Source organism: Eptatretus burgeri, chromosome 12 (genome assembly GCF_056783735.1).
Source record: "Eptatretus burgeri isolate ZD-2024b chromosome 12, Ebu_testis_v1, whole genome shotgun sequence".
NCBI classification, from domain to species: domain Eukaryota; kingdom Metazoa; phylum Chordata; class Myxini; order Myxiniformes; family Myxinidae; genus Eptatretus; species Eptatretus burgeri.
The window spans coordinates 32,860,612-32,932,700 of NC_140972.1; the positions used below are offsets into that span (position 1 = coordinate 32,860,612).

Below are 72,089 nucleotides of genomic sequence, written 5' to 3' on the forward strand. Positions count from 1 at the left end.
ACATTCGTTGTTGACGGAGTGGAGCGCTCAGGTACGGAGGAATTCGCTCGCTGATCGCGTAGACGAAAGCGTAATGTCCGCCTCACTCCCTTGGACTTCGGACACACTCCAGAAGTAGAACTAGACGCCAAGGAGTCCTTTCACATCAGTGGATACGTTGCAGTGATCAACGTACTGCTGTCGCAGTTGGAAAAGCGTACAAACGCTTTCAGCGAGATGAGCGACAAATTTGGATTCCTGCGTGCTCTTGTTCAACTCGAAGTGGAGCAGATTCGAGAGTCATGCTCGAAGCTCGTCGAGCTGTCTCGGGAAGATCTATCACCTGACCTCACAGACGAAATGATTCAGTTTCAAGCCATGATGAAGGAGTCAGAGCCAGACTCGGGCCGTGCTGAACTCGAGATGTACAGTTTTCTCATTGAGCGAAAACTCACCGATACTTTCCCAAACGTGGAAGTGCTGCTTCGGATTTACCTCTCACTGATGGTGTCGAACTGCTCCGGGGAGCGCTCGTTTTCGAAACTCAAGCTTATCAAGAACCATCTTCGCTCCACGATGGGGAAGCAGAGACTGGTCAATCTGACCATCATTTCAACCGAATCTGATGTGCTCAATTCCATGCAGGTTGACAGTATCATATCCGAGTTCACTGCCGCGAAGTCGCGCAGGAAGCTCGTCCATTGATTAAGGCACCGTGTGTATGTTCATCGATGTGGATGACACTGCCGTATATTTGCGGTCACTGGAAGTCTGCTATTAATCACCATTTCGGATTTCTCTTGTCCAGAGGGTTTTTAGAAGTTTGAAGATTTTTCGTCGAAGTTCGTAGTATGATTAATGACAGTGCGTCGTATGTTATTTTCTGATATTAGTCCATCTCTATCTCTTACTCTTGCAGCAACAGCATTTTTGTGATTTGATTTTAGAATGAGCTCAGAGATAAGTCATCAGCTCATAGATAAGTCACCAGCCATATCAATAACAATCCATCCATCTTGTCATATTGTCAGATTTAATTGTAATTTGTGAACAGATATGCCGAATCATTCCTGATCAGGATCTGCCAAATCTATAGATACAAGTTCAGTTGTTGATGAAAAAGCAGTTATAATTTAAGTTGTTGATTAATCTCCAAATTTGGGGGGCCCCCACAATCATTGTGCCCACAACCCCCCACATGGTAAATCCGGCCCTGTATTGTGGTGGTGATCGTGGTGATGATGGTGACAGTGGTGATTTGGTGGTGGGTGGTATGGTGGAGGTAGTGGTGATGGTGGTGCAATAGACTTGCTGTTGAACTTTTAATATATACATATATATATATATATATATATATATATATATATATATATATATATATATATATATATATATATATTAATAAACAATGCATATTTACAGCATGTTAAATATGCAGAGAAATTTAAGACAGAATAAAGTGCATTTTAGCAAGCCAAGTGCACCACCACCACCACCCCCCATCACACCACTACAACCACTAAGGAAAATAAACATTTTTAATCGAGTTATATGAATGTATTCATGGCAAAAAAAAAAAATTCCCGAACTACCTACCAAATTTTTTTGGCCATGCAATAGGAAACAAATGTTTGTTTTTTTTGGCCAAACACGAAGATGCAAGCAAGGAATATTTACAATGATCCAAAAACACTTTATTCAGTTCTACTTAAAGACGGGCCCACACGCAGACACACACACAAATGAAAATAAACCCAGAGTTCCTTATTGGACCCTCGCAGCCGAGGAGAGAGACGAGCTGGGGATCAGAGTCCAGCTGGGTACCTGACCATCGGAGGAAGGGGGTGCTCTGCGATGTAGCACCTGACAAAGGTCGTTGGTTTGGTCCCCAGTCACACGTGTGGGACTCGTGGTTCGTGGCGGAGCTCGGGTGGTGAATAGCAGGGTCCACAGAGGGGAGTCAGGGTCGCTCTTTCCTTTCCTTGTGGAGAGCCAGCAGAGACACGTTCGCCACCTTCACGACCTTCTGCTCAACCCTTCGCTTCAAAAGAACTGCACGCTCAACAACAACGCTCAGAGCCCTATCCAAAACCTTGTCAGAAACCCGTGGAGAACTTCCTCCAAGACCCTTCTTCCTCACTCGACTCTCAACCACCACAACCCTGTCAAAAACCTCAGAACAACCTTCGTAACAACACCCTTCGAAACCACCTGCCTCGAGAGTGCTTGGGAATTTATGGACCTCCCTCAACGGGGCGGGACTCACTCGAACAGACGTCACTTCCCGCCCTGATTGAACAGGCTCCTATGGGTTCGCCCTTTATGGGCGAGGTTTTGGCCCCTGCCAGGAAACCCCACCCACTCTTCCACATGGGTTCATACTTGTCGAGCAACAGTATCAATGTTGCAAAGGTCGTCGTGAAAGAGTTACAACGTTTGTGGAAGCCGAGAAACCGGAACCGCGAGATCCAGCCTCGGCACGTCATGGTGCGACAAGGCAGCCGGTTGGCGGTGGATCGTGACGGGGCAGAGGGGGGGTGGGATGGTTGTTAGATGGCTTGTTAGATGTAATAACCTAACTAAAAGAAATCGCAACACACGCCTTTGATTTTCCCACTAGATAAAAGGAAGGGGATCTGACTACACACATACTTAACGACATAACTGACTTTTGGGACATCTGTATGTTGAATGCAAATAGTTTCTAGATCCGTAACAAATAACAATACGTATATACATATATTTTACATATTTTTATACATATATCTAATATAATATGGAATAGGCAAAGCCTAGAAGCGAAAGTAGAATTCTTCTTACATTCGCTTCTGACTTTACATAAAACTTGTTCACAACTGTATACTTGCCAACTCTACCGTGGTACGTGTAAGCGCCGCACAGCTGATGATTTTGACGCAATTTCCGGTTACTTCGGCCTAGATTCGGGATCAACGATCAAATAATGTAAATCACGATTAAAAAATATTTTTTGATGATGCGGAAGATATCTTTATTAAAATTAACTTTGGGGAAAAAAATAATTGAATAAATAAATAAATAAACGATCACTTCTGGTCAAGAATAAAAGAAATTAAAAGTTCCGGAAAGAGTTTCAAAATCACTCCGTCATATTAAATACAAAATAAACACTTCCTCTCATAAAAAAATCACTTTCGGAAGTATAAAATTAACTTTGGGAAAAGATAATTGAATAAATAAATAAACACTTCCGGTCGTGATCTCCCGGCACGCATCATTCCCCATGACAAAAACCGGAAACAAAAAAAAAAACGGAAGCAAAATGGTCATAGCCAACGACACGGATTCACAATTGTCAGGGTATTGTGTTGTTTTTGTTGTTTCCTATTCTCTCATGTGCACGTAATAAGTAATATTCACAAGATAGAAATGAAACCCAATCGTGTTTATACACCGCACGGCGTTTAACAACAACCGGAAGCAAAAGGCCATAGCTAACGACAGGGATTCCAAATAGCCAGGGACATTGTGTTGTTGTTGTTTGTTTGTTTGTGTTTCCTATCCTCTCACGTGCACGCGTTAAGTATGAAGCTCACTGCGTTCGCTATAATTTGAAGTTTTTGTTTGTCTGCACGCGCTAATCTCCTGAACAATGAAAGAGAGGAGGAAACTTCTGAAACAAAAAATGTCGGGACGGGCCCTGGGGAGGTTATAGGCAAGGTAGCGCCGAGGCCCCTCGGCCGGGGAAGGGGGGGGGGTGTTTCCCCTCACCAACCCCCTGAGGCTTTGACTGCTGTGGCCCTATCGGGAAGTGATACTGGGCCCGCGTCAGACCTATATACAGAAGATTCAATTCATTCAAAAAGAACCCGGCAACACCAGGTGCATATATATATATATATATATATATATATATATATATATATATATATATATATATATATATATATATATATATATATATATATATACACATACACATATACAGTCCCCCCTAACAAACGGACGCCAACGTTGTCAGACAGAATGAAAACCCGTCATTCTTGTTACAAAAACAGCTAAAATTGATGAGAAAGTGGCCGAAATTGAAACCAACACAGTAATTACAGTCGCAATAACAGATATAACCGAAACCAAAACGTTTATTCTACACAAAAGAACGGTCGTGACGGACACAAGAACGGACAATCCCGAAATAGAACGGTGGGGAAGGGAAGCAACATCGGTTATTTCCGTCACGAAACGGAGGAGACCGAAGCAAAAGCGATTCATTCCGGTTACCATAACGTGGAAAACATGGCGGCTTGAAAAGTTCTTGAAGTTATGGTAAGTGCTGTAGTAATCAACAATAAACCTTTTCGATCGGCTTTATTCTCACAAAACCCATACGCATATCTACAACAACATAAATATACATAGGGTAAGAATAACAAAATACAATAACTTGTACACATAATACTGAAGGCAAATACCACATACGCATCACATAATAACGAAGTTAAACTCCATACTCTAACACCAATTACATTCCTCAGAGTACATTATTCCTAATATAGTATATAACATACCATTACTGTTCCAGCATGACTTTCCACGGAGTACGTGGTATACGTGTCAATACCAGCCATTGACCTTCATATACAGTGCTGCCACATCTGCCCAATTACCGTTGCCGCCAATTACAGTATGGCACTTATTATCACAACATTCACCCCCTTCCGAGATATCTATCTCTATAAATCTAGTCTAATAGGAGGACGAATGGTGCGACCGGATCTTCTTGGCACTGGAGGGTTATCCACAGCATCTGATTGCTGTGGAGTTGCAGGAACCATATCAGGAACGAGATCATCCCCCTCTGAGCAGGGTGCGTCTTGGGGACTACCCTGGGGAATTACATTTTCTTCAGAAGCCTGAGGTAGAATTTGGGGTTCACTCTTGGATGGGGTTCCAATTGGGGCTAAGTGTCTAACAGAGACCGTAGTTTCCCTGCCATCCGGGTAGCGAGCATGGGCATAGTGGGGTCCTGCTTGGAGGAGGTCGACTTCATCCACAAGGGGATCAGTTTTATTCATGCGTACGTGACGCTTCAGCAGGACTGGCCCAGGATTGCAGAGCCAAGTAGGCACCGAGGCTCCCGAGGAAGAAGGACGAGAATAGTTCAGAAGTCTTTCATGAGGGGTAGCATTGGTTGCTGTAGACAACAGTGAACGAATTGAGTGGAGAGCATCAGGCAGAACAGTCTGCCAGCATTTGATGGGTAGATTACGGGATTTTAAAGCCGTTGTGATTGCCTTCCAAATGGTACCATTGAACCTCTCCACTTGGCCATTCCCTTGAGGATTATAGCTAGGAGTTCTGCTTCCAGCGATCCCCCTACTGGCAAGGAAGTCTTGTAATTCCTTGCTCATGAAGGAGGATCCCCGGTCCGAATGAATGCAAGCCGGCATTCCGAAAATAGCGAACAGCTGACAGAGGCACTTGATAACCGTGGAAGTGGTCATGTCGGCACAAGGAAATACAAAAGGAAACCGTGAATATTCGTCCACAATGTTAAGAAAATACTGATTCTTATCTGTACTCGGAAGAGGCCCCTTGAAATCTATATTGAGACGCTCAAATGGCTGAGTAGCTTTGATGAATCTAGTCTTATCTGGTTGGTGATACTTGGGCTTGCATTCTGCGCATATTCTACAAGATCCAACAACCTGCCGGACATCCTCGACAGAGTTTGGCATATTCTTAGATTTCACAAAATGGTATAAGCGGGTAACCCCTGGGTGGCACAAGGCTTCGTGGAGGTTAAACAGTGAATGTCGATCGTGGCATGCCATCCCACAATAAGACCTGGAGAATGTATCAGAGGGAATGTTTTCTCGACCAGGACGATACACAATGTCAAAATCATAGCAAGATAATTCCATCCTCCAACGCATGAACTGATCATTCTTTATCTTATTTTTATGCTGCTTATCAAACATATAGCTTACTGATCGTTGATCTGTCTTCATAGTAAAATGTCTGCCTGTCAAATACTGTCTCCAGTGGCGAACTGTTTCAATAATAGCCTGGGCCTCCTTCTCAATAGAAGCATGACGACATTCGGGTCCCTGAAGGGTTCGGGAAAAGAAGGCTACCGGACGTCCTGCCTGGGTGAGGACTGCAGCAATTGCTACATCCGAAGCATCGGTCTCAACTTCGAAGGGTATGGATTCGTCAATCGCCCTCACCACTGAACCTTCAATGTCTTGCTTAAGTATATGGAAAGCCGCTTCTGCTTCCCTTGTCATGGGAAATGTAGTAGTGGCACACAGTGGGCGGATCTTGCTTGAGTAGTCATATATCCACTGTGAATAATAGGCAAAGAAGCCAAGGATGCGTCGGAGCGATTTCATGTCCCGAGGCACAGGCAAGTCCTGCAAGGGTCGGAGTCGTTCAGGATCCGGGCGCATTTCCCCTCCTTCCACCACATATCCGAGAATACTGAGCCTGTTAGTTGAAAAGATGCATTTGTCTTCATTGTAAGTTATATTCTTTCTCTTCGCAGCCTCAAGAAATTTCGTGAGATTAGCATCATGCTCTTCCTGAGTCATGCCGCAAATAGTAATGTTGTCTAAGTAAGCAAATGTTCCAACCAGTTCTTCTTCTTGGATGAAAGAATCCACGATACGTTGGAAGCAAGCCACTCCGTTGGTGACGCCAAAGGGAACCCGAGCAAACTGATAAAGGCGTCCACAGGCCTCAAAAAGCGGTGTATGGCTTATCTTCATTTCTGATGGGGATTTGATGATACGCACTACGGAGGTCAATCGTACTAAAAACACGGTATTGAGCAATCTTGTTAACAGTGTCATCTATACGAGGCAGAGGATACCCGTCAAGAAGTGTAAATTTGTTGATAGTTTCTGAATAGTCCACGGCTAAGCGTTTCTTGTGAGTTTCGTTCTTAACGACAACAACCTGTGCACGCCAAGAGGAGTTACTGGGCTCTATAATACCTTCCTTCAACATCCTTTGAATTTCCTTTTCAATGAATTTACGATCATCAGGAGAGTACCAGCGTGATCGAGCAGCAACAGGATAACAATCAGCTGTCAAGTTGGCAAACAGTTCTGGAGGGTCAACACATAGTGTACTGAGTCCACAGATAACAAGAGGAGGCAAACTACCTCCATATGTCAGTGTAACACTATCATGCAGTCCCTGAAAATCCTGGCCCAAAACTATATCTGAACACAGCTGAGGGAGTATGGACAGACGCACATCTTGGTAGCACCGACCGTTTACTTTGATATTGACTTGACAGAACCCTGATGTATGAGCGGTGAAGGAAGTGGATGCCATGGAAACATTGCCTTGGGTGTGATGTACACTTAAGGAATGGCACTTAACGAGGTCGGGATGGATAAAACTTTCTGAACTACCACTATCAATAAGGCCATCCAATTCCACTCCATTGAGCGTGACCCTCACAACCGCCTTTGATAACACCCCTGGGGCAGTGGCAGAAGACACAGCCGCTAGCGTTGCCTGATCAGAGGAAGTTGCACAAGCACCAGTAGCTACTGATGAAGTACTACGGCACACCTTAGCAAAATGACCCTTTTTCTGGCACTTATGACACACAGCCTCTCGTGCCGGACATTTTACACGTGGGTGTTTTAAAAAAACCACAAAAGAAACATTTAACACCCGTAGCAGCTATTACAGTTGTGGGTTCCACTTCACCGGTATTCTGATTGGATGAGGCAGCACCCAATGAACGGGAGGGTTGAATAACACAATAAGATTCTGAATTTCTTTGGGCTGAATCTAGAGATCTAGCCTGATCAAACATGGTAGCTAAATCTAAAGTCTTATTCTCTAATAAACGTTGTCTGATCAGTGGTGACTGCAGGCCGCTAATGAAGGCATCCCTGATGGATTCTTCGCAATGTTGAGTTGCTGTTACAGCCCCAAAGTTACACTCTTTACTTAACGTTTTCAGAGTCAGAAGGTATTCATCTAAGGACTCTCCGACCTGCTGGCGGCGAGTTGCAAGACGATGGCATGCAAACACTTCATCAGTGGGCTTTACGTACTGTGACTGTAAAGTACGGATAGCCTCATCATAAATGGTACACTCTGATATAGTTTCGTATAGTCTTGGTGAGACAAAATTTGTAAGCAGACTCATCTTATCCAGATTATCCTGTGGTAGAGCTCCCAGGAAGTTTTCGAACGTCTTTAACCAGTGTTTCCATTTTTGTGCCGCCGTGGGTGAACTGGGATCCGAATCCAACCTCTCTGGTCTCAGCAAACGCTCCATTACAGTGTAGGCCTCGGCGCTCTTCTGGTCCAATCCAACCAGGTAGGTTTTGTGAGAATAAATTATTGTTGTAGTAATCAACAATAAACCTTTTCGATCGGCTTTATTCTCACAAAACCCATACGCATATCTACAACAACATAAATATACATAGGGTAAAAATAACAAAATACAATAACTTGTACACATAATACTGAAGGCAAATACCACATACGCATCACATAATAACGAAGTTAAACTCCATACTCTAACACCAATTACATTCCTCAGAGTACATTATTCCTAATATAGTATATAACATACCATTACTGTTCCAGCATGACTTTCCACGGAGTACGTGGTATACGTGTCAACACCAGCCATTGACCTTCATATACAGTGCTGCCACATCCGCCCAATTACCGTTGCCGCCAATTACAGTATGGCACTTATTATCACAACAGTAAGTTAACTTTAACGTAGTCTGCCTTGAATATATCATGTGTGTTAATGAAAACCCGTTTGTGGTACGGGATATTATACAAGCAGCAATAAATGCGCCCTCTTGACTTAATGTGTGGCTGACATTTCGTGCAATTCGTGCCCCCCGTGCTGCAGTGATCAGTGACGATTGATCGTTTATATTTGCACGAGGTAAAATTTGATAGTAATAATAAATTGCAAATTCCAATAAAATACCAAAGTTAATATGAAGTAAAAACTGTAAAAAGATCCCATACACGATCCCCTATGTTGAACTGGGCCTACACAACTAGCGATCCTTCACTCGGGGGCTCGAAATACAGGCAAACCAAACATTATCATCACAACAAAATTCGGTTCAATAAATTGTTAAAACTACATCAGGTACTACCCAATATATATTATCTATATTACATTTATGTTCGAGGCACAAGCACTAAAAATTTACATACCGTAACAGGTCGTTCTACTGCATCCGCCATCTTGTTCGCACAACAGTAACTGGAATGAACCGCTTTTGTTTCGCTCTAGGACGTTTCGCGACGGAAATAACCAATCTTGCTTCCCTTCCCCACCGTTCTATTTCGGGATTGTTCGTTCTTGTGTCCGTCACGACCGTTCTTGTGTGTAGAATAAACGTTTTGGTTTCCGTTATATTTGCTATTGCGACCGTAATTACTGTGTTGGTTTCAATTTCGGCCACTTTCTCATCAATTTTAGCTGTTTTTGTAACAAGAATTACGGGTTTTCATTCCGTCTGACAACGTTGGCGTCCGTTTGTTCGGGGGGCCATATATATATATATATATATATATATATATATATATATATATATATATATATATATATATATATATATATATATATATATATATATATACACATTCACATATATATATATATATATATATATATATATATATATATATATATATATATATATACATAAATATACACATTCACATATATATATATATATATATATATATATATATATATATATATATATATATATATATACATAAATATACACATTCACATATATATATATATATATATATATATATATATATATATATATATATATATATATATATATATATATATATATTGAATTGGAAATTGAAGGGGTGATGATGAATGTCATCAGTGCATATGCCCCACATATGGGGTGTGAGATGGAATATAAAGAAGATTTCTGGAGTGAGTTAGATGAAGTGGTGGAGAGTGTATCCAAGGATGAAAGAGTGGTGATTGGAGCAGATTTCAATGGACATGTTGGGGAAGGGAATAAAGAGGATGAGGAGGTGATGGGGAGGTACGGTCTCAACAAGAGAAATGTGGAAGGGCAAATGGTGGTAGAGTTTGCAAAAGAATGGAAATGGCAGTGGTAAACACGTATTTCAAGAAGAAGGAGGAACACAGGGTGACATACAAGAGTGGAGGAAAGTGCACACAGGTGGATTACATCTTAAGTAGGAGATGCAACCTGAAAGAGATTAGTGACTGTAAGGTTGTGGCAGGGGAGAGTGTAGCTCGACAGCATCGATTGGTGGTCTGCAGGATGACTTTCGAGGTGAGGTTGAGGAAGAGAGTGAGGGCTGAACCAAGGACCAGATGGTGGAAGCTGAAGGAGGAAGACTGTTGCGTGAAATTTAGGGAGGAGGTGAGACAGGCGCTGGATGGTGGTAAAGATGGGTGGGATGATTGGGCAACGACAGCAGAAGTTGTGAGGGAGATAGCGCGGAAGGTACTTGGTGTGACATCTGGACAGAGGAAGGAAGATAAGGAGACTTGGTGGTGGAATGAGGAAGTACAGGAAAGTATAAGGAAGAAGGGGTTGGCTAAAAAGAAGTGGGATAGTCAGAGAGATGAAGAAAGTCGGCAGGAGTACAAGGAGTGGCGTCGAAAAGCAAAAAGAGAGGTGGCAAAGGCCAAGGAAAAGGCATATGACGAGCTGTATGAGAAGCTGGATACAAAAGAAGGGGAAAAGGATTTATACCGATTGGCAAGACAGAGGGACCGAGCTGGGAAGGATGTGCTGCAGGTTCGGGTGATAAAGGACGCAAATGGGAATGTGCTGACGAGCGAGGAGAGTGTGTTGAGAAGGTGGATGGAGTACTTTGAGGAGCTGATGAATGAAGAAAATGAGAGAGAGAGAAGGTTGGAAGAGGTGGAGATAGTGAATCTGGAAGTGGGGTGGATCAGTAAGGATGAAGTGAGGACTGCTATGAAGAAGATGAAAAGTGGAAAGGCGGTTGGCCCAGATGGTATACCAGTGGAGGCATGGAAGTGCTTAGGAGAGATGGCAGTGGGGTTGTTAACCAGATTGTTTAATAAAGTCTTGGAAAGTGAGAGGATGCCGGAGGAGTGGAGATTAAGTGTACTGATTCCGATTTTCAAGAATAAGGGTGATGTGCAGAGCTGTGGAAATTACAGAGGGATAAAGTTGTTAAGCCACACCATGAAGTTGTGGGAAAGAGTAGTGGAAGCTCGGTTGAGAGGAGAGGTGATGATCTGTGAGCAGCAATATGGGTTTATGCCAGGAAAGAGCACCACGGATGCGATGTTTGCTTTGAGAATGTTGATGGAGAAGTACAGGGAAGGCCAGAAAGAGTTACATTGTGTGTTTGTGGATTTAGAGAAAGCTTATGATAGGGTGCCAAGAGATGAGTTGTGGCATTGTATGAGGAAGTCGGGAGTGGTGGAGAAGTATGTGAGGATCGTGCAGGATATGTATGAGGACAGTGTGACAGCGGTGAGGTGTGCGGTAGGAATGACGGACCGGTTTAAGGTTAAAGTGGGATTGCACCAAGGATCGACTCTGAGCCCTTTCCTGTTTGCAATGGTGATGGACAGGTTGACGGACGAGATCAGACTAGAGTCTCCATGGACCATGATGTTCGCGGATGACATCATGATCTGTAGGGAGAGTAGGGAGCAGGCTGAATCGAGCCTTGAGAGGTGGAGGTACGCACTGGAGAGAAGGGGAATGTTAGTCAGTAGGAGTAAGACGGAGTATATGTGCGTAAATGAGAGGGAGGGTGGTGGTATGGTGCGGTTGCAAGGAGTTGAGGTGGGGAAGGTGGATTGGTTTAAATACTTGGGATCAACTGTCCAAAGTAACGGAGAGTGTAGGAGGGAAGTGAGAAAGAGAGTGCAGGCAGGATGGAGTGGGTGGAGAAGAGTTGCAGGAGTGATTTGTGACAGAAGGGTAGCTGCAAGAGTGAAGGGGAAAGTATATAAGACGGTAGTGAGACCAGCTATGTTGTATGGTTTGGAGGCGGTGGCGCTAACAAAAAGACAGTAAGCAGAGCTGGAGGTGGCAGAGTTAAAGATGCTGCGATTCTCGTTGGGAGTGACGAGGATGGATAGGATAAGAAATGAGTGTATTAGAGGGACAGCGCTGGTAGGACGGTTTGGAGACAAAGTGAGAGAGGCGAGATTGAGATGGTTTGGACATGTGCACAGGAGGGAAACAGAGTATATCGGGAGAAGGATGTTGAAGATGGAGCCGCCAGGCAGGAGGAGAAGAGGAAGGCCAAAGAAGAGGTTCATGGATGCGGTGAGGGCGGACATGCGGGTGGTTGGAGTGTCAATGGAAGATGTGGAGGATAGAGCAAAATGGAGACAGTTGGTCCGCTGTGGCGACCCCTAGCGGGAGCAAGCCGAAAGAGGAAGAAGAAGATATATATATATATATATATATATATATATATATATATATATATATATATATATATATATATATATATATACATAAATATACACATTCACATATATATATATATATATATATATATATATATATATATATATATATATATATATACACATACACATACATATACATATATGTATACATTGGGCCACGTGAACAGAAATTTTGGGACGCGTCATTTTTGGGACGTTTTTTGGGGGAATTTTGGGACGTCTGAGGCGTCGAACTGCCCACACTGAACTGAATTTGAACTTGAACTGAACTGAAAGTTCGGTTTCTTTTCTCCATCTGGACGTTTTGTTTGCTTTTCTTTTTTTGATACGCTTGGTATTTATCCTTTGTTTTCCTTTTTAAAATCAGTTGTTTTATACAAACAAACAACAATAACAACACCTGACGCACTTCCGGTTCAGACAGGATGACGTAGAGCGTTGCTCGTTTCTGAATTGTTCTCTCGATCCTCCCATTTTGCGAATACCTATTCAAAAATAACTCTTTAAAAAAATTTTTTATTTTCATCTTCATTTCAGGATTTGCTTTGCGCGCGTGCGAGAAAACGGCATTGTGCTGCGGCCCAGTTTTGAAAGGATCCAGGAGGATGGTGCAGGAGTTCCATGTGTTACGTTGCTTTTGTTGCGAGACATTCCAAGTGCATCAGGTGTGATTAAAAAATTCATTTTTAAATCGATGTTTCAGTACAATTCTTATGAAAACCCGATTGCAGTCGGTGCTTGAAGCGTTTTGATGCGAGGCCGCACCTCACCAAGTTCTGTCTTGACGAAGTAAACGATAACATCGCAAAAAGTAAGCACGCACCCGGTAATCCAAGCAAACCTGTATACTTTTGTGTACAACTATGCACTATTATTCCCCCCCCCCAAAGTACAATTCAGGTACATTCAAAGTACACCGCCCCCCCCCCATGCCCAATAAATAAATAACATATCGTCCTGCGCTCAGAGATGCTCAGAGATGCAGCACATGAAGATATAATTGGGAAGGACCAGAGTATATAATGGCGTTCTGAGATGAATGTGTACGCATGATACTTACTCGCCATGCAGCACATGAAGATGGAATGGGGAGAGAGCCGTGTATAAGAATGGATTGATTAATTGCTTAATTAAAATAAATAAATAACAAGTCTGATGACGACAATGGTTCATGAGCGGTATTTGACGATGTAGATTGTTTCAGGAGTCAAGGATGAGACAATGTGATAATTTTTGACCAAGTTATAATTAATTATAGTGGCCTTCAATCAACAGCTGCAAAATGTCGAAAACCCGGTTTCGTTAAACAACTTTAAAAATTTGACCTTTGCATAACCTTTAAAGGTCACAAAACAATGTTGTGGACATTAAAATAAGGAAACAGGATATGTGTTATAGCTTATTGGAGTTAGTTCGTCGAAGAAGGTCGAAAACCCGGTTCGATTCCCACAACTTTGAAAATTTGACCTTTGTGAACTTTAAAGGTCAAAGGTCAAGGATTATGACCTTTGGTGCAAAACTTCCTCTGGAACATTCCAGGAACAATATAACGTCATATAGGCTATATGGCATTTCACACTCCTCGGATTATCCATACTTTGAAATCAGCTTAAAAACAAACTTGAAGGGGGCGCCACAGGCAAGGTGTTCGAGATAGAACAAAATGGTTTCAAGTCTTTAGGTGGGGAGGAGATTATTCAAAAAATATATTGTCATTCTTGCTCTCAAAGTTTGGGTGGTCGTATGATTTTTTATGTCAAAATTCACAATTTTCTAAGTTTTTGACCTTGACCTTGGGACGAAAATGAAAAATCGGACGACAAGTTTTAGATAATTCATTTTGCTCTTCAAATACTGAAGAACCCATTCCATTAAGTCAATTCCCTAGGAAAAGATAGATTTTTAATCCGACTACCCCCTAAAAATGGCTATTTGTTTGGGCATAGCTTCGCCCACAATGGGCTTAGTACGCCCTCATCCAGGAAAATGTAACTCGACATTGATATCAAACACATAACCAAGTTTCATCAAGATGGGATCAAAGTCCACGGAGTTATGCTCTGGACAGACAGACAGACACAGACAGACAGACACAGACAGACAGACACAGACAGACAGACACAGACAGACAGACACAGACAGACAGACACAGACAGACAGACACAGACAGACAGACACAGACAGACAGACACAGACAGACAGACAGACACTCAGACAGACAGACAGACAGACAGACAGACAGACAGACAGACAAACACAGACAGACACAGACAGACAGACACAGACAGACAGACACAGACAGACACAGACACACAGACACAGACACACAGACACAGACACACAGACACAGACACACAGACACACAGACACACAGACACACAGACACACAGACACACACACAGACACACAGACACAGACACACAGACACAGACACACAGACACAGACACACAGACACAGACAGACAGACACAGACAGACAGACACAGACAGACAGACACAGACAGACAGACACAGACAGACAGACACAGACAGACAGACAGACAGACAGACAGACAGACAGACAGACAGACAGACAGACAGACACAGACAGACACAGACAGACAGACACAGACAGACAGACACAGACAGACAGACAGACAGACAGACACACAGACATAACGAATATAGTGGTCACTCTGGCTGGCGCTCGTGAACCAATAATCGTAAGATAATTTCTTAATCAATTGGCTAACAGCATACCTAACTCCACAGTCACATTTGCTCTACGGCTAGGATACGGCGGCCGTACCCCCCTGAATTGACAGAAACGTGCGGTGGCCGCAGAGTTTCTGAGGTGGCCTCAGGGTGGCCATAGGGCGTATGGCTATCTTTTACAGGCCGTAGGGGTCTCCGTGGAATTATAGCGCGGAGTTATAACTTTTTTCATTTCTAGGTTGGCTGTAGCAATTCGACAAGCCGTAGCCATGACGTAGATGTGTTCCACGTCGACCATACGTAAGGCGCACGGTGGGCTTGCGTCATACGTGCGGTTGCCGTAGGCTCTTATCAATGAAAAATGAATTTTGCCAACCCCCAAAAAATTCCAAAAAAAAAAAATATTACATTCGCTGACCAGGTGCAGCACATTCAAACTGATTTATTATTTTAATTCCCAAAACCTTCCCAGGCACACCCCAAGTCCAACCACCAGGTTAAACTAATTCTGTCAAGCAGTTTAAGAGTGCATACAAATAAGTCACGTGCGTGCGGGCACCTTGCTTCTGCCTTGAAAATTCTATGGCAACGGCAGGGACGCCCTAAGGTCACCGTGCGACATCAAATCAAAGACTGTACGACACCCCCACGTTTTCGGTCTCCACAATTTCTAAATACCCTGTGCGGCTACCGGAAAAATAAAAACATATGTGACTGCTACATTGTGTGACCGTGGAAATACTATGGCCGCCCTATAATTGCTAGTGGCCGTAGATTTTTTTAGACCCTACGGCCGCCGAGCCAAATGTGACTGAAGCATAAACCACCACAGTTTCATCTGAATCTATAACCTTTTGAAAATTGTCATTAATCAAAAAGTTTAACGACTTAATTGATTAATCAATAAAACAAAAATATCCTTTATAGTCAAATCACTTGGTCACTGTCGTGGTCCAAATATCAGCTTCCTCACTCAAAAAGTGCTCGAGATAGTGGCCAGATGAGAAATAAAATATATAAATAATGAATGAATCTTTCATAATAAATTGATTGATAAAAAATACCATTTTTGCCAAAGCAATTGTTCACTCTTGTGGCCAAATTTCAACTTCCGAGCTCAAAGGATGGCTGAGATATCACCTAGCTGATGACACCTGGTTGAGAAGACCACAGGAGAAGACAGAGAAGACAAACAAACGAGAAAAAGAGCAATCGAAGATTGCAGAACCTTGCCAGGACTTGTTTTATGTGCTGTTTGTTTAGTTTTGTATGGTGTATTAAGTGTGGTGTTTGTGTACTGGTGTGTTATAGAATTAGTAACAGACAGAACTGGAACTGTCACTTTATAACCGCTGCCAGTTATGACTGGGTACCAAGACGTCCTGCTTTAATGCAACCCCTGATTAGACACCTGACCCTGGCCCATGATGCTTATTATTATTATTATTCAATTGAATTCAGAACTGGATTAAAATAAGTTCAATTCAAATCAAATGCAAGATCAAATAGGTACATTCCTGCATTGGAGTCTTCAGAAGGAACCCAAACAAGCAAAAAGCAAAGATAAAGTCATCAGGAGGAACCTGGATAGGATTTGGGTTTCAACTGCTATTCCTCTACCCTCAAACCCATGCAGGTGCAGCCCAAGTTTCCCATAGATCTGTCCAGTTGTTCTCGAGAAGAAAATTTTAAAAATAATTTTGGGTAAATCCAATATGGCTGTCAAACCATGTGGCCTATGATGTCATAGATGGGAACATTTTGTTTCTCAAGGATAGGCGGTCATAGCTGTAAAGTATCGCCTCGATCTGTTCAGCCATTTCAGAGAAGACCATTTTTGAAGGTTTTGTATCGATTGGTGAACCATGTGACCGATGATATCGTCAATTTTTTTATGCACACCAATTTATCCAAAGGTGATGCTCAAACACTTTCATGCTGATCAGATGTAGCTTTCGACGTATGCAATTATGACGTCATAACGAAGGCACTTGTGACATCATACTTATTCCCCATGCTGAATGCTTGCCGTGTGCGAAGTTTCAATTTTTTCCATGGTGCGGTTTTGGAGATACAGAGGTCCAAAGTTTTTCAATTTTTTTCCAGCATGGCTGCCACACCTCGTGACCATTGATGTCATAATTATGATTAAAACATTCTACATGAGTAGTCACTCCTGTGGTAAAAATTTCTCCCCCTCTCTCTCTCTGGCATATGGAGGGACATGTTCAACATGAATCACAGAGCAGGATAAGCACAATAAGCACAACTCAAGGCTTTGTCAAATGTGAGAGAAGGCTCAGAAAGTCCAATTATTGTGCCATCCTGATTTTCATCAGCCTGTGTCTCTTGTTCTTGGTCAAACCTATGTCGCATTACTCGTTCAGGTGGGTATTTCACATCATGAAATACTAGTACGGGCCCGTAGGGGCTGGCCCGTAGATGCGTGCCCGTAGGTGAGTGCCAGTATGTGCAGCCCTCTCTCGCCCCCCTCTCTCGCCCCCTCTCTCACCCCCCACTTTCTCGCCCCCCCTCTCTCACCCCCCTCTCTCACCCCCTCTCTCACCCCCTCTCTCACCCCTTCTCTCACCCCCCTCTCTCTCCCAACTCTCTTGCCCCCCTCTATCCCCCCTAGTCTCGCCCTTCCTCTCTCCCCCCTCCTCTATCGCCCCCACTCTCATCCCCCCTCTCCCGTCCCCCTCTCTCGCAGATATTGGTCGACAGATAAATGGCCGTAACTTGGGAACTGCTCGTCCGATTAATCTCAAACCTCGAAAAGGCACATCCACGGGTCCCCAGCAATATTCCTGGCAAGTTTCAATCAGATCGGACCGTCAATCGTGCAAAAATAAATAAATAAATAAACATTAATTGTGATGTCATTCATGATATCATAGCACCATGTCTTGTCATTGGTCGACAGATAAATGGCCGTAACTTGGGAACCACTCGTCCGATTGATATCAAACCTTGAAAAGGCACATCCGCGGGTCCCCGGAAATATTGCTGGTAAGTTTCAATCCGATCGGACTGGTGATCGTCCGGTTATTAATAATTTGGGAAAAAATGGCATGATAAGGTGAGAAGGTGGAACGACACCTTCAGCTGCCATATATACACCTTTTCAACACTGAAAAAGCAGTAAAATGGCCATAACTTGGGAACCGCTCGTCCGATTGACATCAAACCTCGAAAAGGCACATCTGCGGGGCCCCGGCAATATTCCTGGCAAGTTTCAATCAGATCGGACTGGCGGTCGTCGAGAAACGGCGGTCGCAGACAGACAGACAGACAGACAGACAGACAGACAGACACACACACATTACTGCAATTATAGATAGATGTGGCCTATGCTTTTGGTTCGACTTGGTTGTGCACTTTCATTTTGCGGTGCCTGCATTTTGGGGATTTATGTGAATTATTCCAACAAACTTTTTCTTAAATGATAACGTGTGTGTGTGCGCGAGCGCACGTACATGACTTATTTGTATGCACTCCGAAACTGCTTCACGGAATGAGTTTAACCTGGTGGTTGGACTTGGGGGTGTGCCTGTGAACGTTTTGGGCATTAAAATAATAAATCACTTTGAATGTGCTGCACCTGGTTGGCGATTGTGTTTCCCAAGTCCCAATGATTTGCAGTGTTGTAAAAGTATCTCTGTAGCCTGTATGAAAAACTTAAAGAAACGAAAATTACTTGTCAAATTTACATCCGTGCTCTATATTTTATGCTGTTCTAAATCGCTGGATGAAATATGTTGAAAAGTGTTCATTGTATTCTTGGTGTGGATGGGAGCATTCTACAAAGTTGGGATGGCCACCTCCAACTTCAGCTTTTAGTTTTATATTAATGTGGAGAATTATCATACCTGCTAATGCACCTCTGCACAGCCAGACAGAACAACTTCAAAACTCGACAGGATGTTATTGCTAAAAATCAATCCAACTCCTGGAAGTTGTACAAATCATTGTAAAACAAGAGCGAGAATTGCTTTGCAATACGGTACTGGACATGTCCCCTACCGATGTGATATTTTCCAAGTCCGAAAAGGGCATAACTCTGTGGCAAAATTGACGAAACGACCTGAAACTCAAGCTTGCTCTGTAACTTATCATAATGAACCGTGTACCAAGTTTCGGTTGAATATGTTAAAGGGTATGGGAAAAAGTGTGAAAAACCACAGGTCAGACGGATGAAGAACAAACTTGTAGTCCCCTCCAGTGAAACCGGTAGGGGACTAACTAATAAGACGATTCTCTGTGTTATGGTATAATGAAAACTCGACTCATCATAGATGTGGAAAGGGGGAGGGATGCGTTTCTAATTTTTAAAATCGTCATTTTTCATCTGATTGACTTGAAATTTGAACAAGATTTGCATGTTGTCACTGAATTGGGAAAGCAACTATTTTTGAGGTCAAAAAGTCAACTCAAGGTCAAAGTTCTAAAATCAATTTCAATTTGAAAAATAAGTTTTCATCCGATTGACCTTAGCTTTGATTAAGATTGTCAGTTTTAATCTTAATGAAATGGACAATTTGATGTATCGATGGCAACCTTTGGAGACGGGGGTGGATTCTACAAGTATCGTGCTCTGCACGGCGCCTTTTTCATGTTATTATTATTATTTTTTGTCATTCTATTCAGATGAATCCATAACCATGTTATTGTATGTGTACCATCCTAAAAATTCCCAAATGCTTTTGATTTTTAGGTAAAGAAATCCACAAAGTGGACTTGTCGGATGTGCGGAGAGAAGCAATCTATCATAAAGGTTGGTTATTTGACTCTTGATCTTCATTAAAGAACCATGAGCATGGTCATGTTAACACCGCTGAATATGATCATGGATCACCTTCCCCCAAAGAAGATTTACGGTGTTGCTTTTGGCAGTCGTCAGGGTAAAAGTGCCTATTTAACCTGTGGAATTGTGATATCAAGCTTGTATCGCAATTAACATTCACTCTCTCTCCCTTGTAGGTGTTTGGTGGTGGTTCTGCACCAGATTGTCGGCGTCACACGCAGCAACTTAACTTCCTAAGAGGCTCCAGGGATGAACATAAAAAGTCAGGCTGTGGCTCCCAGTATGAAAGTGAAAGATTACACAATGACCCTTGTGGCGAGGCTTCTAGTTCCAGGGAACATACACTTGAGCAGAATGGCAAACACATAGACTACGAAGGTTTGTAGCTCCACCAAAGTACTCCCTAATGACATCCTCCTTTTTATGATCAATTATATTTTATACCACCTATGATTAAAAGCACAACTGGTAACACCTGTTTCCAATGGTCATATTGAGCATCACACAGTTCATATTTGAAAATCGTTGCTTAATTAAATCAACAGTATTGCATTTTGTGCCGTTGACTTGCACTTGCTCACCTGTGCCTTTTCAAGAATGCATGTACTTAGTTTTGATGACAGATTTTACAACTGTTCATGTTAATCCCAGGCAGTCGCTGGAAGGGGTACCTGCCTGCACTAGCTACTGGAGGTAATGGAGATACAGCCTTTTCTGAGTCAACAGATGATGTGACATTGGATCCCAATGAATGGGCAGGGTGAGCATGCCAAAATATTCTTAAATATGATACAAACCTTGATTCACATGATCTTGTAATCATTGCGTAAGAAAGAAAGTCAGAAATCTTTACATTGAGTAGATTTGTAGAGAGGATGGAAGTGACTTGGAGATTATTACAATTATAAATGTGTACAGCAGAAGTATCTCATTATAATTGTTCTGACAGTCCTATTTTTATACATTTCGAGATGGCCCGTGAACCCGTTGGGTTCCCGTTGTGACAGCGGTTGATAAAAAAACATTTCAAAAAAAAAAAAGATAGCTCCAGCGAACTATACCGCTGAGGTTGTTTGCATTGATTAAATAATCCCGAAGAGTACTTGACTGAATCGGGAATTGATTTTTTAATATTTTTTTTCAATGTCCGATTTGAACGAAACTTGATATTGCGTGTCAATGTGAAAAAAGAAACGGAGAAAAGAAAGTCAAAGAAATTATTGTGCGTAATCTTCTAAACACAATTTTATTTATTAATGAACACGGAAGTATTAGACCAAAATGGCGATGTTTATTTTATGCTTAAAAATAAATCGTTCTTTGTCTATACTAAATGTTTGAGATTTTTTAATAAATCATTTCAACAACAATAAGATAGCTCCAGTGAATTATACCACTGAGGTTGTTTGCATTGATCAAATAATCCCAAAGAGTACTTGACTGAATCGGGAATTGATTTTTTAATAATTTTTTTTCGTTGCTCGATTTTAATGAAACTTGATACTGCACACCGCAGGAGAATGGTGAGTAATGTGGGCCGAAATTTTTTGCGCTATCGTGTACCGTTTTGGCTATATTTCGGGAACATACATACATACATACATACATACATATATATATATATATATATATATATATACCAGATGAGAGTTTTAGTAATATATAGATGACTCAGTTCATTCATGTTGGTAATGCCATTTAGCATGTATATAACTAATATATAATCAGTGGAAATGAATGATACGATAACTTATTCATTCACGAGCAAATACAATCTGTCACTTCGCTGATGGGAATATTGAGAACGGGGTGGGGAGGGGGGGAGAGAAAGGGACAGAGGAGGGAGGGGTCAGAGAGAGTTGAGAGGAGAGAGGGAGGGAGAGGGGTTGGGGAAAGAAAGAAAAATAGAAAACCAAGAAACAATTTCTGAAGAAACGAAAGGATTAATCGGGTGGATTTTATACAAAAATTTCACAAAAGGATAAACATTCCTCTCGGACTTTGCAAATAACTTCCTTTATATACCATTTTGATTTGAACTGCGGTACTCTACCAGTTACTGAAAAGAAAGCAAAATCCAATTTTTCATGACTAATTACAAGATTTTTGATCAAAAACAAGGCATCTTCATCATTATCTCCAACACTATCAAGTTTTCTTTTCCTTGACTTGTATACTGCCTTCTTTGCCTGACCAAGCAGGAAATTGGCTAACACAGCATTGGAATTTTTGTGTGGGATATCCAATCCATAAATGAACACCAGGGAGAGAGGGAGGTGGGAGGGAGAGAGTGCAGAGGAGGAGAGTTGAGGGGAGATTCTGTTGGATGTGACATCCAGTTTAACGTCCATCTGAGAGATGGCACACACATTGATGAATCACCCTGCGTGTGAAACACCGCAAGGACAGTTTATAGCTGGGTCAGGATTCAAACCCAAACGAGACAGCCTGGAGTGAGCATGCATACCTCTTGGCTATCTTGCCATGATTTGGCAATTCATTGCTTTATATAAACTGAATTGATCCAAGAAGCAGTTCCGAATGCTTTAAAATAAAAGAAAGCTTTCACTTGTCCAATTTTCACATTCATTCTTTGACACTCCTTCCTATCCTCAACCTCGGGAGAGTTGTATGATGTGGGAGGGGGTTTGGGAGGAGGATGTGGGAGGGGGTTTGGGAGGAGGATGTGAGAGGGGAAGGAGGGGAAGGCAGCACGAGGGGAGAGTGAGGCAGCGTTGGGGTTGAAAGGGGGGAGGGGGAGGCAGTGCGAGGGGAGGGAAGTGAAAAATTGATGATGAAAAATATTGATCTACAGAACAAAAATTGTTGATTTCATCGGTCACATGGTTCAGCAGCCATATGTTTGTTTTTTATTGAAGAAAGAAAACCTTTAAAAATCACCTCCGGAACAGCTGAAAAGATGGAGGTGAAACTTTATAGGTATGACTGCCTATCCATCAAGAACAAAACGTTCCCTCCCTTTGATTATGTAGGTCACATGGTTTGACATTCATATTATATTTACCCTAAAACCTCTAAAAATGTTCTCCAGAACAGCTTGACACATTGAGCGGAAACTTCACACACGTTCCCCAAGCCTTATGGATACCAGGGTGATCACGTCACAGTTATTGTGAAACAACAATATTGTGGATACCAGGCTGGAAAATATTTTAATAAGTTATTTCTCTTGAACCGCTTTATCGATCGATGTGAAACTTCACAGTTGTTATCTCGTAATCATGGGGAATTAAAATTTTCAACCTGATCGGATGTATGGTCTGGCAAGCATAATTAGTTAATTCTTTGAATTTGGGTTATTTTTGAACTTTTTTTTGCCTCTACCACCGAAGTCACTGGAGGCATTATGTTTTCAGGTTGTCTATCCGTGATAGGTTTTTGTTACCTCGATAACTTAAGAACAGCTGAAGGGATCCAAGTCAAACTTGGTACATGTATGTATAATGATGTAAAGATGAACCGATTAGATTTTGAGGTCAAAGTGTCAAAGGTCAGAGGTAATGTTAAGTAAAAATTATGTTACCATGCTAACTTGTGAACCAGTGATGGGATTTTGACCAAACTTAGTATTGGTATACATACAGTACGATGCAAAGAACTGATTAGATGGCAGCATCAATAAGTCAAAGGTCAGAGTCCATGATAGGTTTTCGTTCGCACAATAACGTAAGAACGGCTGAAGAAATCCAAGTCAAACTTGGTACAAGTATGTGTAATGATGTATACATAAACTGATTAGACTATGGGATCAAGAGGTCAGGTAAAAATGGTAAATAAAAGGTAAAAATGTGATATTTGAGAACAACTGAAGAGATTTAAATCATACTTGGTACAAGTATGTATTATTTAATAATGTTGTCGGAGTCATATCTGTCGATGTCGCAATGTCGAATATTGTTGTTCATGGTTTGTATATGTTTAAATGGAAGATACTTGTGTTAGAATTAGTGATTTTTTTTCCCCACTTCAAGAGACTGTCTTTTCCATTCCAAAAAAAACCTAAATTGCCGTTTCAAAGAATAAATTCCTTTTGATGTTATGAATGGAAAAAAACAAACATTTATTTGTGTACTTGTATTGGAAAAAATACAATTTTCCTCGAATCTCCACGGTGCCCTTAGGTGGTGTATGTTACCATAAAAGTGAAACAAACAATAGGGAATAATATGAAAATGGAATTATAAACAGTAGGTGGGAAAAATGTGGAAACCGTATGCATGGGACGTGGCACTTCAAGCCATGTTAATGTTTACTAGAAATACCCACTCCTCCCATGAGTGTGTTTGGAGGTGGTAGTGTGGCAAGTGTATTTTGTGCCTGTGACTTATAACACCGCTTGCCTCTGGCAGGGGGCAGTAAGCAACATGCACTGTTCCCGGTGTGCAAGCGAGGGGTGGTGGACAGTGAGGTCCTCAAATTTTTAAAGCGATTCTTCACCATTGAGAGATGGCACCTTCAGCATAAAACGATATACGCCACAATATCTCCAAAAGTTGTGGACAGATTATGACAAAACTTGGTGGATGCGTTCGTTAAGGGACAAGAACAAGCCAATTTGATTTTGGTTCCGGTCAGGATGCAGATCCGATCAATCGGTGGGCTACAAAACGTAAACTGGTCAGCCTGGCAGAGGTACCGAGTGGTTTTTTTTTTGTTTGTTTTTTTAGTGTTTTTTTGACAATTTTTTGCAATCTTAGCTGTATTTCGACAATTTTTCACCCTAAATTTTTTTTATTTCTCCAAAGTAGCATGCATACGCGTGTAATGACTGACATTTTGTTTTCACCTGCAATCATATCAGGGAACATTTTCATCGATTTTTTTTTCAACAGTGGGGCAATGTTCAAATTGAATTTCACTTTGACTGGGCTCTCTGTAAATTGTTGGTTTGAATTTTATTCAGTACTAGCAGAGTACCTGCCCTACGGGTGATCTTGTTCCAAGCATGCAACACATTCTTCTGACGCATACCTTTATTTGGGCAGTGTACAGGCAACTGACAGCTCTGTGTAGACCAAAAAAAAACAACCCAGGTTGCATGCATGAAGCAAAAGCAGCATACTTACTGCCTATAATTCAAAACACCTCACTGCACTGGAAATTGTAGGGACTGGAATACTATACTGTGAATGGTGGAGACTTGTAATACCCTTCCCCACCTGGAGGTATCACAACATGATACACATTTACAAAGAGGATATTCATCCCTCCCCTCGCTCCTCTCCTCCCAAGACCACCGGCAAAGATAAAACACCCCCATACATTATTTGGGGTCATGATCCTATGTAGCAAGTATGGATGTAATCTGCCCAGAACTGAAGGAGGAGTAGCATGACAAACACTGGTCAGTGAATTATAGTAAGGATTTAATACCAGCAATCAAGATCGAGATTCAAAGCAGCATTCATCCGAAGCAGCTGCGATTGATGTGAGCAGAGCATTGCTCACGTTCCAGGTATGCACGCTATTCCTTCTGCATAGAATTGCGTTTTTTTAATGACTTGATATGTATGCTTTGAAAATTAAGTATGTGGAGAATCGTCCATGCATTCACAATTTGGTGAATATTTATTTGTAATTCAGCCTAATTAAATTTTTTCCTGTAATTTTCCACATTGTTTTTTTTCTGAGTCGGATTAAATTTCTGTTTCAAGTCACCGGTTCCGGAAACTGCTGAAATCACTGTGTTGCATAAAAGACGACAAGAAACCCAGGAATTTTTGGGATTGGTCAGGTTACCAGAAACTCAGCATTTTTTTTAAATACACCTTGTGATGTACTGCAAAACACATTTATTTTGGCTTCACAGACAGTGAAACCATGTTAGGTGCAAATTATTCCTTGCTTATATATTTAACAAATGGTATTTCAATATTGGGTTGGTGTACAGATCACAATTTTTTACCTTTCCAAAATATATAGTTACTGTGTGCCAGAGCTTTGGCGAATACTTTAGCTGGATACATCGTACTTCACGATCAGTGCAATCAGCAACGCAAATTTGTAATTTGATTCGAGTCAGTTATGCATAAATATTACTTTTTTCTCTTCTTTTTTTTTGTCCTGACCATGAGCATAACAGCAATATCCTCAATGACCTTGTGTATGTGTGCAGCTTCCGTTTTTCCAAAAGAAGGAGAACTCAGACTCTGACACAACGCAACAATAAAGAAACCTGCAACAACAAAGCTGAGACTGCGGTGAGTTTAAGTTGTTAAATATTTTATGATTGGATGTGTTTTCTTTTTTAAATGCATGGAAAAGCTTGCAAGGGGTTCCTGAAAGAGCAGCACAACAGTGGGGAAACGGTGAACAGCCAAACATGGTTGAAGACGAAACAGTTGGATAAGACCATGTGGTGGTTTCACAGCATGAGGAGAGGGTTTGCAGGTGAAAGGGAGATGTGGTCTCACTGGATGTAGTAAAACTTAGAGGAAGACCTGGGAAAGACCACAAAACCACAATGTGATGGTTGGCAGCAGACATGAATCAGCAGACCCAGGAACACAATCCCACAGGTAAGATGGAGGGGGAGCAGGGGGGGGGAGATGAATGGAAGTGAGTATTGAGGCTAGATTTGGGGAGGGTGAGACAAGGTAAGGGCTTTCGTGGAATGCATGTGGCCTCGGAGGGGATTGGGGAGAAATTTGGTAGGAATGTAAGAGGGCAGAAAGAACAGGACCAGAAAAAAAAACTGCTGAGAAACTGCAAGGCCACAAGGGTGAGCAAGAAGCAACCCCTGAGACTCGACCTCCTGTAGTGAGATGTCGTTATGACATGTGGGGCCTTGCACTCAACTTCTCGAATGGACCAAAATTAGAATCAGTAGCATCAGCCCACTTGAGGGAGCCATATTCCATGGAACTTTGGTTGTGACAGCCTTGTACATTGTTATGAGGTAAGGAAGGACTTGGCCCTGCATAAAATTCAATAAATAAATTATTGAATATAATCTTTCTTTCAGTGCTGTGTACTTCCGATGTCCATAAAGATATTTGCTGCACATTTCCTTTGTTTTAGACTTTGAATGCAAGATCGAGGCACATGGACGAGCTTGGTGGGAGAGGGTAAAATGGCAACTGACAGTGGGGTAGTGGGACCACAGTTTTAGACAACATGCAAGGGAATAAATGAACATGAAAAGAGACGGGGATGAAATGCGGAAACCTGCAAGTAAGACGTTTGGATGAGAAAGATGGGTTTAATTGGTGTAGAAAATATCGCAGGTCGGGATTGGGTACGACATGAAATGGTGATGCACCGTCTATTTGAATCCCTGGAGGGAAGAGTTTGATTGGACAGCTTCAGGAAGGTGGTTCACAAGTGCAAGAAAAGAAACAAAAGCATTGAGGTGTGCCATAAGGCTGGATTTTGGGAGTTTAACCAGAAGAGGTTTACGGGAAGTATATATGCATCCTGAACGAGTAGGAGAATGGAGATTTTTTGTTGTTTCGTTTTGGTGAAGTTAGGAAGAGTTTTATTTAACGTTTCAGTGTTTGGTTATTTGTTGCACACTGAAAACGAATGAATATGGCCTTCTTCTAAACACAAGTAGCAAGTCATATGTCAAATCAAGCGAGATGTTGGTGATTATTTTGCCACAAGTTCTATTCACTAAAATGAAACACCATGAAGAACTTTTCCATTCCCTGTTATCTTCTTCCAAGATCTCTGTTACCTTGGAATATACCTTTTCACAAACTGCACTGAAGAAATTCCAGAGAGATGTTATATTTTCAGATTCTAAATCTGCGGCAAGGAAATTACCAAGTATTTTGTAGATTATGACAATGCAAGTCGCTTGGTACATAATTACATTTATTCATACACATAAAATCAACATTTAACAAAAAACGATATTAAATCTCATCGCCATTTCACTATGACCAGATGAGACCAGATTTTGGGCTTCACACCAAAAGGAAATCGCTTGAGTATACTGGTAGTTTATCTTTTTAGTATGAGTAACTTTTAAGTTATGGTTAGGGTTGGATGGTTAGCATTGGGGAGAACAGCATAGTCAGGATTGACAAGGATTCGGAAAGACAAAGATGTGACAATACAAACTAAGAGGAGGCCGGTGACTGCTCGAGGATTTCCAGTTACAATGCATCGATGTGAGTCATGGACAGTGATGAAGAAAGAAAGGAAGAAGACTGACAGTTTTGAAATGTGGTGTGGGAGACTAATGTTAACAATTCCATGATTTGCAAGAACAAACAAATCAGTGCTTAAAGAAATTGGCCCACTATGTACCTTAGAAGGCACTGATGCTAAAGCAGAAACCGTTGTCATACTTTGGGTACACCATGCATGCAGAAAACGAAAGTCTGGAGAAGTCAGAAATGCTGCGTATCGTTGAGGAAAGAAGAGGAAGAGATAGTTTTTGTATGTGCCTGGTGGATGGGGTAAAGGCTGCAACCAAGATGTCTCTGTCCGAGCTTTGAGAAGCAGTGCAGGATAGAGATTTTGGGAGAAATCTGATCATGAATGTCACCCGAAGTGGGACATGACTTGGCAACGAGATAATGACATAATTACTTTTAGTCTCATTTTGTGTGTCCGCAAACTCACATTGGTCATAGAATACCATAAGTATGAAAAGGCAGCGGGTTTGCCTTTAGTGTTGCCGCCATTTTCCAGATGGGCCTTAAAAACAATTTCCATTGGTATCACAAGAAAGCCGAATATCTCAGCTTTCAGGCAAAATATGTTGAGGAAATAGGCGAATGCCAGGTAAAAATATATAAGGGTTTGAAGTAGATGACCCTCGGCTCACTTTGACACACCATTCAGCATGGTTTGGCTTTGGTATGAATGACAATCACAATCACTCACACAACCAAATGGTAAAGTGAAGTATCAGATTGGTTACACACAAGAATGGTGTAGAATGTAGAACAGTCGGTAGTCCTGTTGTCATGGCTTGTTTCTCGATGCATATACCCAAGGGGTATCGTTGTATTGAATAAAGTTGCAGAGTATCCGCCCTACAGGCGATGTTGTTCCAAGTATGCAACACGTTTTTTCTGACGCATACCTTTATCTGGGTGGTGTATAGGCAACTGACAGCTCTGTATTTGCAAAAAAAAAAAACCCAGGTTACATGTATGAAGCAAAAACACGACTGCTTATCATTCAAAACACCTCACTGCACTGGAAAATGTGGGGACAGGAAGACTGCTGTAAATGGTGATGACTTATAATACCCTCCCCCACCTGGAAGCGGCGCTACATGATACACATTTACATAGAGAAGTTACCCTCCACCCCAGACCACCGGCAAAGATATAAACACCCCTATACATCATTTGGGGTCATGCTGATCCTATGTAGCACGCCTGGATGTAATCAGCCCAGAACTGGAGAAGGAGTAACGTGACAAACAAACAAACACCGGTCTGTGAATTATGGTAAGGATGTAATTTCACGATATCTATCGAAAATAAATTGAAAAGCACGGTCCGTGAAGCTGTCAGTCTGTGAAGCCATGTGCCTATGTGCCTATTATTTACGTATTGTTTTAACATTGTTTGCAGAATACACACACATAGTCTATGAATTACATATGATTGGAATGTATCTTTCACGGTGAAGCCTTGCGACTAAATGTCTATTAATTACGTACTGTTTGAGCCTGGTGTTGGCTTTGTGGTTAGGGTGGCGACTTGGGATCCTGGGGTCCTGAGTTCAAGCCCCGTTGGCTGCTGAATTAATACACCAGGGGGTTGACTCAGCCTGTCATCCTTCCGAGGTCGGCGAAATGAGTACCAGTGTGTTATATTATATTATAACCGCACTAGAAATCGAAGTGTTAACATCACCGTCATACCGAAGAAAAAAAAAACCAGGGAGTCTGGAACACTGACGCGAACCATTACATTGACGTGTTTCGACTTGTAAGTAACGTACAAGTAACTTGTGTCGACGAGTGTCAACGATCGCGTAACGTGCCTACAACACGTTACCCATAGGTTAGAAATAAGTTTCGGGTACGCTAAACATTACCTCGACGTGTTTCGACTTATGAGTAACTTACAAGTAACGTGTGTCGACGTGAGTCAACGATCGCGTCACGTGCCTACAACTTATGGCCAGCATTATGCGGAACGTGTGAGTCATACGCTGGCATACGTCGAAAACTTTCAAGCATGGAAAATTTGTCCAACAGCTCGGCGTACTACGACGTATGTCAGCGTACAAAGACGTATACCAGCATGCTCTTAACGTATACAAACTTACCGATAACGTATTCGACGTGTGCCAGCGTTTTAGCCAAATTTTGCATACGCTGGCTAAATCGTCAAGGTGTGACAGGGCCTTAAGAAGGGTTTTTAAAGGCCAATCTTTAACATGACTGTGTTCACTATGGTGTATTTTTCAGGATTAAAAAAAAACTCGAAAAACATCTTTTCATAAAAGAGTAATTATGTCTCTTCTCTTGGAAATGTCGACAGTGACTTGCAACCGTGCCTCAAGGGTGGTGTACATAAGCGTTTAAAAATAACAATTATATAAATACAATGCGCAGAGAGGTGAAATTTGCTGCACATGTGCAACACACGCAGAGTAAAACAGTGTTCATTTACGTCTGTAGGTTGTCTACTAAATAAAGAAGACAAGTCTGGAGACGGTGATGGTTCACGAGCAATGTACACGGTTCGCCTTTTTATTTTTTGACCTTCGAGGGGATGCCACGGGCAAACTGGCGGGAATCGGGAAAAACGTAAATGATGAAAGTTGAAGTACTGGAAGAGCACTACTTGCATACCAACTTTCATTCAAAACAGTTGAAAACCTTAGGAGCTCGATGCCCAATTTATTGATTTTTTTTGACGTTTTCTAAGTTCGTAACCTTGTGACCTTGACCTTGGGACGAAAATGAAAAATTGAGCTCCATGGGGCTATGCAGGTGCCATTGGGCTAACCAAATACCGAAACCCCTTCCAGATTCAACAAACCCCCTCGGAGAAGATGTAACTTGAAATTGGCTACCCCCTAAAAACACGTTTTTTGGGCGTGGCTCTGCCTGTAATGGGCGCAGCACGCCCATTCTCAGGAAAACACAACTAGATCATGATATAAAACCTCCCACCCAAATTTTATCAGGATCGGATCAAAACCCACGGAGCTATGCTCGGGACAGACAGACAGACAGACAGACACACACCCATAACGAATGTAGTGGTCACTTACTGACTCGTGAACCAATATAAGCAAGCACACCTGATGCTGGGCCCAGGCTTCAGACCTTGGCACGCTCACGAGGCTGTACTGTCGATATCAAACATCCCAGAAGATAAAGAAAATAGGGTCACATTTGTACATGTAGTGTTTTAAAATATCACTTCTTGCTACGAAACATCATATTTTCCAGTCTCCTTGAATATTTTGAATGAAATAATTCCAACCCGTCATTTTGATGGGCTTTTATACAAGTTGTATCTACAAAGATGGCAACGGGTTCCGTTTGTATTTATGAAAGGAAGCATATTTTAAAGTTTTTAAACAATCACATTACCATCCTCTCAAGCCGTGATATTGTAATGGTCTGTATGTTGATGTAATAAAGAAAATCATTCCGTTGCTGTGGTGAAATTATTTTATCTGTGATCGGTGTGGCTGAGTTTTTGTAAAATGAGTCGCTACATCAACATTGTTTTCAGTCAACATCAACGATCCGACACCTACCCCACACAATGCCTGAGCCATGGGAACATATCGGGCGCAATACATTTTTGAAATATCATGCTATATTGTTGTGGTGCCGGGTGGCGAGGACAGCCGCTAGATGGAGCAGTTGGGCCGTCTCCCACTGAACACCGGAATTGAAGGTCACGGGTCCGTTAGTGGACTGTGGACGCCAATATTTCTACGGCATAGGGTAGGGTTAATTGTCCAATTCCAATTTGCCGAAGTACCCACGCCGTCTAACTACCGGGGAAGCCACACCCTCGGCCGACTTTGTCCGGACCGAGTCGCTGTTACCGACTCAGATCCGGCGTAACCGAGCGGGGATTACCAAAGCCTGCCGGACCAAATGAACACTTTACGGCACAAACGGCCTCCCTATTTCTCAAGCCCGCATCATGCTGGGCCAATGATAGAAACGACAGGCAACGAGCTGGTACATTTAACACGGGGTTTATTTATAATGGGGGAGAGGGAGACAAAGAGCAGAGTTACTCCAAATATAATCAAATGTACAATGATGCAAGGCACTTATACCGTTTCTACTTATAGACTAGGCCCACAGACGCACACACGCACATCCAAAAAGAAATGGACCCCACCGGATCTTTTTCGGTCCTCCAGCCGAGGAGGATAGTTCAGCTGGGGGGACAGAGTTCCGTGGTGTTCCTGGCCACGTCGTGCGGCTTGCCGACCTGCCCCTGTGGAGCCTGGGATTCTTGGCGGGGAAGTCGGACGCTCTGACCACCAGCCCGCGCGCTCCAACACAAACCACCACGGTGAGACTCGAACCCGCACGAGTCAGCTTCGCACCAAGCGCCGAGGAGAAGACCGACGACCATGACAAGGAGCGCCCAGCAGGCCAGAACACGGTGGGGCGGGGGGGGGTGTCCGACCAACAACCTCTTCTCACGCACCACTCTTCTCTGCTCCTTTGTCGCTTAGTCAAGACATTCTTCTTTCCCTGGGTGTTCTGGCTTCCCATGTCTGGGGCGTGCATGCTCTGCTCGCACTTCGCTCATTGGGCAGAGGAAACATTCCATGCCCCTTTTTTGGAGCGGGGCTCCGATCTGAGGCGATGGAAGCCCCACCCACGTCTGTGCTCGGCACGCATGCATGTGAGGAAGGCCGATGGTGGCAGGAGCGAAGGAGGATGTTGTTGTTGTTGGATATTAATTCTAACTAAAAAATAACTCGCAGCCCACATACACTTAATCACCTTAATCATCACATGCACTTATGTGCAGTGCACATACACTTAATCACTTAATCACATACATAGGGACAGGACCCTAACTATAAACACATACTTATCAAAGTAACTGAACAGGGAGGACTCTGGCTGTTGTGTGCAAATGGCTGCCAGATTCGTAACAATATATCATGTTTGGCCTCATCTCTCAGTGGTGATAAATCAGTTTAAAATTCGCCTATCCAGATCTGGATTCGGATGTTCACCAAAATCTAATCAATTCGTCCTTGTCACACCTAACCTGTCCACCACGTTTCGTCCGAATCTGTCCACAACTTTTTGAGATATTGTGCTCTATATCGGTTTAGCCCGATTTCTCAATGGTGAAGAATCATAAAAAAATATCTGATTCGGATCTTCACCAAAATGGAATCATTTCTTTCTGTCACACACCAAACGTTTCCCCCAACTTTTGTCTGAATCCGTCGACAACTTTTTGAGGTATCCTGTTTAAGCCGCTGTCACACCTTGACGATTTAGCCAGCGTATGCCGATTTATGAAAAATTTGTCTAAAACGCTGGCACACGTCGAATACGTTATGGGTACGTTTTGTATACGTTAAGAACACGCTGAAAAAACTGCCATACGTCGTAGTACGCTGGCTTTAAACGTTGTACTTTTGGGTTGTCCTCAAATTTTTGCATGCTTGAAATTTTATGACGTATGTCGGCGTATGACTCACACGTTCCGCTACGCTGGCCAGAAGTTGTCGGCACGTTATGCGATCGTTGACACACGTCGACACACATTACTTGTAAGTTAGTCATAAGTCGAAACACGTCGAGGTAATGTTTAGCGTACCCGAAACTTATTTCTAACCTATGAGTAACGTTTTGTAAGCACGCCACATGAACGTTGTTCACACTTCGCAACACGTTACTTGAAAGTACTGCTACTACTACTACTACTGACATTGACATCTACTCAACATGGAGTCTGGGACACTGATGGGTTCCTCTTGTGTAGCCCATTTGTATATACCAATTCCCCTAAACGCTGCCAAATCGCCATTATACGGTAGATGTAAGTTAGAAACACGTTCAGTAAGTTCTGTGGTCGTCTGGAAGACGCCAATCAAATCCGTCTACATACGCCAATGTGCGTTTGAGATACGTTACACATAGGTTCAAAGCACGCTACTCATAGGTTCAAAGCACCTTACTCATAGGTTAAAAATTAAGTTTCGGGTATGCTAAACATTACCTCGACGTATTTCGACTTATGAGTAACTTACAAGTAACGTGTGTCCGACGTGTGTCAACGATCGCGGAGCGTGCCGAGAAGTTATGCCAGCGTATGCGGAACTTGTGAGCCATACGTCGAGTACGTCGTAAAATTTTCAGCATGCTTGAAATTTCACGACGTACTAGACGTACCACGGAATATGACGGCGTACTTCATTGTTTTTCAGCGTGCTCCTAACGTATACACAATTTACCCATACCGTATTCGATGTGTACCAGCGTTTTAGACACATTTTTCATAGGTCGGCATACGCTGGCTAAATCGTCAAGGTGTGTTTGCGATGGTGACACTTCCAATTTTCAGGCGGTTATGATTTAAATCGGCGTGCGGCAGGTTTTTAACAGAGAACGCCACAAGTTCATCGGCGATACCTGCAGCGCGCTATGCCTAAGTTAAACTATCGTTGGGCATAGGTTGTGAACGCCGACAACAGGCTAAGCATTCGTTGGTATAAGTTATCTATAAGACAACGAAATGTTCTGTGCCCGTTACTAATATGTTATGCATACGACCAACACGTTATGAATACGACCAAGACTTAAAAAAAACCTCAACTTCAGCGTACGCCAACGTTTTACATACATTTTTATACGTTGCCATTGCTGGCTAAAAAGTCAAGGTGTGACAGCGCCTTTACAAACAGACAAACCGACAAGCAAACAAACAGACAGAGACAGGGTGAAAACATAATCTTCATCCACCTTCGATGGTGGAGGTAACGATTTTTTTTCTTCTTTCTTTTTCATCTTTTCCTAAAAAATTTAATCTTCAATGAATGATAATAATTTACTCTCACCTTCAAGAGCATTCTGGGGCCTTGTTGAAATTCCTTTTAAGTTACAGAAGTAAACTTTTGAGTATGACACTTTAAAACAGTAATTCTTAACCTGGGGAAAATTTCCCAGGTCAGGTCAGGTATGGGAGCATGTGCCAGAACAGCGCGTCGCTGCGTCCACTTTCCGCCGGTACTCCAGGGGCCTCCGTCTGGCCATCCCCCAGGCAGATGCCAGGCCCATCCCCATCTCCTTGAGATGATGGTCAACCTGCTGCAACCATGAGGCACGTGGTCGGCCCACTGGCCTCCTCCACTCATGAGACTCCCTCGCTGAGAGAATCTGGTGAGCAGGATCAGCGTCAGGAAAACGAGCCACATGTCCATACAGCCGCAGCTGACGCTCACGGACTATGCAGGTAACAAATCTCATCCGAGTCTCTCTCAGCAACCGCTCGTTGGACACAAAATCCGACCAGCGATAGCCAAGGATTCTCCGAAGAGACCTGGTACCAAAGGAATTGTCTTCTGTCTCAGATCCTTGGTCAAAGTCCAAGTCTCGCACCCATAGAGCAAGACTGGAAGTACCAAGGACCTGAAGACTCTGACTTTCGTCCTCCCGCACAGGTACCGGCAGCGCCACACCCCATGATCCAGTGAATCCATGACTCCCCAGGCCCGACCCAGACGTCTATTGACCTCCGGCTCACAACCTGCGGAGACATGAATATCACTGCCAAGGTAAGTGAATCTATCCACGACCTCAACATCCTCACCACAAACAGACACAGACAGGACAGCAGCATCCAAGATGTCACCGAAAGCCTGGATCTTTGTTTTGACCCAAGAAATCCGTAATCCCAACGGCTCCGACTCCTCATTCAGCACCTCGAGGGCCCCCAAGAGGATGTCTAAAGTCTCCGCAAAGATGACTGCATCATCTGCAAAATCAAGGTCCGAGATCTTGACATTGCCAAACGATGCACCGCAACTTGATCTCTCCGACATCCTCCCAAAAATCCAGTCCATACAAGTGCTGAAAAGTGTGGGGGCAAGTACACATCCCTGACGAACTCCAGTAACAACTGGAAATAAGTCAGAGGCGGTACCACCACACTTCACAGCACTCTCAGTACCAGAGTAGAGTTCAGACATCAGATCGATCAGTTTCAGTGGCACCCCACGAAGACCAAGAATCCTCCAGAGGACATCCCGATTCACTGAATCGAACGCTTTACAGAGATCAACATAGGCTGCAAGCAGCCCCTGCCGAAACTCTCGTCTGCGTTCAGTGAGGACACGAAGAGCAAGGATACGGTCAATCGTTGACCTCTTTGGCATAAAGCCTGACTGCTCTGGACGCTGGTGCTCAAGCAGATGGTGGCGAACCCTATCAAGAATTATCCGAGCAAAGACCTTGCCCGGCACTGAGAGCAGCGTCACCCCTCGGTAGTTGTTGCAGTCTTGGCGATCACCCTTCCCTTTCCAGAGAGGGACAACAAGGCCCCTCTTCCAGTCAGTTGGGATGATGCCTGTGTTCCAGGCAGAGCACAAAACTGCATGCAACGACGCGAGTGCAGCATTTCCACCAGCCTTGAGAAGTTCAGCATGGATGCCACAGATCCCTGGAGCTTTGCCCCGTTTCAACTGGTTCACCGCAGCTCGTGTTTCCACAAGCGATGGTGGACCACAGTTGATTCGAGGGTCAGCAACAGGGATTGTAACACCCTTGACGTCCAACTCGACAGCTGGGGGATCAGCCTGGTACAACCGCTCAAAGTAACCGGCCCAGCGGGCCTTCACTTCAGACTCCTCTGTCAAGAGCCTACCACTCTCTGCTCGAACTGCAGTGCTCCGAGGGATGGGCTTGGATGAACGTAATGCGCGATCTCCCTGTAAGCTGGACGAGAATCACCTGTCCACAGGTGATGCTCTACCCCCTCACAGATTCCTCGCACATAGGCCTCCTTGTCCACCCTCAGTGCACGTACAGTTTTACGCCTCAGCTCCCTGAACAGCTCAGCTCTGCCATTCAGCCTGGCCCTGCGACTCTGGTCAATGGTATCCAGTGTCCCTTGAGAGACAAAATTTTTCTTTGCCCTGCGGTGAACTCCAAGGCATCCACCGGCAACATCAGGGACGGTGGGCTTGAAGGCGCTCCACAACTCTTCAGGACCCCCAAAGCACCCAGACCCCCAAGTGTCCACTCAGCCTGTTCGCAAACTCCTCAGCTACTCTCTCATCCCTGAGCTTGGCAACATCCAGCCTAGGCTGGGATGGTACCATTCTCCAGGATTTAAGGTGCAGCTTTAGAGTTGCTACAACAAGCCTGTGGTCAGTATTGAGGAACTGAGCACTCCGGTAGACCCTGCAGTTCTGGATCATCCTCCAACGACCGTCAATGAGGACATGGTCAATCTCCTTTGCCACACCGCCAGCGTTGGAATACCAAGTCCAGCGATGAGCTTGCGGGCGCTGAAACCATGAACCAATGACTTCTTGCAAAGTCAAGGAACTTAGTGCTATTCTGGTTCATAGTTCCTGACCCATGGGGACCAACACACACCTCATAACCATCCCTATCAGTTCCAGTCGATGCATTGAAATCCCCCCAAGACTAGAAGTGTATCTCGTCTGGGGCACTGATCAACCACAGACTCGAGTGTGGCGTAGAATGCATCCTTCACGGTAAGATCACTCGCCTCAGTCGGAGCATAAATAGAGACCAGGGAAATGACACCTAAGGAGTGACGAATCCTTAATCTCATAATACGCTCGTTGACCGGTGTTACCTCAATTATCATTGGGGTCAGCTTATTGGACACAGCTACAGCAACTCCTTGGGTATGGTAACCATCAGAGTGACCAGACCAAATAGTAGGTGTAACCACCCACCATTATCTCGCCGCAATCCGGTCTCCGAACCTCAGAGAGAGCTGCAATCCCGATGTCCAAACGCTTGAGCTCAGATGATAACAGAGACAGGTGATCATCCTCTCTTAGGGATAGGACATTCCAGGCACCCACCTGAAGGGACCGCCTCAGGTTAACCCAAGGAGACCGCCGTCTGGTGGACGACACCAGCACCACTCCGACACACTCTCCCGCAATCTGACCCAGGGATGTTACCCCGTGGTTTCCTCCTATCAAAGATTGGGGTCCCGAAGGCTTTGCCCCAATCCCATCATCCGGTGAGCTGCCCTGCGAAGGGAAGCTGCACAGGGAGGTACTCTGCACGGAGTGGGTTTTCAGATTTTTTTGCGTTTTTGCGTTTTGCGGAATGAAGCGTTTTACGGTGGCTGGAGTGCAAATCCTGCCACCAACCTCCTAATAAGAAGTAACCCAACTGCAGGAGGACGTCCGCAGACACAGTTGGGCACTAGATATGGATGGCCGTTGGCTCACAAGGAGCTCCTCCGCCCTTTGACAGGTTTTGTTTTTAATCCTGCTGGGTGTCCATATCCAAACACCCTCCTCACCAGAAAACCTGGTGGGGGAGACGGTTTAGTCGCCGACAACCCGACCATGGAACAGGTTAGTACAGGTTTACATGGTACCTGTAGCAGGTCACAGATCGAACCTGACCTGACCTTATTTCCCCCTGGGGGGAAATTTTAGGATTTCAGGGGGAAAATTATTTTTTCGGTTGAACAATTTTCAAACTATTTATTGCGTTGAATACGTCATCCGAATACGCTTCCCAAGCGATGAAAAATTAGCGGAACAAAAATTCATTGAAAATTAACGTGCTTATTTGGCAACACTATAAAAGAAAATATCGTACTACGACAGTCAACACGACATATTAGGAATGCTAATGTTAAAATAATATAAGACAATGTTACGCAATAAATTGTCTAACAATATTTTAATGAAAATATGTATTGGAATTATTTTTTAAATATTTTTTTGTTTTTTAAAATTAATTTAGTGCTGATAATGTGGTGGGGGGAAATATCATTATTTGGCAATTTCAAAGGAGGAAACAATACTAAAAAGGTTAAGAAACCCTGCTTTAAAACATTACTCCATCGAAAAAATAATTTTGCATGTGATGCAGATCGACTCAAAAATGACCTATTTCATGACATGCACTTTATACTTCAACCAAACAAGCCTCATTTGATTAATATTCCCCATTAAATATTCATCAACATTGCAAAGAAGGCTTTTATAGCAAATTCTGGTGGTTTGCCTCTTTGTTCTAATTTGTTGCTTTATGTATTGTGCCCTTTGCCTGCCCAACTGCTCTGTTGGTATTGCATAATTTTGGTGTCGCAAGACTGTACCTTTTCCATGTTAGAATGGGCTTCAATGAAGTTTGCACTCTGAACTTGTTTTTGCATACTACCTTGGGATAATTCAAACTATATTAATAAACTTAGCTGTGAAAATAGGGATAAATGTCAGAGTTTAAGGTGCCGTGTTTATGCTGAGAGTGTCGTGCAAAGATCTTCAATTTAGCATTTGATGTACAAGTCTCCAATTTAATTGATTACTGTATACGCCACCAATAATACAAGCCAATCTTCTCTTCTAGCCCACCATGGTTTGCTTCACTGATGACGTCTCATGTCAACGTGACCTTTCTCTCCAAGACATTCCAAAGTACAACCAAGGAGTCAAAACTAGACCTTGGCCCAGGGGTCAGGATTCTGTTCCAAAGCAGCCCCATAAGACTTCAAAGTGGCTTGACTTTTTGGGGGATGCTTCGTCCAATAACAAGTACAGCACCACTGGAACACAAATATTGGACACACTGGAGATAAGTGCTGTGAAACCTGTGACTGGATGTGTGGTGGCTGCTGATTCTGCCGATCCTCAGACAGAGGTCCATCATTGCATAATGCCTGTGAAAGCTAGATGTTTGGTCGATCAGCCTAATGCAATTGATGAAGAGACAGTGAACAATACTGCACCAGTAAACTTATCTTTATTGACATTTTTTTCCACTGACGATGATTTTGATGAAACCCTATAAACATGCTTTTTGTTGTTTTTTCCCAGATACAAGTTATTTGATTGTTTGTTTTGTTGAAATGTCTGAAATAAATTCTGTTGATAAATTTTTGCAATATCCTGTTGGTACTTGGAAGCTGGCCAACAAATACGAGTCTGTGATAAACTTAGGTTGATTGATTAGCTTATTACCCTTGCCAGAGGAGAGGGTATTGCATTTGCCTGTGTTTGTTTGTTTGTTTGTCTGTCTGGTTGTTTGTCTACACAGAACTTGAATGCAGTTTTTCTCTGCAACCGCATGTCGGATTGAGACAATTTTCACCATTGGTGCGACTACTCATGTAGAATGTTTCAATGATAATAATGATGTCATATGTCACGTGGTGTGGCAGCCATGTTGGATAGAAAAGGAAAAAACTTTGGACCTCCATCTCTGAAACCACACCATGGTAAAATTGAAACTTGGCACATAGGTAGTTCTCCTCATGGGGAATAAGTATGATTTTTGTATGTCATAGGTGCCTTCGATATGATGTCATAATTGCATACCTAGAATGCTACATTCGATCGGTATGAAAATTTTTGAGGGTCTTCTTGGGATAAATTGGTCGACAGAAAAAAATTGATTACGTCATCAGTCATGTGGTTCGGCAGCCATATTTAAAAAATGAAAAAAAAACCCCCTTCAAATATTTTCTTCTCTGAAACGGCTGAACAAATCAAAGCCAAATTTTACAGCTATGACCGCCGATCCTTGAGGAACACAACGTTTCCACCTATCATGTCATAGGTCACATGGTTTGGTAACCATATTGGATTTACCCTAAAACTTTCATTCAAGCTTCTGGGTCTCACTATCTGCCATGATCTTTCCTGACTTTGGCACATACTGCTCTCCCCTCTGGGCTGGTGCTCCTGCCTCTCACCTTTCTCGGCTTCACGCTGTGAAAACCAAGGCATTTAGGATCGTTGGTATCTCCTGCGGTAAGGCTGAGTCTTTGGGCCTCTCACTGCAGGCAGGTCGGTGGTCTTTCTGTCTTATACTGTGTCCTCTCCAGTCTCGCCCCCCCCACCCCGCTCTGTCTGCAATACGTAACCCCCCCCCCATATTTCCACAGGGCACTCTAGGTCCACCAGCAACCCCCTTCTGATAAAACTACCAAAATCACGAATCACTGCTCACCTTCACTCACTCATTCCTCTTTTGTCCTGCCTTTGGAATAAACTCCCACACTCTCTTCAATCCCATTCTTCCCTCCAGATCTTCAAAACAATTGTTCACCACCACCTCTTATCTTTCCCCATCCAAATCCTCGATCTTTTCTTCCCTCGTTAATCCACCCCAAACCCACCTTCAAATTCCCTGCTTTCCTTCCTGAAAGTCCCTGTAATGTCCATCTTCTATTCCCCATCCCTCTCCCTTCCACGATCTCCTAATGTCTCTGTTCCCCACTGTTTTGTCCTCCCCACTCCCACCCCTCTTGTCTCATGCCCCCCTTGCTGTGTGTTGTGTATTTGCTCTCATATGAGCCTCGACAATGTATACAAAAAAAAAACCTATAAAATTCTTCTCCAGAATGACTGGACAGATCAAGAGAAAACTTCACACACATTCCCAACGCTTGAGAATACAAGGGCGTTCACGAATAATTGATAGGTCACTTGGTCTGGGAGTCAAGTTGGATTGAACGGAAATCTTAAAATATTGTTGCGGTCTTCACGCCCGCCGGCGTGCGACGGCCACGTAACTCGAATCGCGGCACGTCGCCCACCGGACGGACAATCCAGTCGTGACCCTCTCGGACTAACGCCGGGAACCAGTCACGGGTGGACCTTTCGGTCACACCGCGATCGAGCCAATCAGCCCCCGCGTGGGATAGGGTTGCTCGCCAAATTCGAACTACCTAAGTACCCACGCGGAGGGTAGACCGGGCGATCGCACCTCGCCGCAGGTCGACTTCGGACACGGGCCCCTTAAGCGACCCGTTCCGTACTATCAGAATAACCGAGCGGTGTTATCGTCGACCTCGACGGTTCGATTAATTATCGGGCGTATTCAGCCCACTACCAACCCTTTACGTGAAGCAAGATGGGGGTTCGATGGGGAAAAGACGAAGCGAAGCGGGAGAACAGTTCAACAATAAAGCACGTTTATTCTCGGCACACGGGAAGCACACAAATACAATTCCATTTACACAAAAAGCAAACATAAAAGTGAAAACACAGTGCAGAGCTAATTCCGACTACCGAGCACACGGCAACACTTATACAATTCTACTTCACAGACGGCGCCGACAACACATACCCAAAACCAAGGAAAAGAAATACCCTCAAGAATGAGGTAGGCCTGGGGCCGAGACCTGGTCGGGCCTACCCGTCTGGTGATGAGACGCGGAGCGCGATGGCCCGCAACCCGCGGGCCTCGTGGACAGTGCCTGGCTGGGGGTGGGAACGGGGCCCCCTTGGTCGCACTATCTCAGCGCGGGGGGAAACAGGAGGGGGTTGCTGATGCTCAGGGTATAGAGGATCTTTATTATGTGCGCGACGAGCGTCTCCACCTTGGCCAGGTCGCGCTGCCGGCCTCCCAGGGGTGCAGCTCCCTGCACGACGCGAGCACCCCCTCGTCTGGTGTCGCCGCTTTTCCACAGCTCCGTCCCCTCCGTCCCGACTCCAACGCACACGACGAGCAGCTCCACCGCCCGCGAAGTCTTGACTCTCTGTTCCGACTCCTTCGCCTCGTTCCGACCTTTACTACTCCTTTCTTCCTCGTTCCGACCCCTCGTTCTCGTTCTGCTGACTCTTTCGCTCCGACTTTTACGACTCCTTTGACTGACGAACACCGTCCTTTTATCCCCCCGTAACTTCGCCTTTGACCCCCTCCCTTTGACCTTTCAACTCGCTCCCCATTGGCCCGAGAAAAAGTGGGCGTGAAGTCTTTTTGATCCACAAATTTGCATATATCGACCGCCCTGGGGGCGGGGCCAATTCGCCCCTCGCTCACCGATTGGACGGCAAAAAGTGGGCGTGTGTCGTTTTCGATCCGTTTTTGAAGCAGAAAATCCGTGATTTTGTACACGCTGTTCAACGTGCGCCTACACGAGTCAGCATCGGTGCCCATGAGTGGCGCGAGATAGCGGTGATGCGATGGTGGCGAGTTGTGACGGTAAAGGTCGTGGCGGTTGTGGTGAGCGGTGTTGTGGTTGGTGGTTGATGTTGTGGTTGTGGTGATGGCGATTGGTCCAAAATAAAGATAGTAAAAGAAAAACGGCTATCCTGAAGAGTCGCAGCACGTATAAATGACATGTATTCCCACTAGACAACGGGTTTGGGCCTAACTACACATGCACTTACCGAGATACCTCACCTAAGGGACCTGAATGGTGGTTTGCGAATCTGGTAACCACAACACTACCCCCTTCCCTTTTTACAGACTCGTCCCGAGTCGTCAAATTTTCGTGTGCCATCATGTGTAGTTTTCCCCTAGTACATTTTACCTACGGATCCCTGAGTGCGACATTCATGGTATTCGTGTCCCCAAAATAAATAACCTGAGGGCTGCGTAACTACCTAAACAAACTCACTCACACGGACGACTTAAATAAAATTGCCGGCGCTAGACAGACATGCCGGGGGCGCACTCATATGTACAGTACATCTTAACCTTAACTTACAAATCTTACACTAAACCATGACCCAGGATCATTGAACTCTGCAAAAGAAAGCAGTTAGCAGGGAGCCAGGCTGCCCACATGCAGTCTCTGACTCAAACAATGCAGGTGACAGGGAACGTGGCTGGCTGCTCACACGCAGTCCAAGGCCTTCCTTTTTGAACTGAACTCAGTGATCCACAAGCGGTGCTTGGGCTGCACAACGCAGTCTCCGTGCCAGCTCAAGTGGCACACACAATGGACACAACGAATGGATAGATGAACGGTTTGAACTGAATGCAGTGAACCACAACGGTGCATGGGCTGCACAACGCAGTCTCCGTGCCAGCTCAAGTGGCACACGCAATGAGCACAACAAATGGATGCATGAACACAAACACGGTGCACGGGCCGCCACTGCAGGCCCGTGTTGTAGCTGCCAACAGGGCAGTTCTTGCAGCTTGCAAACTGTTGCCTTGCGGATCCTGGCGCACATGGAAATGAACAGGGGGGGGCAAAGCAAAAATTGAACGGGGCTGGTGAACATGGGCAGTGGGCATGGCATGGCAAAGGTGCAGGCAACACAGCCCGCAGAAGAAGGCCGCTGCAGGCAAACACAGCCCGCAGACGAACTGGCCGGCACAGGCCTTGAAGAAAAACAGCCAGCAGATGAACTGGCCGGCACAGGCCTTGCAGAACACAGCTGCCGATGAAGTTGGCCGGCCTCCGCCTTGAAGCAAAACACGGCCAGCCGATGAAGTTGGCCAGCTCTTGCCGTTCAGTGGAGGTTGGTGGAGGGAGTGCGGTGGTGCTGGCCACTTGGAAGGCGGGCTCGGACCTACCTACCTGTCTCCCTCCCAACCTATCGCCTTTGCCTGTCACTGTACATACCCACTCCCTTAATTTGTCAAACCCCAATTTAGCCCCAACTTATTTTTTTGTTGTTTTTATTTTTACTCCCCCACTATAAATCGTCCCTAACCCCTTTATCGTCCTTGTTCGGCTAACCTATCCTGTCGCCTAGCCTACTCCCAACCCCTCGTTCCCTTCCCGGAGAAGAACAAGGGAGAGCTAACGTCTGTGTCGAGGCCCATGAGAAGCCTCAGAATGGCCTCCCCAGAGTTCGGCGATCTTAACACCAAGTGGGTCCAGCGGCCTAACGACAGCGAGGGATGGATGGTGCGGAGGTACATCTCCTAATCTACCCTAACCATTTAACTGTTAAACTACCCGGGGCTTTCAACAGCGCCTCTCGCTTAAACTATTGGTTCTATCAACCCAGATTCCCGTCGCCTGTGTTGGTGTCCTCACAATTTCGGGCCTCACCCCCAATTTTCTCTCCGTGCCCTCACACGGTCTCCTGGCTGGGACACGTGGCTCCCTTTGGCAGGCACGACCCTCTGCCGAATCTCCCGCTATGGCACCCCGGGCACTACACTGCCTCCGAGCCTACCAGCTCCCTAACACCGGGAGTGCCCCCATGGCACCTCCCCTGAAACGCACACGTGGCAGGCCGGCCTCCCGGGCCCCTTTCCCGAGGGTCACCCGTGCCCACTGCACTGCCCACGCGGCTAATGGCGCCCCGGGCCCCGCACCAAGCAGGCGCACCCGTGCCCACTACTCTATCCCGGCCCCCATGGGCCCGCAGCCTACCGCGGCCGACCAGCCTGGTGCCCGGGGTACCCTCTCAGCGATACTCACCTTTCGCAGCCACGCTCCCAAGCCAGTCAACAGGGCTCCTGCACCCCTCCAAATGGGTCTCGAGCCTACTTTCCCACCAACAACAAAACAACCTCCATTTTTCAATTTGACTAACCCCCTAACTCACTTTACTCTGACCCCGGGGTCCCTTGGGCGAAGTCACTCCTCCCCCAATCACTCATCGCACCATGCATTCCCCATTCACTCCACACACACAGACCCGCTGGCCTCACTCACTCAACAAGTACTCACCTCACAACTCACCAACTCTTCAACACACACACCACTGAACTCTGCCATCCTTCTAACTACCTCCCCTAACTAACTCGTGCTCCCACGTCGTCCCTTAAACTACAGCACGTTCCTTTTAACACTACGTAGCTAAACTACGTCCCCTCTACACATTCAAAGTCTGTCACTGTCTCCTAACTCAAAAATTCATTTTATTTCCCAACCTAAATCTGGCTACAATCCCTCTAACTAATCCATTCCACGGACTCCATGAGGACTTACCCCTGCCCCATGGAGTCGGTCTAGCTAAGCTAACCCTTCCCCCTAACTAGTTTTCCATCCTGTGCCCAGGTCAAGGGGGTCTTCCACCCCTTGCCCAGGAATCCTTTGCACCCGAAAGTGAGGCTTGGCTTTCTTTTTTTTTTTTTTTTTCCATGCGCAGCACCTGCGCGGCAACTCGCGCTCTTTGCACCTTGCAACTGCCCGTGACGTCATGCAGCTGCACGTGTTCCTCGTCCCTCCTTGGACGGGACCATCCGGCAGAGATGCCCCTCCTGCCGGATTCCAACTCCACGTGCAGCCATGGCGTCACCGTGCGCATAAAAAAAAACACAAGCCACACGTCTCGAGGGGTTTCCCACGCGAACACATGTGCTTTGCCCGTTGGAGCTGAACACACGATCGCGTGGAGAACCCGTCCGGTCCAAATCCATTTACCTGCCTAAACTTTGTCCGTCCGCGGGATCGGCAAATCCACCGCGTGCGTTTCCGGACCGGGACTTCACTCTCGCAAGCGAGCACGTGGGGGTCTCGTGCGTTGCACAGCACGGACCGCGTGCTCACTGCTGGGCGAACCCGGCACGGTCCTCGAAACAACCACAGCCGCTACTCGGCTTTCTCTCCTCTGTCGCCGTCGTCGTCGCCATTCCACACACGCATACCTGCGTGTCGACACCACACAGTCCACACCATCACATTCACACGGGGAGACGCGGCTGCGTGCTCCCGCATGCCAACCGACATCTCCCTCTCATACCGCTCTCTCACACACACGGTCTCCCTGGCACACAGCGACCTTGCACACGGCCGTTCACTCACGCGTGCCTCACTACTCACACAAACCATACTACTCACACGTGGTGCTCCATTCACTCGCGCGGGGGCACTCACCCGCGGTGCCTCGCCCACACACGCGAGGGCACTCAACCGCTGTGCCTCATCCACACACCGTGCCTCACTCATACACGCGGGGGCACTCACCCGCGGTACCTCACTCATACACACGGCGACACTCACACGCGGTCTCTTCCACACAACGTCCCTCACTCATACACGCGGGGGCACTTAACCGCGGTGCCTCATCCACACACACGCGGGGGCACTCACCCGCGGTTCCTCCTCATACTCCGTGCCTCATCCACACACGGCGTGCTGGGAAGCACGTACTCCGGCACCATCGCCACCACACCACTTACACGTGGTGCCTCACTCATACTGGCCGTTTCACTCACACACGGCCTCACTCACCACGGTGCGCTGGGAAGCACACACTCCGGCACCATCGCCACCACACCACTCACACACGGGGTCGCTTCCACACACGGGGACGCACTCACACCTTGCCACACACACAGGGACAACCACACTGGGGATTCGTGTCCCCACAAGGGTCTCCCGGGGCCTCTATACCCCCAAGCTCTCCGTGCACCCGTCCACAGCACTCGTCCCTCAACCTCGCAAAAGCACGACCGAACTCACCTGGTCGTGACTCGCCTCAAGGGGCATACTCCCTCCCCTCGTTCCTGGAGGAGGCCATCCAGGTGCTCATACCGGGTCCCTGCACGCTCCGCATGACTCACCCCATTATCCTCCACTTCCTCCGTGTGTGTGTGTGCGTCACTTACCCCGTCTTCATCGTGTAGTCTTCCCTCTATCGTTCCCATCTCCCGTGTCTCTGCCAACTCGGTCACCTCTTCACCCTTTACCTCCCTTGTCTCAACTATTATTTCCGTTGTCGTCACCTCGTGTCTCGTCTCACACGTTTTGGTCTCCCCATTTAATTTTTCCCTTTCGGTCATCGTCACGACCCTCGCCCAACACGTTCCACGAATTATTTTTTCACCCGCCTCCACCGCGGGCCTGTCAGCCGTTGCACCCCCTTCCAGCTCGTTTGTTCCGACACGTGGAGTCGCCATTTTAAGTTCCCTGCTCACGGCCTTCATGCCCGCCTGCAGGCTTCGGCCCATGTTCTGCGTCTCACCCCGTAGCTCTTTCATTTCTTCTTTCATGTTTGCTTCCATTCCGTTTATTTGCTTGTTCATTTCGTTTTTCATTTCATTTGTATTTGTATCCATCTTCTCGTTCATGCCTTTCATTTCGTTTTTCATTTCATTTGTGTTTGCATCCATTTTTTGTGTATTCGCATTCATCTTTTCGTTCATTGCCGCCAGCATGGCTGTAGCTGGGCCATGTTGGATGCACTCAGCTGAGGCGTTTCGGCAAGGGGTGGGGAAGGGTCCTGGTGGAGAGGGGGGGGGGAGGTGTCGTACACCGCGGCCGCTGCCGCACCCACCTCGGGCCCTGGGTTCAGTTGGGCGAGTCCGTGTTCCTGCACAATCAACATTTCCTGCTCGGGGATTCCATCCTGGACCATGGACTCTACATTATTACACATATACATTTCTAATACCCCCCGCTCCCGCTCGCCTTGAGACGCCATCTTGCTTCTCGTGAAGGGTTAATTTAACTCGCTCGTAATTTGGAGGGGAATCGGGGTCGCTTCTCTCACCCCTGGACCGATTCCGTGAATTTAGCCGGAGACAGGACAGCCGTTTTCCTGTTCTCCGATACCAGTGCCGCGAGGAGGCGATGAATTTGTATCCACTCCTGACACCAGTGTTGCGGTCTTCGCGCCCGCCGGCGTGCGACGGCCACGTAACTCGAATCGCGGCACGTCGCCACCGGACGGACAATCCAGTCGTGACCCTCTCGGACTAACGCCGGGAACCAGTCACGGGTGGACCTTTCGGTCACACCGCGATCGAGCCAATCAGCCCCCGCGTGGGATAGGGTTGCTCGCCAAATTCGAACTACCTAAGTACCCACGCGGAGGGTAGACCGGGCGATCGCACCTCGCCGCAGGTCGACTTCGGACACGGGCCACTTAAGCGACCCGTTCCGTACTATCAGAATAACCGAGCGGTGTTATCGTCGACCTCGACGGTTCGATTAATTATCGGGCGTATTCAGCCCACTACCAACCCTTTACGTGAAGCAAGATGGGGGTTCGATGGGAAAAAGACGAAGCGAAGCGGGAGAACAGTTCAACAATAAAGCACGTTTATTCTCGGCACACGGGAAGCACACAAATACAATTCCATTTACACAAAAAGCAAACATAAAAGTGAAAACACAGTGCAGAGCTAATTCCGACTACCGAGCACACGGCAACACTTATACAATTCTACTTCACAGACGGCGCCGACAACACATACCCAAAACCAAGGAAAAGAAATACCCTCAAGAATGAGGTAGGCCTGGGGCCGAGACCTGGTCGGGCCTACCCGTCTGGTGATGAGACGCGGAGCGGCGATGGCCCCGCAACCCGCGGGCCTCGTGGACAGTGCCTGGCTGGGGGTGGGAACGGGGCCCCCTTGGTCGCACTATCTCAGCGCGGGGGGAAACAGGAGGGGGTTGCTGATGCTCGGGGTATAGAGGATCTTTATTATGTGCGCGACGAGCGTCTCCACCTCGGCCAGGTCGCGCTGCCGGCCTCCCAGGGGTGCAGCTCCCTGCACGACGCGAGCACCCCCTCGTCTGGTGTCGCCGCTTTTCCACAGCTCCGTCCCCTCCGTCCCGACTCCAACGCACACGACGAGCAGCTCCACCGCCCGCGAAGTCTTGACTCTCTGTTCCGACTCCTTCGCCTCGTTCCGACCTTTACTACTCCTTTCTTCCTCGTTCCGACCCCTCGTTCTCGTTCTGCTGACTCTTTCGCTCCGACTTTTACGACTCCTTTGACTGACGAACACCGTCCTTTTATCCCCCCGTAACTTCGCCTTTGACCCCTCGCTGACCTTTCAACTCGCTCCCCATTGGCCCGAGAAAAAGTGGGCGTGAAGGCTTTTGATCCACAAATTTGCATATATCGATCGCCCTGGGGGCAGGCCATTTCGCCCCTCGCTCACCGATTGGACGGCAAAAAGTGGGCGTGTGTCGTTTTCGATCCGTTTTTGAAGCAGAAAATCCGTGATTTTGTACACGCTGTTCAACGTGCGCCCTACACGAGTCCAGCATCGGTGCCCATGAGTGGCGCGAGATGACGGTGATGCGATGGTGGCGAGTTGTGACGGTAAAGGTCGTGGCGGTTGTGGTGAAGCGGTGTTGTGGTTGGTGGTTGATGTTGTGGTTGTGGTGATGGCGATTGGTCCAAAATAAAGATAGTAAAAGAAAAACGGCTATCCTGAAGAGTCGCAGCACGTATAAATGACATGTATTCCCACTAGACAACGGGTTTGGGCCTAACTACACATGCACTTACCGAGATACCTCACCTAAGGGACCTGAATGGTGGTTTGCGAATCTGGTAACCACAACAATATATATATATATATATATATATATATATATATATATATATATATATATATATATATATATTTCTCTTGAACCACTTCATCTATTGATGTGAAACTTCACAATTATGATCAAGTAGTGATGGGGAATATCTGTTTTAAATTTCAACCTGATGGGACGCATGGTTTGGCACCAGGATTATTTAATTTTTTGAATCTGGGCTCTGATTTTTATTATTTTTTCATAACGCTTAGTTTACTGTGCTTGGATGGGTTTGATGGTAGAGGAGGAGCAGCTGAAACTCGTATCCTCACCGAGTTCCTCCTGATGACTTCATCTTTAATCTTTGTGTTTTATCGGGTTCCTTCTGGTGATACCAATGCAGTCCAGTACCTGCAGTCGTTGCTCTTCATTTGTTTTGAATTGAATTTATTTTAATACCATTCTGAATTAAATTGAATAATAAACGTCATGGGTCAGTGTCAAGTGTCCGATCAAAGCAGGATGTCTTGGTATCTGGTTATCACTGCCAGCAGTCATAAAGTGGCAGTTCTCGTTGCCTGCACTACCGAAGATGGAAGGAGGTTATGTTTTCACTCCTGTCTGTCTGTCTGTCTGTCTGTTTGTTACTTGCAAAATTGAAAATGTTTCAAATATATTGGTCAGTCGATTTTGTTACTCTGTCTGTCTGTCAATTGCCTACAGGTCACAATTCCAAACCGATTGTCATGAAACTTTACCAAGTTGGAGGTAGTCTCAACTGAGAAGCCTCTTGCTTTTGAGGTTAAAGGTTGTCTTGAGGTCGAATTTCTAAGATCGTCATCTTTCATCAAATTGACTTGAAATTTGAACAGGATTTGCATATTACTTCACTGAATTTGGAAACCAACTATTGTTGAGGTCAAATGGTCAAAGGTTAACTCAAGGTCAAACATCTAAAATCATCAACTTTCAACTGAAAAATTGTCAATTTACATCCTATTAACTTGAAAGTTGAACAGGATTTGCATTGTCCATCACTGAATTGGGAAGGCAACTATTTTTGAGGTCAAAAGGTCAACTCAAGGTCAAACTTCTAAAATCAAATTTAATATGAAAATTTGTCAATTTTCATCTGATTAACCTGAAAATTAAGCAGTAATTGCAGAGTGCATCACCGAATTTGGAAACCAACTATTTTTTTGAGGTCAAAAGGTCAACTCGAGGTCAAACTTCAAAAATCATCAATTTCAATCTGAAAAATAATTTTCATCCGATTGACCTAAGCTTTAATTAAGATTGTCAATTTTAATCTTTATGAAATGGACAATTTGATGTAGCCATGGCAACCTTTGGAGATTGGGGGGGGTGGATTTTGCAAGTATCATGCTCTGCATGATGTCTTTTTCTTGTTTGTTTGTTGCTTTTGTGCAGGATATCTCAAAAGGTTGTGGACGGATTCGGATGAAATTTGGTGGAGAGCTTGGGTGTGAGCTGCACCACACGAGTGTAATGGACGTCCTCCACCCCCCTCTCCCCCTTGCCCAGACACTCAGGAGCCCCCTTCAGGAGGCATGGATTATTTGTGCTTGATCCCCATTACCTTACATGCCTTGACATCTTTTTTTGCATCTCTATTTTGTGACTAACTTCATTGGAATGTTGAGGGTGAAGCAGAGGCACCATAGCATCCACCGTTAACGTTTGGAATTGAGTTCTCTCAAAGAAATGTTTGCACAGCTGGTTCACAACCATAAGTGTCTTTTTCCGCATTTGAATCCTGATTACTTTCCATCAAATGCAAGTAAGGTGCATTCAAAGGAAAATGACTGAATGAAACAAGTGTACGATGATCACATCCAGCAAACACACGAAACAAACAAAAACGGCATTCGGTAGGTGCATACCTCTTCCAGGCTGAACAGCTTACGTTTTGTATCCGACTGATAGGCCGGATCTGCTGACCTTTCGGTCAGCTTGAATGTATTCCTTCGGTCAAAATGTATTCGGCTTGTTCTCGTCATCTAACCAACTCATCCACCAAGTTTTGTCTTAATCCATCCTCACCTTTTGAGATATCATGCAATATATCGTTTTTGGCCCCATTTCTCAATGGTGAGTAATCACATAAGAATTTTTTTTAATTCTCAAATCCAGATCTCGATTCAGATCTTCATCAAAATCGAATTAATTAGTCCTTGTCACACACCCAAACTTTCACCAAGTTTCATCCAAATCCGTCCATAACTGTTTGAGATATCGAGCTTTTTTTCCGTTTTTAGTACCTATCTCCCAACAGTAATGAATCACTTTAAAAAAGTTAGTATTTTTTTTTTTTTTTTTTTTTTTTTTTGTATACCTTGGTCGAGGCTCGTATGAGAGCTAACACACAACTCACAGCAAGGAGGCATGAGACAAGAGGGGCAGGAGTGGAAGGGACAAAACATTGGGGAACAGACACAGGTGAACTGTGGAAGGGAGAGGGATGGGGATGGGACGGGGAACATGGCGAGGGGAAGATGGACATTAAAGGGACTTTCAGGAAGGAAAGCAGGAGAATTGAAGGAAGTGGGCTTGGGTGGATTATCGGGGGTAGAAAAGATCGAGGATTTGGATGGGGGAAGATAAGAGGTGGTGGTGAACAGCTGTTTTGAAAGCCTGAAGGGAAGAATGGGAAAGAATAGAGTGAGGAAGTTTATTCCAAAGGCGGGAAAAAGAGGAATGAAAGAGTGAAGATGAGCAGTGATTCGTGATTTTGGTAGTTTTACCAGAAGGGGGTTGTTGGCGGACCTTGAGCGCCCTGTGGAAATGTGGTTGGGACAAATCGCAGAGAGAGCAGGGGGGCAAGGCTGGAGAGGAGTCGGTAGAAGACAGAAAGACCACCGACCAACCTGCGGTGATTGAGTGAGAGGCCCAAAGACTCAGCTTCATTGCGGGAGATGCCAATGATCTTAAAAGCCCTGGTTTCGACAGCGTGAAGTCGAGAAAGGTGGGAGGCAGGAGCACCAGCCCAGAGGGGAGAGCAGTACTCCATCAGGCTACGGACAAAAGCTTTGTAAGTGGTCAGGAGCTCAAGAGGGCCGAGGAAGGACTTTGCACGACGGAGGATTCCCAGTCGGCGACTGGCTTTTGAGGCAAGGTTGGAAATGTGACTTTCCCAGGAAAGGTCATGGCAGATAGTGAGACCCAGAAGCTTGAAAGAAAAGTATTCAGAATGATTGCTTCAAAACTGAGGACAAAAATTGTTCATCTCACGACTTTTTTTTCTGCCAAGTAACAAACTGCTGAAAACATAACCTCCATATACCTTTGGTAGTGTTGGTAATTATATTAAGTAAAATCTAGATGTCGACATTCTATGGACAAAATCAATAAATCAAATCACACATAACATGATCACACCCTTGTTCATAGGATATATATATTTGGAATGCAAGCAATTGTGCTTCTTTTTTGTTAATGTCTGATATGGATACCACAAGTTTGTCGTGTGATATCAGATATGACCGACATGGTGATCCATACATCCATCCATCAGGACTATATTCTGTGCAGAGCGTTGGTGCTGCCGAAGCATTCTCCTTGGCTATTGGGCACGATCCTGGACGGGTCGCCACTCCGACACAGACATGGTGATCCTTGCCAGTAAGTTTCGAGTTCTGTATGTTGTCATATGTTTAAGTGTATGTTCAGCTTGGCCCACCAAAATAACAGCACATTTGCAATTTTAATTGAAAGTTTTAATCCAGCATGTTTAAAGCAAAAAATATTTTTTGGAGAGTTCGCTCTCCGCTGGATGGTCACCCTGGAAATTCTCAAGTGATGTTTTCCCCTTTTTTGGTGATTGGCCAGAACTACAGTTTGTCCATTCATTGCAGCTCTAAGTGCCTCAACAGCTCTCCTGTATGCATACTGATAGTGTGGCCGAGATCTCTTCGAGTTCTCTATGAAGTCAAAGAATTACGTTTTTGCTTGGTGTCCATCCTGGTCCAAATAATGCTCTAGAGTCTCGTTGCACCGTAATCACACTATTCTTCTCGCACAATTGTCACGAAGTCTTACTGTTGAGTTCTTTTGAGAGACAACCTTTCGTTACCTTTTCCAAAAAAAATGCACCGATCAGTTCCTCAACCACCGACTCCCCATCAACATCCTCGATACATCATGTGACTAACAATCGCAACCTTCCAAAAATGTATATCTTGTATCATCATATGCTTATTCGTATGTCTGTAACAATTCTTCCCCCCCCCCCCCGATTGGTTGGATAGCTGCCCTGATTCCACCAACAATTGTAACTTCGATGTGTATTCAAAATGCTTCACGAAGAATATAATTAATTTATGATCATTTATTAACACAATTAGGCTACTCATGATCACTTATTAAACTAGATGGTATTCATAGAATACTTACCCCGTGCAGTTTCGAGAAGGACTTGGTGTGAGCCAACTCTTCTGGCGGAAAATTTGTAATTGCATCTGTCCACACTTCTCAGGTAAAGGTGTACAAATTATACTTTGAAAAGTCTGCAATAGAGAGCATTCATAAGCCTTTACAAAGTAGTTTTAATTCTTGTTCTTGAGTGTTTTCACAATTACCAGGGCTGATAAAGATATCAGAATAGATGGCTGAAGTATAAATCAGGAGATCGTTTAAATACCCATTTGTACGTCGTCATCTTCGCTTTTTTCACCAGCAGATCACAATAAAGGCTGCAGTGATTACAAAAAGCAAAGATGAAGTCATCAGGAGGAACCTGGATATGACTCGGGTTTCAACTGCTATTCTTCTACCAATTGAGCCTTATTCAAAAAAAAAAAACTAGAAGGGCACTCCTTGACATCGTGACGTTGCCAGATATGCCTCTACCAACATTATTACATCTAATACCTGCACCTTATTTAAATCACTGAACCCAGATTCATAAGATTAAATAATTCTGGTTGCCAAACCATGTGTCCGATCAGGTTGAGATTTAAAACATATATTCCCCATGACTACCGGATCATAACTGTGACATTTCATATCGATCGATGAAGAGGTTCAAGAGAGTTTTTAAAAGATTTTTTGTTCAATCCAATATTGCTGCCAGACCATGTGACCTATTAATTATTCGTTAACACACTGGTATCCCCAAGGCTTGGGAAACATGTTGGTGAAGTTTCCCCTCAATCTGCCAAGTCGTTCTGGAGAAGATTATTACTTACGAAATCTAAAGATTTCGTAAGTATATTAATGACTTCCGTCATCTGTTTGTGTGTTTGTTTGTGTGTGTGTTTGTGTGTTTGTTTGTAGGCACGATAACTCGAGAACGGAAGAAGCTACCAATCTCAAATTACACCACGTGATTCAGGAGGGTGATGGCAAGCGCTGATTAGATTTTGGTCAAAATCGGTCAAAGGTCAAGGTCACAGTGAGGTCAAACATAATTCTGTAAATTCATGTGGAGAAATGGAGTATTTTTGCTTCGCTCGACGTTACGAGTTCTTTTAACTTCGATTTTAATTTTGTCTTCGGTTTTTGCGATCGCTGTTGACGCTTAACACTCGGATGTCGAAATTCTGGTAAAAATCGGATGTTTTGCAGACGTTTTAATTTTGTATAAAAAATATTTCACTCGCCGTGTCACGGCTCGTCACGTGGTGCAGCGCGCTCGAGCAGACACGTCGTTGAGTCACGTAAAGGTTTTGCGTGTGCGCGCTAATGGTGTTTTCGATAAAGATTGTGTTTAAAAGTCATTTTTTATCCCAATAAAGGTTATCGTCGCATGCTTGACCTGCTAAGCCGTCGGATTATGTAAAGATTATTGGTGGATGGCCGAATATTACGGTTTTGTGACTTTGATAAAATAATATTAAATAATTGCGTGGAGAAATGGAGATTTTTGCTTCGGTCGAGGTTACGATTTTTGATGGTTTGGTACAGAATCATCGTAGAAACTTCTGGTTTGCGTCGCTACCTTCTCTGGAGACAGCTTTTATTAGACAAGGTGAGAGGTCAAGTTGACTATTTCGTAAGTACCAGTCTATGACTACTTGTTTGTTTGTGAGCAAAATTTCTCAAAAAGTTGTCGACAGATTTGGCCGAAATTTGCTGGAGAGTTTGAGTATGTGACAAGGACGAAATGATTAGATTTTGGTGACGATCCGAATCCAGATCCGGGTCCGATAATTTTTTAAGTAATTGTTCACCATTGAGTGACGAGGCTAAAATGATATAGAGCATGAGATAGCAAAAAGTTATGCATGGATTCGGACGAAACTTGGTGGATGAGTTGATTAGGTGACAAGAACAAGGCGATTAAATTTTACTTTCGGTCCAAATTCAGATCCGGCCTATCGGTGGGGTACAAAATGTAAACTAGTCAGTCTAGCGGAGGTATGCACTCTACTGAGTGCCCTTGTCGTTTAAATATTTTCCTTCAATCCAATATGGCTTTCAAACCATGTAGTTGTTGCTTATCAATTATTCATGAACACCTTGGTATCCCTCTAAGGCTTGGGAAACGTGTGTGAAGTTTCCCCTCGATCTGTCTCGCTGTTCTGGCTAACTTTGACCCCTGGCTAACTCTAATTTAGCAGCAGTCCCAAATATTTACTCTCTAATTGTAAAGCCAATATCATAAGCTTCAAAATAAGGTATCATTTGTCAGTGTAATGAATAAAATAGTGAAAATATAGGGAATATTTTGAAGAACTAATCTTTTATTTCGTTATTGTTTGAAATCACGCATTTCTGGGAAAAGGGTTAATCTATGCACTTTTCGGAAAAATCTCAGCCAGCATCCACCCTGGTGAAATGCACGACCCCGTTCCCTAACAAACTATGGTGGATGTCAGCTTGTCGCAAGAAAATATTTTGAAATCATTTTCCAGGTCTCTTTTTAGGTTTTGCCTCTGTAGTAAACCCGTATCGTTTGAAATTTGTCTGAGGTCATTATTTACTTCCTTTTTCTTGTATACATAAGTCGAGACTCATGGAAGAGCTCGATTTTTTTTTTTTTTAACCCTTAGATGCAGGGCAGGGGTCTCAGGACCAGGCAAGGTTGTTTTTGTGTTTCCATATAACTGTGTTATAAGATGATTATTTTATTTACATAAGCCTATTTGTATGCTCCGATAACTTTACAAATAATTCAGCGACATAAATATGAAAAAAAATTCATTCAGGTTCCAGGGAAAAGATTAATTCTCAACGCAACCCTTCTTTTCCAGTCTTCTGGGTCTGGGAGACCCAGTAAGGTTGTTGTTGTGCTCTGTAATTTTTATATCATTTTTTTCTTGGCAGGAGCCTCCATGTCTGCTCTGAGAACTTACTTACAAATAATTCCTTGGCATAAATATAAAAATATTTCATTCAGGATCGTGAGAAAAGCTTCTTACCATTACACTTCCTTTCCAGTCCTCGAGTTTTCCTAATTACCTAGGTCAGGTCAGGTCAGGTATGGGAGCATGTGCCAGAACAGCACGTCACTGCGTCCACTTTCCGCCGGTACTCCAGGGGCCTCCGTCTGGCCATCCCCCAGGCAGATGCCAGGCCCATCCCCATCTCCTTGAGATGATGGTCAACCTGTTGCAACCATGAGGCACGTGGTCGACCCACTGGCCTCCTCCACTCATGAGACTCCCTCGCTGAGAGAATCTGGTGAGCAGGATCAGAGTCAGGAAAACGAGCCACATGTCCATACAGCCGCAACTGACGCTCACGGACTATGCAGGTAACAAATCTCATCCGAGTCTCTCTCAGAAACCGCTCGTTGGACACAAAATCCGACCAGCGATAGCCAAGGATTCTCCGAAGAGACCTGGTACCAAAGGAATTAAGTCTCCGTCTCAGATCCTTGGTCAGAGTCCAAGTCTCGCACCCATAGAGCAAGACTGGAAGTACCAAGGACCTGAAGACTCGGACTTTCGTCCTCCCGCACAGGTACCGGCAGCGCCACACCCCATGATCCAGTGAATCCATGACTCCCCAGGCCCGACCCAGACGTCTATTGACCTCTGACTCGCAGCCAGCAGAGACATGAATATCACTGCCAAGGTAAGTGAATCTCTCCACGACCTCAACATCCTCACCACAAACAGACACAGACAGGACAGCAGCATCCAAGATGTCACCGAAAGCCTGGATCTTAGTTTTGACCCAAGAAAGCCGTAATCCCAACGGCTCCGACTCCTCATTCAGCACCTCGAGGGCCCCCAAGAGGATGTCTAAAGTCTCCGCAAAGATGACTGCATCATCTGCAAAGTCAAGGTCCGAGATCTTGACATTCCCAAATGACGCACCGCAACTTGATCTCTCCGACATCCTCCCTAGAATCCAGTCCATACAAGTGCTGAAAAGTGTGGGGGCAAGTACACATCCCTGACGAACTCCAGTAACAACTGGAAATAAGTCAGAGATGGTACCACCACACTTCACAGCACTCTCAGTACCAGGGTAGAGTTCAGACATCAGATCGATCAGTTTTGGTGGCACCCCACGGAGACCAATAATCCTCCAGAGGACATCCCGATTCACTGAATCGAACGCTTTACAGAGATCAACATAGGCTGCAAGCAGCACCTGCCGAAACTCTCGTCTGCGTTCGGTGAGGACACGAAGTGCAAGGATACGGTCAATCGTTGACCTCTTTGGTGTAAAGCCTGACTGCTCTGGATGCTGGTGCTCAAGCAGATGGTGGCGAACCCTATCGAGAATTATCCGAGCAAAGACCTTGCCCGGCACTGAGAGCAGCGTCACCCCTCGGTAGTTGTTGCAGTCTTGGCGATCACCCTTCCCTTTCCAGAGAGGGACAACAAGGCCCCTCTTCCAGTCAGTTGGGATGATGCCTGTTTTCCAGGCAGAGCACAAAACTGCATGCAACGACACGAGTGCAGCATTTCCACCAGCCTTGAGAAGTTCGGCATGGATGCCACAGATCCCTGGAGCTTTGCCCCGTTTCAACTGGTTCACCGCAGCCCGTGTTTCCACAAGCGTAGGTGGACCACAGTTGATTTGAGGGTCAGCAACAGGGATTGTAACACCCTTGACGTCCAACTCGACAGTTGGGGGATCAGCCTGGTACAACCGCTCAAAGTAACCGGCCCAGCGGCCTTCACTTCAGACTCCTCTGTCAAGAAGCCTACCACTCTCTGCTCGAACTGTAGTGCTCCGAGGGATGGGCTTGGATGAACGTAATGCGCGAATTCCCCTGTAAGCGGGACGAGAATCACCTGTCCACAGGTGATGCTCTACCCCCTCACAGATTCCTCGCACATAGGCCTCCTTGTCCACCCTCAGTGCACGTACAGTTTTATGCCTCAGCTCCCTGAACAGCTCAGCTCTGCCATTCAGCCTGGCCCTGCGACTCTGGTCAATGGTATCCAGTGTCCCTTGAGAGACAAAATTCTTCTTTGCTCTGCGGTGAGCTCCAAGGCATCCACCGGCAACATCAAGGACGGTGGTCTTGAAGGCGCTCCACAACTCTTCAGGACCCCCCAAAGCACCCAGACCCCCAAGTGTCCACTCAGCCTGTTCGCAGACTCCTCAGCTACTCTCTCATCCCTGAGCTTGGCAACATCCAGCCTCGGCTGGGATGGTACCATTCTCCAGGATTTAAGGTGCAGCTTTAGAGTTGCTACAACAAGCCTGTGGTCAGTATTGAGGAACTGAGCACTCCGGTAGACCCTGCAGTTCTGGATCATCCTCCAACGACCGTCAATGAGGACATGGTCAATCTCCTTTGCCACACCGCCAGCGTTGGAATACCAAGTCCAGCGATGAGCTTGTGGGCGCTGAAACCATGAACCAGCCACCCTAAGTCCATGACTTCTTGCAAAGTCAAGGAACTTAGTGCTATTCTGGTTCATAGTTCCTGACCCATGGGGACCAACACACACCTCATAACCGTTCCTATCAGTTCCAGTCGATGCATTGAAATCCCCCAAGACTAGAAGTGCATCTCGTCTGGGGCACTGATCAACCACAGACTTGAGTGTGGCGTAGAATGCATCCTTCACGGTGAGATCACTCGCCTCAGTCGGAGCATAAACAGAGACCAGGGAAATGACACCTAAGGAGTGACGAATCCTTAATCTCATAATACGCTCGTTGACCGGTGTTACCTCAATTATCATTGGGGTCAGCTTATTGGATACAACTACAGAAACTCCTTGGGTATGGTAACCATCAGAGCGACCAGACCAATAGTCGGTCTAACCACCCTCCATTATCTCGCCGCAATCCGGTCTCCGAACCTCAGAGAGAGCTGCAATCCCGATGTCCAAACGCTTGAGCTCAGATGATAACAGAGACAGGTGATCATCCTCTCTTAGGGATAGGACATTCCAGGCACCCACCCGAAGGGACCGCCTCAGGTTAACCCAAGGAGACCGCCGTCTGGTGGACGACACCTCAGCACCACTCCGACACACTCTCCCGCAATCTGACCCAGGGATGTTACCCCGTGGTTTCCCTCCTATCAAAGATTGGGGGTCCCGAAGGCTTTGCCCCAATCCCGTCATCCGGTGAGCTGCCCTGCGAAGGGAAGCTGCACAGGAGGTACTCCCACGGAGTGGGTTTTCAGATTTTTTTGCGTTTTTGTGTTTTGCGGAATGAATGGTTTTACGGTGGCCGGAGTGCAAATCCTGCCACCAACCTCCTAATACGAAGTGACCCAACTGCAGGAGGACGTCCGCAGACACAGTTGGGCACTAGATATGGATGGCCGTTGGCTCACAAGGAGCTCCTCCGCCCTTTGACAGGTTTTGTTTTTAATCCTGCTGGGTGTCCATATCCAAACACCCTCCACCAGAAAACCTGGTGGGGGAGACGGTTTAGTCGCCGAGAACCCGATCATGGAACAGGTTAGTACAGGTTTACATGGTACCTGTAGCAGGTCACAGATCGAACCTGACCTGACGTACAATTAGCATGACCTAATTACCTAATTAGCATGACAATAGGTCCTGGTAACAAATTCTAAACTTGGAGTGTAAGAGTGGGAAGGGAATCAAGCTGAATCATTCTTCAAGCTGAATTCAAGAGGTACAGGGGTGAGAGGGGGGGAGATGGATGAGAGGGAGTGAGAGGGGTGAGAGGGAGGGAGAGGGGTGAGAGGGAGGGAGAGGGGTGAGAGGGAGGGAGAGGGGGGACAGGGAGGGAGAGGGGTGAGAGGGAGGGAAAGGGGTGAGAGGGAGGGAGAGGGGTGAGAGGGAGGGAGAGGAGTGAGAAGGAGGGAGAGGGTTGAGATGGAGGGAGAGGGTTGAGATGGAGAGGGTTGAGAGACGACATTCGATTCCACTGCCATGTATTCATGTGTTTCTGTATTTAATTTCCTCCGGTGAGCTTTTCCTGTTCGAATGGACTTCTCTTTGATGATTTCGGAATCTTTGAGATTGGATTACTGCTTCAATTCCTTTGGTGAAGGTAAGCTTATTCTTTTTATTGTCATGATTTTAAGAGTTTCATGAGCCTTGCAAGTTTATGGGTCTTACTGCTTATCTCATGGGTTTCCCAGACTCGGCACCTGGAAAGGTGGAAAGTTTTTGACAAAGTTGTGGAGATATCTTCCAAATAAAAGGATCAATGAATCACTTTTTTTAGCAAATACTCATTCATGAGCATCGACTTTGATTACAAAAGAATAACAAAGAATTAAAATAATAACAATAAAAAGAGCAATCAGAGATTGCAGACCCTCACCAGGACTTGTTTTCTGTAGTGTTTGTGTAGTTTTGTGTGGTGTATTTTGTGTGATGTTTGTGTACTGGTGTTATGTAATTAATAATATAATTAATAAGAGAGAGGGAGAGGGGTGAGAGAGATATGGGGGAGGGATAGGGGTGAGAGAGGAGGGAAAGAGGGGTGAAAGAGTGGACGGGAATTTTGGCAGATGTGACACCCAGTTTAACATCAATCCAAGAGACAGCACACACACACACATTGATGAATCACCTTGCTTGTGAAACAACTGGATGACAGTTTATAGCTGTGTCAGTTTTCAAACCGAGGCTCGACAGCTTAGAGCGAGTGTGCGTACCTCTCAGCTATGCTGCCGTGATGTAGCGATTTATTGTTTTATATAACACTTATTGGAATCATCTAATTCATTTTGCCTTCCTAATTCCGCTGTCAAACCAAGGTATCGCCAACGAGGCTTGAAGAGTGCTCACCAAGTGTTTTAACCAAGTAATCCACTAAATGGTTGAAGAAACTTTCATAAATAAAATGTTTAGTTTTTAAATGTATTTATGTTTGCCGAAGTGACGGGTCGTATAATGAAAGAAGATCGTAGAAAAACGCAAACGTGGTGTAAAATAAAATTGCACATTTTCAGCAAACCAACCAACACCAGATGCACCACAGAACAACCAGAGCCAAATACAGGCAAGTGGCCCCTGAACTTTGTTCAAGTCCATCGATTAATTATACATTGTTCAGTGACAGTGGGAATGTTGTAGAACGGTGGTCCCCAACCTTTTGATCCCACGGGCCACATTCACTACTCCCAAGGATGTTGGGAGCCAGAAAAAAATTGATGCATTTTATTGAGAAACTTGATACTGTCACACAACGTTTGTGTTGAGAAATCGATACAACGTTTGGGGTTTATTGGAGTATTGTTGTTTTTTATTAATTAAAATTAAATTTAATTAAAATTTTTTTATATGTATTCGATCGATCGATTGTTCACGCACTGGAATTCTGAACAAATTTCTTTTCAGGATGTAATTAATTTTAAATACTGCCGCAAGATGCCGGAAGGTAAAATCAAATTGATTTGATTCTTCCCAGCAGTAAGCGGCAGTGGCCAGCAGCGGCATTGTGTAAGGCTTTTCAGGTCACGGCGCCGGCCGGCAGTGGCATTGCGTAAACCCCTTTAAAATTGCTACATGGAAATGTGTTTTGATTGGAAAGGAAACGCTCCAATGAAACACTCCAACAAAATGGTTGATAAGGAATGGCTGTCTTGGCAAGCGATTAGCGGTCACTGATCCATCATATTAAACACCTCCCGGAGATGCCGAAACTATCAAACCATGTCCGAATTAGATAAATGAACACTTCATAAGCAGTCGGAACTGCTGCTAAGTTCAATTCTGGAGCTGAAATTTTGGAATTCGGCCTGGTTTAAGAGATTATTGAGGTTATGGCATGTGTGGAAATGAAATAAAGCCACAAACACTAGCATCTCTGGGCTTTTATAGGCATTGCAATTTATCCAGCTGTTCGTCCATATGATGATCAGGCATTGAATAATATGAGTGAGGAAAGTGAAAAAAAATCTTTATCATGAAGCAATTGTTGCGGCCTGTTCCAAGTCAAGGCATGGTTGAGTATGCCAAAAAACATGGCCGTTTCAGACCCCAGCAGGTAACCCAGGATGCGCCTTAAGACCCCATGGAGAGTGAGGTAGCCAAGGATGTGCCTGATAAAGGATATAATTAAATAAGGCAGTTAACTATCTTCAAAAGGCATGTTTAATTAACTCAAACACCCAATTTTCACTCATGCACTCCCTTGGAGTTCCCTTAGTATGCATGCAGTTTCAGGCCACTCAGTTTCATGGTTTTGGAGTTATGGAGGAGACAAACTGACACACACACACACACACACACACACACACACACACACACACACACACACACACACACACTGACATTTATTAGTATATACATAAATATTGTCGTGGGCCGGGGTCGGGTGAGAAGACCACCATTGGGGGAAGCTATCTCGGGTTCCCACCAGACTCCCCGGAATTGCAAGCCGTCACACACTGATAATTCCATGATGCGGTGGGTCGCTAACCAACCGTGAATGCCAATAACTCAACCGCATGACCGAGGTTTCTCCCGTCTATGGGTTAACCGGGTTACCTAATTTATCACGTGATTTAATTACCAGGGAACACGCCCTTGGTATGCCTTGTCCGAACCGGATCACTTTACCGGATCAGTTGCAGCCGAGCGACACTGCCAAGGACGTACCGGCTCAAATGAACGAATCGTTGGGAACAAAGTCCTGGCTAAGTTAGGATATGGACCATGCTGAATCAATGAAAGAAAAGAGAAAAACGAGCAGGGAACATTTCTACAAAGCAGGATTTATTAATAAGCAGGCGAGGAAAGATATGTGGCATTGTGAATACTAGTGCGGGCCCATAGGGGCGGGCAAGTATGTGCAGCTTCGTGCCTGCAGTATCAGGTCCCCAGCATCAATTGTGACGTCATATCAAACAAAGAAGAATTGTGACGCCTCCTCTCTCTCGCCCCCCCCCCCCCACTCTCCCTTCTCTCGCCCCCCCCCCACTCTCGCCCCTCTCTCCCCCTTCCTCTGTCCCCCTCCTCTCTCGCCCCTCTCTCCCTCCGCCCTCTCTCGCCCTTCTCCTCTCTCCCCCTTCCTCTCTCGCCCCTCTCTCTGTAAATGTATTCACAAATGTCTACCAAGCACAACAATTAATTCCAACCTTGGGAAAAAAAACAGCTTTCAAACCCTTTGGAAACAGCTGTTTCCTTCAGGAAAATTCAAACCTTGGGATTAATTAATAATTTGAATAATAATCAAACCTTGGGAGTAAATAATTAAATAAATTAATAATTAAATAAGAATCAAACCTTGGGATTAATTAATTCAAACCTTGGGAAAGAACAGCTTTCAAACCTTGGGAAACACTTGGGAAACAGCTGAAATGGATGAGGAAGAACGATATCAAACTTTGAAAAGGCACATACTCAGGTCCCCAGTGTCAATTGTGACCTCATACCAAACGAAGAAGAAGAAGAATTGTGACATCAATCGTGCAAAAAAAATTAAATAAGCATTAATTGTGACGTCATTCGTGATGTCATAGCACCGTGTCCTGTCATTGGTGACAGATACATGGCCGTAACTTGGGAACCACTCGTCCAATTGATATCAAACCTTGAAAAGGCACATCCGTGGGGCCCCGGCAATATTCCTGGCAAGTTTCAATGAGATCGGACCGGTGGTCGTCGAGAAACGGCGGTCGCAGACAGACAAACAGACAGACAAACAGACAGACACGCACACAGAGATTGCTGGAATTATAGATAGATAGCTTTTATTGTTGGCTGTAGCAGGAATAGGAAGAAATGTGAGAGGTGCGGCAATATACAAGCAACTTACAAAAGCAGACACAGAGCAGAGTTATCCCGATATAATTATTGTACAATCTTAATTTAAACGAGGACAGGCACCAAGACAAACGCACACACATGCACACGCACATGCACACACACGCACATACACAAAACCAGATGAAGAGGAGTTGATGAAGAGAAAAAGGAGAGGAGATGAGGCTAACGGTCCCTCGATATCTTGCACGATTGCCCGATCATGCCACCAATACGTTTTGAGGGGGATGCTCCACTGGGCGATATCTCCCTGACAGCTGGCACGTCGTCTCTTGCTTTGTGGCACTTCGTGCAGCTAGTGTCGGTCCAGAGAATGAGATGCGACCGTCGGGCGTGAAGGGAGGAACTTGGGTGGAGCCAAAAGCAAATGGGTAGAGAGAGGCGGAGCCAGCAGGCGAATTGGTAATGAAGCACGGAGCCAGCAGGGGAATTGTTAAAGAAGCGCGGAGCCAGCAGGGGAATTGGTAAAGAAGCGCGGAGCCAGCAGGGGAATTGGTAAAGAAGCGCGTTGCCAGCAGGGGAATTAGTAAAGCAGCGCGGAGCCAGCAGGGGAATTGGTAAAGAAGCGTGGAGCCAGCAGGGGAATTGGTAAAGAAGCATGGAGCCAGCAGGGGAATTGGTAAAGAAGCGCGGAGCCAGCAGGTGAATTGGTAAGGAAGTGTGGAGCCAGCAGGGGAATTGGTAAAGAAGCGCGGAGCCAGCAGGGGAATTGGTAAAGAAGCGTGGAGCCAGCAGGGGAATTGGTAAAGAAGCACGGAGCCAGCAGGGGAATTGGTAAAGAAGCGCGGAGCCAGCAGGGGAATTGGTAAAGAAGCGTGGAGCCAGCAGGGGAATTGGTAAAGAAGCGCGTTGCCAGCAGGGGAATTGGTAAAGAAGCGCGGAGCCAGCAGGGGAATTGGTAAAGAAGCGTGGAGCCAGCAGGGGAATTGGTAAAGAAGCGCGGAGCCAGCAGGGGAATTGGTAAAGAAGTGTGGAACCAGCAGGGGGGATTGGTAAAGAAGCGTGGAGCCAGCAGGGGAATTGGTAAAGAAGCGTGGAGCCAGCAGGGGAATTGGTAAAGAAGCGCGGAGCCAGCAGGCGAATTGGTAAAGAAGCACGGAGCCAGCATGGGAATTGGTAAAGAAGTGCGGAGCCAGCAGGGGAATTGGTAAAGAAGTGTGGAGCCAGCAGGGGAATTGATAAAGAAGCACGTTGCCAGCAGGGGAATTGGTAAAGAAGCGCGGAGCCAGGAGGAGAATTGGTAAAGAAGCGCGGAGCCAGCAGGGGAATTGGTAAAGTAGCGTGGAGCCAGCAGAGGAATTGGTAAAGAAGCGCGTTGCCAGCAGGGGAATTGATAAAGAAGCACGTTGCCAGCAGGGGAATTGATAAAGAAGCGCGTTGCCAGCAGGGGAATTGTTAAAGAAACGCGGAGCCAGGAGGGGAATTGGTAAAGAAGCACGGAGCCAGCAGGGGAATTGGTAAAGAAGCACGGAGCCAGCAGGGGAATTGGTAAAGAAGCGTGGAGCCAGCAGAGGAATTAGTAAAGAAGCGTGTTGTCAGCAGGGGAATTTGTAAAGAAGCACGGAGCCAGCAGGGGAATTGGTAAAGAAGCGTGGAGCCAACAGGGGAATTTGTAAAGAAGTGTGGAGCCAGCAGGGGAACTGGTAAAGAAGCGCGGAGCCAGCAGGGGAATTGGTAAAGAAGCGCGGAGCCAGCAGGGGAATTGGTAAAGAAGCGCGGAGCCAGCAGGCGAATTGGTAAGGAAGCGTGGAACCAGCAGGGGAATTGTTAAAGAAGCGCGGAGCCAGCAGGGCAATTGTTAAAGAAGCGCGGAGCCAGCAGGTGAATTGTTAAAGAAGCGCGGAGCCAGCAGGGGAATTGGTAAAGAAGCACAGAGCCAGCAGGCAAATTGATACGGAAGCGTGGAGCCAGCAGGGGAATTGGTCAGGAAGCGTGGAGCCAGCAGGGGAATGGGTAAGTTGTCGATCCTAAGCCAGACAGAACGAGCCGACAGGAATGAAGAAAGGAGCGATGAGCAGGAATGACTCAGGAACAACGACGACTCTGGAACAACGCACCGGGAGCTACGAGCAGAAACAACACACCACGAACGATGAGCAGGAACGACACACCAGGAACGATGAGCAGGAACGACACACCAGGAACGACGACGACTCTCGAACGACGACTACTCTCCCCCTGCCGCCCACAAACCCGTCCTTTTATAGATCGGGTAGTGCGGGGTGGGGGCGATCACCCGAAGCGATGTGTCGTCACCTGAATTGGGCGCTCTGGTTGGGCCCCGGCCAGCACACGGGCTAGCCGCCATGACCGGAAGTGGCTCCACTTCACTTCCGGCCAGATGGTTCCAAGCTGCGGAATTGTCTCGCTCTGAGCACCGTGACATGAATTGCTTTGCACCGAACTCCGTGCCATGCCCCGGCGACCGGCGGTTGGTGCTGGTCAATGTGTCTACTCCATGGTGTGCCACGTGGCCCGAGCGATCTGGTCGCACAGCATGCCTCTGCCTGGTAGCAGCTGCATCGAGGCGGAGGTGCAAGAGGATGTCTACCGTCCGCGGGAGACATTTGTTGCCGTCGTGAGCGAAGACCGATCGTAAGATGTTATTGTAACCCCATGTGCAGACCCGACCAAAGATGTATGTTATCCGTGCCTCGTTCTGCACGATGATAAAGTATCACGGCCATGCGCGGGTCCGCCAATAAGCACGTGGCCAGCGTGTTGGTCTGCCATTAAGCACGTGGCCAGCGCACGGATTTGCCATTAAGCACGTGGCCAGCGCGCGGGTCCGCCATGAAGCATGTGGCCAGCGCGCGGGTCCGGGCAAGCACGTGGAATACAGCGTTCAGCTAGGAGTCCGCCATTAAGCAGTAACGTATACATGTGCGCCATTAATCATTGCAGCCAGCGTGCGGGTCCGCCATTAAGCACGTGGCCAGCGTGCCGGTCCGCCAGTCAATGAGCAGCGTGCGGGTCCATCATTAAGCATCGTGAACAGCGCGGTCCGCCATGTAAGCACGTGGCCAGCGCGCGGTCCGCCAATTAAGCACGTGGCCAGCGCGCGGAGACCTCCCGCCTTATACGTGGCCACAACGTGCGGGTCCGCCATGTCCTCAATTCACCTGGCCAGCGCGCGGGTCTGCCATTAAAATGCAACGTGGCCCAGCGCGCGGTCTGATTCCGCTATCGAGCATACATGCCAACGCGGTTATCTAATAGGTGGTGTGATGCATACAGTGCCAAGCCCTGATCTGTGTCAGGGAATTGAGCATGGAATTGAGTATGGATATATGATATAACGGGTATGTTGGAGCATGAGCAGCGAAGAATGAAGATAGATATAATTATTAAATGCAGAAATTGAGTCGTCGAAAAGAACATCTCGTCGACCTCTCCTGGGAGTAAATGGCAGTTTCACTTGAGGGAGACTCCGATCCTCTTGGTGAGCCTCGACTTGTGCCGGGGTTGGCCTTCACGAATACGCATATGTTGAGCCCGTGCCCGGCTGCAGTTTTTACAGGGGGGGGAACTGTCAGATTGGAGGAGTGCCTGCAGGTGGTGATTTATTTCAGGAAGAGAGGAAAACCAACCGTGAATGCCAGATAACTCAACCGCATGACCGAGGTTTCTCCCGTCTATCCGGGAGCCGGGTTACTCTGGATTAGTGTCACGTGATTTAATTACCAGGGAACACGCCCTTGGTACTTGCCTTTGTCCGGAACCGGATCACTTTACCGGATGAACAGTTGCAGCCGGGATGGGTCAGCCACTGCCAAGGACGTTTGACCGGCTCAACATGAACGAATCGTTGGTGAGTACAACATTCGTTCGTGAGCTAAGTTAGGATATGGACCATGCTGAATCAGATGAAAGAAAAGAGAAAAACGAGCAGGGAACATTTCTACCGCTCGGGGCCCAGTCCTTATTAATAAGCGCCAGAGTTACGGCTTTCCAAGATAATGTGGCATTATACCTTTCCACCTGCCCGTTTCCCTGTAGGGTTGTAACGGGCCCATAGGTGCGTGCAAGTATATGCATGTGCAAATTTAAAAATTTGGGAAAAAATGGCATGATAAGGTGAGAAGGTGGAACGACACCTTCAGCTGCCATAATATATATACACCTTTTCAACACTGAAAAGGCAAGAGGTCAGAGAGACATCTCACGAACCGCTCGTCCGAGGTCGATATCAAACCTCGAAAAGGCACATCCGGGGGTCCCCTTGAATATTCCTGGCAACGGTTTCAATGATGTATCTGTTGACCGGTCTCGCAGACAGGGGCCCTTGACAGACACGCACACAGAGATCTCTGGAATTATAGATAGATAGCCTTGATCATTGTCTGCCAGATGCCGCGAATAGGAAGAATCTGGGTGCGGCAATATAGTTCAAGCAACTTACAAAAGCAGACACATGAAGCAGAGTTCATCCCGATATAATATCTGTACAATCAGAATTTAAACGAGAACAGACACCAAGACAAACGCACACACATGCACACGTACATGCACAGAGACACGCAGGTCTTACACAAAAGCCAGACTGAAGATTGTTGCCGAACTGTAGAAAAAGGAGAGAGATGCAGGCTAACGGTCCTCGATATCTTGCACGATTGCCCGATCATGCCACCAATGTCGTAACTGTAGCAAGCTCCACTGGGTCGATACCTCCCTGACATCTGGCACGTCGTCTCTTGCTTTGTGGCACTTCGTGCAGCATTATGTTTTCCCATCAAACATGAGATGCGACCGATCGTTGGTCCGTGAAGCGTGAGGAACTTGGGTTTCCAGCCAAAAGCAAATGGGTGAAGAGAGGCGGAGCCAGCAGGCGACCTATCGCTGAGTGTAATGAAGCACGGAGCTTCAGCAGAGGGAATTGTTAAAGAAGCGCGGAGCCAGCAGGACTGATTGGTAGCAGCTATCGCGTGGAGCCAGCAGGGGAATGGGTACCACGAAGCGGAGCCAGGAGGATCGATAAACCACGGTAAACTGATATCAGCCAGCAGGGGAATTGTTGGAAACGCGGAGCAACAGCAGGCATCTGGTGGTAAAGTTTTAAGCGCGGAGCCACTAGGGGATGTATTTTCTCGGAGAAGCGAACCATCTCGCAGGGGGAATTGGTAAAGCATGCTCGGAGCCAGCAGGGGAATTCTCTGCAAGTCCTGAGGTGGTGGAGCTCAGCAGGGAGCGGGCGCACCGTGGAGCCAGCAGGGGAATTGCCGTAAAGAAGCATTGTGAGCCGAGTAGGGGAATTGGTAAGGAAGCGCGGAGAATAGCAGGCGAATTTTGGTAAGGAAGTGTGGAGCCAGTCAAGGGATTATATGGTAAAGCAATGCGCAGAGCCAGCAGGGGAATTGGTAAAGAAGCGTGGATCCCTACCGCACACTGTAAAGACATTATCCACGAACAAAAGTGGTCTTTGAGGTTTTCATCTGAGCAGGGGAATGTCGTAAAGAAGCGTTGGAAGCCAGCTAGGGGAATTGATGACACCGAAAGCGCGTATTGCTCCAGGGGAATTGGTAAAGAAGCGCGGGCCTCCCTGCAGGGAATTGGTAAAGAAGAGTCTTCTCCTCTCGGATGGGAATTGGTAAAGATGAGTGGCGCTCAGCAGTCGATGGAATGCTGAATACCTTATAATTGGCCACGCAGAGGACCATCTCGTAAAGAAGCGTGGAGCCAGGGTAGGCATCGAGTTGGGTAAAGCGATTGGACCGCAGGGGAATAATCGACAACCATTCGTTTGCTTATGGTTTTGACTGCTGGTTACTAAGAAGCGCGGAGCCAGCAGGGGAATCGCCGGAAATTCCATCTTCCAGTAATCGCTTGGAATTGAGGTGATGAAATTCATATCAGCAGTGGTATATCGTCGCGATTTAATCGGAGCCAGCAGGGGTGCAGAACCGGCGACCAGTTAGCGAACAGCTGGGACGCGGAGCCAGCGGTGGTCAACGCATTGGTAAAGAAGCGTGGAGCTTCCTCCAGGGTATTTCGATGCACGTGAGCCAGCTTGAGGGACATTATGACCCAGAATTACGCGGAGCCAGCAGGGGAATCACGTAAAGAAGCGCGGAGTACCCAGCATCCCGATGCGTGTACCCTTTACGTCCAATCTAAGCGTGGAGTACCCTCGTACGCGGGATTGTAAAGTGAGCGTGGCGGCCATGCATACCGAATTGGTAAAGTCGCGGATTATCCAGCAGGCGAATTCACTAGCGAAGCTGTTGACGAAACTTTCAGAGCTACCGGTATTTGTTCAATCAGAAGCGCGGAGCCATATGCAGGGGTGTTAATTTGTATGTTGGATGATAGGGGAATTGGTAAAGAAGCGCGGGAGGCTGCAGTTAATTTATTTTGTGAGCGTAGAGAACCAGCAGTGGGTTTATTTCTCCTTAGAGTAGATTTACATACCCTGGCATAATTGCCCTTTAAAGAAGCGTCGCAATTCATGCAGGTGGCATCTGTTAAAGAAGCGCGGAGCCATTTTTGACAGGGAATTGGTACCCACAAAAGAAGCACATTTACCAGCAGGCAAATTGATACGGAGTTTGACGTGGAGCCAGCAGGGAATTGGTCAGGAAGCGTGGAGCCAGCAGGGGAATGGGTAAGTTCTCCATCCCTAAGCCAGACAGAACGAGCCGACAGGAATGAAGAAAGGAGCGATGAGCAGGAATGACTCAGAACAACGACGACTCTGGAACAACGCACTCGGGATTGCTGCTGAGCAGAAACAACACACCATCGAACGATGAGCCTGATCGACTACACTTGTCAAGAGTGAGCAGGAACGACTTTCTCCAGGAACGATGCCGCAGGAACTGATCACACCAGGAACGTCCTTGAGCAGGAACGACACACCGTGTGGCTTCCTCGATGTTCCTCAGGAACGACACACCAGGAAGCGATGAGCAGTCGACACACCAGCTGATTCAGAGCTC

General features: G+C 45.7%; 1 protein-coding gene across 2 annotated transcripts; it reads left to right on the top strand.

The window, feature by feature from the left end:
• The first annotated feature begins 12,856 nt into the window (after positions 1–12,856).
• Positions 12,857–39,992, top strand: MRNIP (MRN complex interacting protein). Of its 2 annotated transcripts, none has more exons than XM_085850047.1 (6): positions 12,857–13,107; positions 19,851–19,910; positions 20,117–20,318; positions 20,592–20,700; positions 26,077–26,161; positions 39,463–39,992. In XM_085850047.1, the coding sequence occupies exons 1-6, from the start codon at positions 13,048–13,050 to the stop codon at positions 39,901–39,903; spliced, it is 957 nt and encodes a 318-aa protein (XP_085706173.1). In that variant the 5' UTR covers positions 12,857–13,047; the 3' UTR covers positions 39,904–39,992. The 2 variants fall into 2 exon arrangements, with proteins under 2 accessions (XP_085706173.1, XP_085706174.1); XM_085850048.1 differs by lacking the exon at positions 12,857–13,107 and adding an exon at positions 13,116–13,253.
• Positions 39,993–72,089: the final 32,097 nt, after the last annotated feature.

Coding starts and splice junctions, on each gene's coding strand:
- MRNIP (XM_085850047.1), top strand. CDS start 13,048: ATGGTGCAGGAGTTCCATGTGTTACGTTGCTTTTGTTGCGAGACATTC. Junction 13,108..19,850: donor AGACATTCCAAGTGCATCAG/GTGTGATTAAAA, acceptor TTTGATTTTTAG/GTAAAGAAATCCACAAAGTG. Junction 19,911..20,116: donor AGAAGCAATCTATCATAAAG/GTTGGTTATTTG, acceptor TCTCCCTTGTAG/GTGTTTGGTGGTGGTTCTGC.